This window comes from Triticum urartu, chromosome 1, assembly GCF_003073215.2.
Source record: "Triticum urartu cultivar G1812 chromosome 1, Tu2.1, whole genome shotgun sequence".
NCBI lineage: Eukaryota > Viridiplantae > Streptophyta > Magnoliopsida > Poales > Poaceae > Triticum > Triticum urartu.
This window is the reverse complement of record NC_053022.1, coordinates 535,075,717-535,147,805: the sequence shown is the minus strand read 5'-3', so window position 1 is coordinate 535,147,805 and position 72,089 is coordinate 535,075,717. Positions and strand designations below refer to the sequence as shown.

Here is a 72,089-nt window from a genome sequence, read left to right as displayed (position 1 = left end):
AGATTATGCAACTCCCGTTTACCGGAGGAACACTTTGGGTACTACCAAACGTCACAACGTAATTGGGTGATTATAAAGGATTACTACAGGTGTCTCCAAAGGTACATGTTGGGTTGGCGTATTTCGAGATTAGGTTTTGTCACTCCGATTGTCGGAGAGGTATCTCTGGGCCCTCTCGGTAACGCACATCACATAAGCCTTGCAAGCATTGCAACTAATGAGTTAGTTGCGAGATGATGTATTACGGAACGAGTAAAGAGACTTGCCGGCAACGAGATTGAACTAGGTATGAGATACCGACGATCGAATCTTGGGCAAGTAACATACCGATGACAAAGGGAACAACGTATGTTGTTATGCGGTCTGACCAATAAAGATCTTCGTAGAATATGTAGGAGCCAATATGGGCATCCAGGTCCCGCTATTGGTTATTGACCGGAGACATGTCTCGGTCATGTCTACATTGTTCTCGAACCCGTAGGGTCCGCACGCTTAAGGTTACGATGACAGTTATATTATGAGTTTATGCATTTTGATGTACCGAAGGTTGTTCGGAGTCCCGGATGTGATCACGGACATGACGAGGAGTCTCGAAATGGTCGAGACGTAAAGATTGATATATTGGAAACCTATGTTTGGATATCGGAAGTGTTCCGGGTGAAATCGGGATTTTACCGGAGTACCGGGAGGTTACCGGAACCCCCCGGGAGCTATATGGGCCTTAGTGGGCTTTAGTGGAAAGGAGAAAGGGGCAGCCCAAGGTGGCTGTGCGCCTCCCCCCTTCCCCTAGTCCTATTAGGACTAGGAGAGGTGGCCGGCCCCCTCTCTCTCTTTTCCCCCTCCGCGAATCCTATTCCAACTAGGATTGGGGGGGGGGGAATCCTACTCCCAGAGGGAGTAGGACTCTCCTGGCGCGCCTCCTATGGCCGGCCAGCCTCCCCCCTCTAATCCTTTATATACTGAGGCAGAGGCACCCCAGAAACACACAAGTTGATCCACGTGATCTATTCCTTAGCCGTGTGCGGTGCCCCCAGCCACCATAGTCCTCGATAATACTGTAGCGGAGTTTAGGCGAAGCCCTGCTGCTGTAGTACATCAAGATCGTCACCACGCCGTCGTGCTGACGGAACTCTTCCCCGACACTTTGCTGGATCGGAGTCCGGGGATCTGTTGGGGAACGTAGCAGAAATTCAAAATTTTCCTACGTGTCACCAAGATCTATCTATGGAGAGACTAGCAACGAGGGGAAGGAGAGTGCATCTACATACCCTTGTAGATCGCTAAGCGGAAGCGTTCAAGTGAACGGGGTCGATGGAGTCGTACTCGTCGTGATTCAAATCACCGATGATCCTAGCGCCGAACGGACGGCACCTCCGCGTTCAACACACGTACGGAATGGAGACGTCTCCCATGCCTTGATCCAGCAAGGAGGAGGGAGAGGTTGATGGAGATCCAGCAGCACGACGGCATGGTGGAAGTAGCGGGATTCCAACAGGGCTTCGCTAAGCGCTGCGGGAGGAGGAAGATGTGTCACGGGAGGGAGAGGGAGGCGCCAGGCCTTAGATTGGTTTGCTCCTCCTTTTCCCCACTATATATAGGGCCAAGGGAGAGGGGGAGGCGCAGCCCTTGCCCCTTCCTCCAAGGAAGGGTGCGGCCAAGGGGGGGAGGAGTCCATCCTCCCCAAGGCACCTCGGAGGTGCCTTCCCCCTTTAGGACTCTCCCCTTTTTTCTCTATCTTGGCGCATGGGCCTCTTGGGGCTGGTGCCCTTGGCCCATATAGGCCAAGGCACACCCCCTACAGCCCATGTGGCCCCCCGGGGCAGGTGGCCCCACCCGGTGGACCCCCGGGACCCTTCCGGTGGTCCCGGCACAATACCGGTGACCCCGAAACTTGTCCCGATGGCCGAAATAGCACTTCCTATATATAATTCTTTACCTCCGGACCATTCCGGAACTCCTCGTGACGTCCGGGATCTCATCCGGGACTCCGAACAACTTTCGGGTTACCGCATACTAATATCTCCATAACCCTAGCGTCACCGAACCTTAAGTGTGTAGACCCTACGGGTTCGGGAGACATGCAGACATGACCGAGATGTTCTCCGGTCAATAACCAACAGCAGGATCTGGATACCCATGTTGGCTCCCACATGTTCCACGATGATCTCATCGGATGAACCACGATTTCAAGGACTTAATCAATCCCGTATACAATTCCCTTTGTCTATCGGTATGTTACTTGCCCGAGATTCGATCGTCGGTATCCAATACCTAGTTCAATCTCGTTACCGGCAAGTCTCTTTACTCGTTCCGTAACACATCATCCCGTGATCAACTCCTTGGTCACATTGCACATATGATGATGTCCTACCGAGTGGGCCCAGAGATACCTCTCCGTTTACACGGAGTGACAAATCCCAGTCTCGATTCGTGCCAACCCAACAGACACTTTCGGATATACCTATAGTGCACCTTTATAGTCACCCAGTTACGTTGTGACGTTTGATACACCCAAAGCATTCCTACGGTATCCGGGAGTTGCACAATCTCATGGTCTAAGGAAATGATACTTGGCATTAGAAAAGCTTTAGTATACGAACTACACGATCTTTGTGCTAGGCTTAGGATTGGGTCTTGTCCATCACATCATTCTCCTAATGATGTGATCCCGTTATCAACGACATCCAATGTCCATGGTTAGGAAACCGTAACCATCTATTGATCAACGAGCTAGTCAACTAGAGGCTTACTAGGGACATGGTGTTGTCTATGTATCCACACATGTATCTGAGTTTCCTATCAATACAATTATAGCATGGATAATAAACGATTATCATGAACAAGGAAATATAATAATAACCAATTTATTATTGTCTCTAGGGCATATTTCCAACAGGATCGTCATCGAGCTGAACGTGTGCTCGAACTCGGAGGTGCCGTAGTTTCGGTACTTGATCGGTTGGATCGTGAAGACGTACGACTACTTCCTCTACATTGCGTCAACGCTTCCGCAGTCGGTCTGCGTGGGTACGTAGACAACACTCTCCCATCTCGTTGCTATGCATCACATGATCTTGCGTGTGCGTAGGAAATATTTTGAAATTACTACGAAACCCAACAAGGTCCCCATCTCCAACACCAGCGCCCACAAACACTTCTTTCACTGACCACTGCCCTTGGTTTGCAGATTCATTCTGTCCCAGCAAGCCGGAGTTGGGAAGCCGCCATGGAGATGTTGTCTACGAGATGCTGCTCACAGTTTCATACGCCAAACCCGTCTACTGGAGATGCTACAACTGGCGACCTAAAAAGCTACAACAGTTTGATTCAAAAGCTTCAATCTCCGGCATATAAAGTTTTCAACCGGACACCATGCACTGAAAAAGCTACATTCACTCATATGAAAGCTTCAACCGGCGAAAGAGTAGTTTCTCATCCGACCACTATGAAAAAAAAGCTACAACCATTGTTTTGGAAAGTTTCATCCATTGAATTGAAAAGCTTCAACCCTCTTTTCCAAGTTAAAGGCGGCTACTGAGAAGCAAAATAAATGAGGCAACTGACGACAAGAACTTTGCTGGAAGCGGCTGAGTTTTTGCTGCATCCGTCGCCATTTTTTGCTACAACCCGCGACGGATTTTGCTACATCCATTATGGGCGGAGTTGCGACCTACTACAGAGGTGACTTTTTTTGTTGCAGTCGTCCTCAGATTGTGCTACTACCAGCGAGGAATTTTGCTACATCCATCATGACGGAGTCGCGACCCGCAACGGCGGTGACGCCGAATTGCTGCAACCGTCGTAAGTTTTTGCTACCACCGGCGTTTTATTCTGCTACATCCATGAACGGCATATTTTTTTGCTACGACCCATGATTTTGTTTTTGTTTTTGTGACCAGCAAATTGAGGGTGTGGTGCTGCGGCCATCTTCACCGGAGTTTCTTTTAAGGTAAGCGCAGGCGGCCAAGGATCCTATGGCGAGCACCAGACCGAGGACGAGCGCGTGCGGCCAACACGGCGAGCGGAGGTTGTCGGCGAGCACGAGGGTAAGGACGAGGACGAGCGCGGGCGGCGCGACGGCAAGGCTGTGAACAACTACGGCAGCGAGCTTCAACGGCAACCGCGACAACAATGACAACGGCTGCGATTTGCGCCGAAGAACGGTTGCTGCAACATTTCGCCTCACGTGCAGATCTGACGGCCTTCACTACCTGCATCGGACGGCTGGGGTTTAACCGACCTAACAGTTGAGCCGGTGCGTCGGTGTAGAAGCCCCAAAATAAACAGGCTGAAAAGCACGGACAGTGGCCTAAGAAATGACGAATGCGGCACACCGTCAAGCCTCGCATGAAAAAAAAAACCCGACGAAACGAGATGCAGCCAGTGACGCAAATCAAGCCTCTCACGAGAAAACAAGCAGTAATACATCGAACGGTCCAGGACTTGGATGTAAGATAAATATATTACATCTAGATGTGCAATAGTAATTTTGTTTTCAAAATATGATTAATCACTGTACATTTGAAAAATAATTCGTTACTACTTTTGTGGATCGAGGAAGTGGATAGTAAACAGCCGGTCCTTTTCTTGGGTCCCTATATATTCGGCCTCCTCCATCTGTTCACCTCACAGTAGAGTACTCCAAGTCCTAGGCACCTAGCTACTGCGAGATGCAGAGGCACGCCGGCGATGAGCTCACCATCTCCGTCGACCCAGACACTCTCGACTGCCCCATCTGCTTCCACACCCTCAGGCCTCCGGTGTTCCAGTGCGCCGCCGGGCACGTGCTCTGCTCGTCCTGCCACGACAGACTCCGGCAGAGCCGCAAGTGCCCGGAGTGCTCCGTCGCCACCGGCTTCAGCCGCTGCTACGCCGTCGACCGCATCCTGCGGGCCGTCCGCGTCCCTTGCCCCAACGCCGCGCGCGGCTGCGCTGTCCAGACGTCCCTCCACGAGCGGGAGGAGCACGAGAAGTCGTGCGCGTTGCTCCTGCGCCACGGCCTGGCCACCGTCACCATCAATGACAATGCAAAGGTACGTAGGATTCGACCTTATGCTACCTCCGACCCCGATTCGATCCGTCCTGCTAGCTATGTTGATTGATGACTTGTGTGAGATGCAGGCGGGAGAGGTTGTCAGGATGGGCCCTTGCGGCGGCGGCGGCGGCAACGCCAGAAAGATAGGCATGGTGGGCGAGGTGACACGCATTGTCCAGGTCGCCGTCCGCCACTGCGCGTTGCTCCTGCGCCACGGCCTGGCCACCGTCACCATCAATGACAATGCAAAGGTACGTAGGATTCGACCTTATGCTACCTCCGACTCCGATTCGATCTGCTGTCTTGCTAGCTATGTTGATTGATGATTGCATGTTTCTTGTGTGAGATGAGATGCAGGCCGGAGAGGTCGTCAGGATGGGCCCTTGCGGCGGCGGCGGCGGCAACGACAGAAAGATAGGCATGGTGGGCGAGGTGACACGCATTGTCCAGGTCGCCGTCCGCCACTGCCGCGCCGTTGACGCCGTTCGCGTAACGTACATGCGGAAAGACCGGGAGGAGTCGAACGAGACCGAGCTCTGGGGAGGGAAAGGCGGCATGACCACGGTGGTAATTACTCCTAACTAACAACGGGTCCACGGCCATGCATGAGTTGCCTATAATCATTAGTCTCCGTGTGTTGTGGATGAGTTGACAAGCTGTGTTCTCCTCTTTGTTTCGCGTGTGCAGTTCCGTCTGCAGCGAGACGAATACCTGACGAGCGTGGAAGGCCACTACAGCCACTTCAATGGCAACGTCGTCATCAGGTCGCTCAAGTTCGTCAGCAACCTTCGCACCCACGGGCCGTACGGGAACGCGTGCGGCGTGCGGTTCTCGCTCCCAGCGGGCGCCGGCGGCAGGATCGTCGGCTTCCATGCGCGGTGTGACGACCAGTACCTCCACGCCATTGGCACCTACGTCAAGATGGACGACCGTGCATCGTGATCGACCGCAAATTCGTTTGTATCGTGTAGCGACTGTTTTTGCTTTCATTCATCTAGCTATTTCATTTCGCTTGCTGCTTCTCAAGTCTCGACTCCGTCGATGATCGATGCTCTAGCCCCAGGACTGTTTAGCTAGGAGGAAAAATGTTAGGTTTAATCTTGTTTCATGTATCTGCATATTTGTTTTGTCTTGCATATAGCTAGGTTTAGTACTTGCTGGCAAGTCGTACGTGCGTACCAAGATGGCAAAGTCTCGGTAAAAAAGCGCAATAAAGCGAGTATGGTGCGTAGGCGTGATGCTATGATGCCGTGTGATACGGCAGCGTCGTGTGAAGTGACGCGTGCGTGCGCGACGAGACCGGCTGGGTGGATCACTTGGAGCTGAGACACATGGCCAATTTGTTAATTTGTGTTGGTATGCATGCATGCACAATGTTTGTTAGCAGGTTTTCGGAGGAGTAAAGTCTATTTTAAACCTTGAGCTTGTAGACCTTGTCATAAATGAATCCTCATCTTTAAATCCCTGAAGTTTATACCCTGTACTAATCAATCTCGGTCTATCTCCACCCTAGACCTGTTTAGCGCATAGGGAAAGAGACGATCCCGATGGGAGCACATACTACTCTCACTGACTGATCGGGCCTGCATGTCATATTTATCCTCACCTTCATGTCATTCTTTCTCTCTCGAGCTATCGTGCGCTAGCACAAACACATGACCAACAGCGAATATGGCGATTGCTAACCATATGCGCGCGCAACGCGTATCGCGACCGTCACTTCCTTATGTGGATCCGAGCGGCCTGGCCCACCTGGTCTCCGGAAGAAATCCCTTGTACGATCGAATACAGTCACATCACCCCTGCGGCTACCTATATCTCTCCGCCGTCCTTATCCCTACCCGTGCCCTCCGTCCCTGGTCAATCTGTCTCTCTCTCTCACTCACCTGGATCGACACCGTCGTCGCCACCGCCGGCTCCGTCCCCCTCCCAACCTCCAGCCGTGCATCTCCACCATCAGGCGAGCGCTCTCCGTCCTCGCCATGCCTCCTATATCGCCAGATCTATGGCAAGATGGAGCAGGCCAGGCTGCCTCATCCCCATCGAGCTCGGTGGCAGCAAGATCTGCGCGCCGAGACAGTGACACGTCTGGGAGCTCGAAGGCAAGGCGTTGTAGCAGCGATTTATATGTGTTGGCAATAGATTTGTTTTGTTCCCCGTAGGAAGTGGGGTTGCTGTTAGATTTATCTGGTTTATTATTGTCACTGATTTGCTAATGAGTGATGAGTGCGGTTGCAGATCGAGGATTCCTCTTTGTATCGATTTTTTTTACCTTTGGTTGTTTACCACTCCGTTTCCCAGATCTGACCGTAAGTGTACAAAGCTATATCTTTTCTTGAGCCCATGTGACTGAAACCGATATTCAGGCCAGCAGCCATGTCTAATCCATTCTCAAGCTTTCCAGATGGATGGTGTCTCCTGTATGATGAATTTATCTTATTTTATTTGCTCTCCATCATTTTCAGGCAGTTGACTGATTTCAGGCAGTGTCCTCAGTTTTTCCCCAACACTAAGCAAAATGGATTGATCTTATTGTATAACTTTTTCATATAATCATTATATGAACTGCAATGAAAAAATTGGGGACCTTTCTGTTCGCTATCTTTAATTTTTGCCTAAAAGCTTTAATAAGGCAGTGTCCGAACTTTATCACAAGTTCAGTAGAACTTTTCTGTAACTCACCATAATTTGTAATAATTTCTGAAGAACTTTATGAAGGTTGTGTCTGAACTTTGCAACAAATATCAGAAGGACTTTTGAGAAATGGTTTTGACAATAAAGTTTTAGAGTTTTGACCCTCAAGTTCGAATAAGGAGTCAATAAAGTTCTTTGCATCATGAACGTCTGCAATATAAAGTTTTATAGTGTTGACGATAATGTTCAAAAAATGAGTTAGTAAAGTTCTTTGGATTTTCCAGTAATTTTCATTTTTTAATATTAGTTTTCTAGTAATTAAGTAAAGACAGTTCAGCCCATTTAGTTAAACCCGTTTAATTAACCCAGACCCTGCTTCCAATGTCTGCATGTACGCCAAAGTGCTAGAAAGATTGAAATTTGAATCGTCCCTATGCCATGACTGAGTAGTACTTCGACGGGTACAGTCTAGAAAGATTCTTTGTCCCACGCCGGGCCATAGGTGTCTGAAGAAAGCAGGTGTACATATGAATACAGAGAATCTGTGTGGGGGCAGCAACTTGTTGATTTGACATGCATGCTGATGGGTGGACTAGATATGCGGCGCGCGCAACGAGTTAGACAAAATCCGCGTCCGACCAACAGCAGCAACTAGCACACGACCATGGCGACCAGTAGTAACTAGCTGATGCATGGCGTGTTCAGTGTAGGCCTGTAGCGATAAGGACGAAGAAGCGCAATCTTCTGGAGGTGAGTAGCAGCCACACATGCAGGTCGTCGAGCGCGCCGGCCGGTGGGGACGTGGTCGCAGCGGGAGGTTGCTGGTGGCCGTGCCCTGTTGCATCTTGCATGGCGCGAGCGAGCTTGGAGCCCGCGGCCTTCTCATGTCACCGGCGCGCGAGCCTGGCCAAGGATGGAGATGTGCAGCCGTCGGGGAGATGAGCAGCAACCGAGAGAGGATCTCGGCGAGCGCGCCGGCGTGCGCGGACGGAGGCCCAGCGTGAGGTCGCTGATGGTCGTGGACTACTGCTTGGCGCGAGGGAGTTCGTAGCGTGCGGCCTCCTCCTGCGTCCCTAGCGCGCGAGCTCGAAGAGGATGTGGGACCTCAGCTACTAGGGACGACGACTCGCAGCCGCGTTGGGGAGATGGGAAGCAACCGCCTGAGGAGATCGGCGAGCGCATCGGCTGCCATGGACGGGGGCGGGGCAGGACCGCAGGAGGTCCCTGGTGGCTGTGCCCTGCTGCGTGGCAGGAGCGAGCTCGGACCTCGGAGCGCGGATCGATGCGGCGGAGCGGCGACTGATGCCGACGAACTGGAGTTGCCGAGGATGAGGCCACGCAAGCCGCATCATCCAGACGAGGCAGCGCACGGCGCCACACCGTGGTCCATGGGGAATCATCGGAGGAGCTCTAAGGCGAGGACAACGAGACAGCGGCGAAGGAAAGGATGTGCCTGAAGGATGGATCTGCAGAAAGGAATCACAGGGGATCGGGATCAGGTGAAAAATAGTGGGTAGGGGAAGACGGATCTCGGCATCCATGCAAACGTGGCAGCGGGAGAAAGAGAGGAGAAGCGATAGATGAAGAAGATGGAGATGACATGTAGGTCCGGATTGTTAGTGAGAGAAAATTGTGCTTACAAACAGTTCTAGGGTTGGCATAGGGTTGAAAACGAACTGGGATTACAAAGGACAGGTACAGATTTCAGGGATTCGAAGATGAGGGTTTATTTGTGACCAACCCTACAACCTCAAGGTTTAAATCAGACTTTACTCTTTGCTGAGTCGTGTGGCAGTTGAGACAACGATGCGCACTTGCTGGACGTGGTCAAGCCCTGTGTATATATACTGTGCACCGAGAAATGAAAAATGGGGCCGTGAGGGCTGAGGGAAAAGATGTAATGCATGTACTCTCACCGGGAGATATAATAGCATCTCTGACAGACGCGTGCAGGAGCAGCACACTAAAAGTTTTTTACAATGGTGAAATAGCGCTTTTGCGCGTCGAACTAGTCAGTTGCTTTACCAAGAGCCCAAAATTTGTAGCGTGCTAGCGTGCCACTCCAGCAGGCGCGGTAAAATAGAGCGCGCGCCCAGCCGGCGCACAAAAAAATACATACAGAATGATCCCAAACATCCAAAATATGCAAATTTCACACAAACAAGATGATCTCAAACATCAATGAGAAATATAGCATAGTTCAAATTCATAACATAGTTCAAAAGATGCAAAGTTCGCACAAACAAGATGATCACATGCAAGTTTATGAACAAGTTTACATGAACGAACTAAACATCAACAATCATTCCCCATCTTCTTCCATCTCGTATGTCTTCTCTTCTTTGTCCATTTCTTCTTCTGATTCTCCATCCTCTTGTTTGTCCTCTCCTTCATTAAAAACTCGAACGGTGTTTGCACTATCAACAAAGGCATCATGCGAAGGCATGTGGGGCCGCCATGGTTCGTTTGGAAGCGGAGCTCCGTGGCTTCACGACAGGCGACGGTGTGATGCCACCCTACGCGCTCGTCCAGGGCGACATGAAGAGCCCACGCGCAGGTCTGGCGTTCAGAGTAGCAGGGGCGGTGGCGGCGGCGGCGGAGGTATAGCCCGCGCTAGGGTTTGCGGCGGCGGTGACGATGGAGAGGTCGCACATTTATGGAGGGGTTAGGGGATGTCGGTTCGCCCATCCATGGCTGGAGGTCGCTGGCGGCGGCGCGGGGCGTGGCAAAAGCGGGCGGGCGCGGAGAGTTCAGCGGCGGTTGCTCGCTCGCGCGTGATTTCTTTCTGTCGCGCGGGATAGCGGACGCGTGAAAAAAGCAGCGCGCGAAGCAGTTCTGTTCGGCGCGCGGAGTGATTTTTAGCGCGCGCATGATTTTTGCGCATCTGCTGAAGCTGCCGATTCGGTCGCACATGTTAAAAAGCTGTTTTTTTTCAGGCGTGCGGCTTATTTAGTGTCTCTGTTGGAGATGCTCTAAGAGCAACTCTAGCAGACCTCTCAAAAAGCCCTGACCCACAAAATAACCATCAAAATGCGGGTCGGCGCAGAAAATCCCACCCGAACAGACCCCGCAAAGGCGGCCGGCCTGCAAAAAAATTTGAGGGGCGCGGCAAAATCTCGGCCCCAACCCGCAAAAACACGGGTTTCCCCTCGCCGCTGCGGTGCCCTGCATATAAGCGGAAGCGGTTGGTGGGGGAGGGGGCATTTCAGCCCGCGTTTTCTGCACGAACCACCTCCCCTCTCCCCCTTGCCCCGCCGCCGGGCCGCCGCCCAAGATTCTGGCAAAAGCAGCCGGCGGGAGCACGCCGAAAGGCCGCCACACGCATGAGGCCTCCCTCCCCCCTCTTGCAACGGTGGGCTGAAAAGTTCTGGATATGGGCCCTTCATCGCGGGCCACCGGATTTGGCTTTTCCGGCCGCCGGTGGCTGCGCCAAGCGATGGAATGGTCGGGGAGCATCTCCTGTAGCCCTGGCAAGGTCGCATCGCCGCATGCAGGTACGGGCCTGCCGCCGCCGACGGTTTGCGGGCATGGATTCGTCCAGCCATCTATCGGGCTTGGCGCTCGCGCAGCGGCTCCGTGGCTCGCCGATGCCGCCCATACAGTGCGACGACTGCACGCGGATAGTGCTGTGGCTAACTTCGGGCACGCCGAAGCACCCCGGATGGGTGTTCTTCAAGTGCAAATACGATGGGATACGTGTTGTTTTCGTTCGGCTCATTTTGATATATCATTCTTTGGTTCAATTGCGGTAGCTCATGTCGAACTTCATCATGTGTGTAGGAAGAGAGAAGAGAGAGCTATGCAAGGCAGCTCGAGGTAGAAGAAGAAGGGGCGCCGCGAGGAGCCGGCGCCAACATCCATGCGGCCAAGGCCTCCATGTTTATTATTGCCTTTGCTGGTGAATCTTTTTTCAAGGAACTTTGCTGTTGAACTTGGGGCCTTGCTCCGGTGCACCCCCTAACTCAATTTCCTAGGGGTATTCTTGACCCCCGCCATCTATTTTTTCTCCGGCCCGCCGCTGCCCATATCCAAGCCCCGTATAACCCGTATGACCCATACGTATGTATACGGTGACATCCCGAAAAAAAAGGATGACACGACCCCATGACCAGGTAGGACCTGCCGACGGCCGATCCATCAATCACGCAGCTCAATTAATCATGCAGCTCCATCATTCACGCAGCTCCTCCATCATTTTGGTGAGGTTCTGTAGGAATATCGGCGGCGGCGATCTTATCGCCGGTGATCTCGTCAGAGAGCGCGTGCGGCACTGTCGTCAACCTCCAGCGCTCGCAGGTACCGCATCCCGTTTCCCCATGTTTGTCTCGCTCGCGGCAACATCAAACGAACTACCGCTGTTTTCGTCGTAGTGGTTAACCTAGCGGGGCGGGTAACCTAGCTTTCTGGCGGTCCAGGCCATCGCATATCTTGTTCTGGTAGTGCTGCTCGTCGTGATATACACAGTGATCACGCAGGCTAAAGTGGGTTTCTTCTTTCTAGGGTTAACCTAGCGCCGGTTGCCGTCGGTTGTGTGCACGACGGCTCCGTTATTTGATGCGGCGGCTTACCTAGGCATCTGGCGATCCAAAGTAATCACGACTGGTGCCGTGCGCTAGGAATCCGGCGGCGCATGTTATCACGGGTAGCGCTGCTTCTCGCGATCCCAAGTGATCACGTACTGGATCCGTGGGACATACCTTAACGCCGCTCGGTGTGGAGAGGGGGAGGATCCATGGGCGATCGGAGGTCATTGGCATCGGTTGTGTGCATGATCTGAACGCCCTCGGTTGGGGCGCTCTCCGGTTGGGGTAGTTTATTTAACATCCGTGATCGTGCGCTAGGTGTTGTATATGTCAGCATTTATAATGTTTGCACATGTGATGATACATATTAATTGTTGTAGGAAATGGCGGACGATGAGTTAACTAATATGATGTATGACATGGAGTTTGGAGAACTGATGAAAGACTGGATAGAAGATTGGTTAGATGATGAAAATTCAGATCGTGGAGATAGGTCAGAGAATGGGAACGAATTGGAAGATCTTAATGTGAGTGGCATTATCATGTTGTAATTTTTTGGTGGCATCCGACAATATTATATTTTGAAAATTTATAGATGGATGGACATGATGATGGTCAGGTAAACAATGAGCATGATGATGGTGAGAAAAACAACCCGGAGATATCGAATGAAGATTACATTAGTCAGGTATGCAAGTGGAATTTTTTGTTGGCATGCATGCAAATTGAATTAATCCTGGAATATTATATGATAAGTACTTATGTATTTGTGTTATATTTTTCAGCTCATTTCCGAATGTCATAATGTGTACGACTATTACGGTGAATCCGACGCGGAGACATGCCTTGATGTCGAATCATTAGCTGCACATGATTCTGGGGAGTCGCAGTCGCCGGTCATCATGAGTGAGGTATGCATGTAATCAATGTTGTATGGAAGTAATGTTATACCATAGAAAAATGTTTTCATGGCTATGTTATGATTGTGTAGGTGACAGAAGATGATGGGAAAAAGAATGTCCAAGATACTGTCAGTGCAGATGATAAGAGGGATATGTTCATGCAGATAATACAAATGACTTTTACGTCTCATGAGGCTGCATATGATTTCTACAACAGCTATGCTAGAGATAATGGTTTCAGCATTAGAAAGAATAAGGTCAGGTATAGCAAAACCGAGTCACGTCATATGCGTTATAGGCGGTTTGTTTGTTCCAGATAAGGAAAACGTGACAGCAGGTTGCTAACAGAGGAAGGACACAACCGTAGGCTCAGACCCGAGACATGCTGCCACTGCGAAGCGCATCTGACCGTGAAGCTTGACCAAAAGCGTGGGGTTTGGTATGTTGATTGTTTTGAGGACAAGCATAGCCATATCTTGGCAGGAACGGACGAGGTACCTTTTCTTTGGTCCCACAGAAAAATCAAAGAGTACCAGAGAGCTGAGATACTGTCCATGGGAGCTGCAGGGATTAGAATTCATGACATGTTGGATTCCTTCATCAGCAAACATGTATGGTATGGCGGTGTTGGTTTTACCAGGCGTGAAATATACAACATTTGCGCCAGGGAGAAGAGGAAGCTGCTTTCAAAAGGTGATGCTGCCACAGTTATAGGCATCATGGCCAGTAGGAAACAGAAGGATCCTAGCTTCTTTTTCGAGTACAAGCTAGACACGGAAGGACATATGAATAGGATGTTCTGGTGTGACTCCCAGTCTCGTCATGACTATGAGGACTTCGGTGACGTGCTTGTATTTGACAGCACGTACAGGATGAACCGGTATGGTATGCCATTCATACCCTTTGTTGGTCTTAATAATAGAAGACCATTGTTTTTGCTTGTGCCATAGTTTCGGACGAGACCGAAGAGACATATGTGTGGCTGTTGGAGACTTTTTTGAGGTCCATGTGTCAAAAGATGCCGAAGAGTGTTATCACGGACGCCGACGCTGCGATGATCAAGGCAATTCGCCAAGTCTTGCCAGACGTGTGGCACCGTATATGTACGTGGCATATAGAAAAAATATGAAGATTCACCTCAGTCATAAGTCCTTGAAGGAGTTCCAAACTCTTCTGTACTACAGCACGTCCACCGCCACGTTTGAGGAGAGATGGCACGCGTTTTCCAAAAGATGGCAGTCAGAAAAAATAGTAACATGGTTGAGACAGATGTATAAGAAGAGGAGACTGTGGGCCGCGGCATATCTGACAGAGGGTTTTTGGCTTGGCATGAAAAGCAACCAGAGGAGTGAAAGTCTAAACTCATGCCTTCACCTCCACCTAGACGGTGAAATGACTCTGGTGGATATGATTTTGCACTATGAGAACGCCGTTGTACGTATCCGTGAGAATGAGGCACGAGATGATTTCACGTCCTCACAGAGTTTACCGGTGCCAGTTACTAGCTCGAAGGAACTTGAGATAGCTGCTTCTCACTCCAGCAAACTTCTATATCAAGCTGATCTTAGGAAAATTGTCGGCATGGAGATTGTAGAAATAAAGCTCGGAGACGGATCACAGCAGTACATCGTGGCCTGGAAGAATAACCGGAAGAGCCGTTTTTGGGTGGAGTACACTCCAGCAAATTTCGCAGAAACTATAAGGTGCAGCTTCAGAAGAACGATTCGAAAGGGTCTACCTGGCAAGCACATATTTCATGTACTGAAGTACTTGAATATATCTAAAATACCAAAGTGTTTAGTTCTTGTGCGTTTCATGAAAGACGCAAGGTTGGGATTGCCCGCGAGGCGCACAAGCGATCTATTGGGATTTGGATGGGCTAGAGCAGCTGAAAGAATGAAATATAGCCAGGTCATTGTGTTGGCTTCAGAAGCTATGCATGCAGCATGCAAACACCCATATTTGTGGGATCAGTTACAGGAGAGTTTGAAGACCGTGATAGCTAAGAGCCATGAGTATGATCAGCTAAAGGGAAATTTGAGTAGGAAAACGGCTGATCTTAGTATTTGTGCAATTGAATATGTAGATGATGGTGAAGGCAACATAGTTGAAGTTCAAGATCCTATTAAAGTATCAACGAAAGATGCAACTAAGATAGATGAGAACCGCCCTATGTCGAAAAATGATAGGCCACTTTCGTACGACGAGATCAGAATCATGTGCGGCGCATGCAAATTGCTAGGGCACACTAAACGCAGCAAGAAATGCAAACTAAATAAGAAGTAAGTTTTTGTACGCATTGTAGGTTATAATTGTTTTTAACTTGTCATTCATTAACTTTTCTTGTTATCTTGTGCATAAGCGTGGTGGGCGAAGAAGAGTAGAACAGTTGCTAGAGTTATGTTAGGATGAATCCAGTGATCTAATAGTGAGGTGTTTACAATGTCTTTTGTCATTCAAGATTTTAAATTGCATTGATTTTTATGCGTGGACAATTTGTTGGATTTTATATTGATATACATTTATTTTTAAAATCAGTTTGAATGTGACTCGAAATTTCAGGATTAAAAACAGTTCGGACTGCACCGAAATATGCAAAATTTTGTATAATTTTTTAACCGTGGCCACAATATTGGCTGTAATGCTAACAAAAAGAATATGAGCTCCAAAAAACCCTTAAGAATTAGCAAATGGACTGTAAATTATTAGAAGTAATGGCAGATGGGTTGTATGATGTTTTCCATAGATTTGAGGCTTTCCTAAAAAAAGGTTGACGCACAAGCAATGACTGTTGGATGTCCATCCAACGGCCGTCGTGCTTCTTCAATCTCTGCTCTTCCTGCTCTAGCCGCTCAAACAAACGCCGGCGGGACTGCCTGCTCTCTCCTCCCCGCGGTCGGCTGTGCTGCCGCGCAGGCCTCACCGCCCCACCGTACTCCCATCGCTGGCCTAGCCATCCCTCTACTCACCCACACCTACTGTTATTCTCTGGCGAAGGCAGACGAACCAGTAAAAAAACCATCTGCGGAGTGGTTTTTAGCGCGTCTGCTGGAGCTGCCGATTCGGTCGCACGCGCTAAAAAGCTGTTTTTTCAGGCGTGCATTTTATTTAGTGTCTCTGTTGGAGATGCTCTAAGAGCAACTCTAGAAGACCCCGCAAAAATGCCCCAGACCGCAAAATAACCGCCAAAATGCGGGTCGGCGCGAAAAATCCCGCCCGAAAAGACCGCGCAAAGGCGGCCGGCCTGCAAAAAAATTTGAGGGGGCGGCAAAATCTCGGCCCCAAGCCGCGAAAACGTGGGTTTCACCCTCGCCGCTGCGGTGCCCTACATATAAGCGGAAGCAGTTGGTGAGGGGGGGGATTCCAGCCAGCGCTTTCCCCACGAACCACCTCCCTTCCCCCCTCACCCCGCCGCCGGGCCGCCGCCCAAGATTTCGGCGAAAGCAGCCGGCGGGAGCACGCCGAAAGGCCACCACACGCACGAGGCCTCCCCCCTTCCTACGATGGTCGACCGGAAAGTTTTGGATCTGGGGCCCTTCATCGCGGGCCGCCAGATTTGGCTTTTCCGGCCGCCGGTGGCTACGCCATGCGATGGAATGGTCGGGGAGCATCTCCCGCAGCCCCGGCAAGGTCGCATCGCCGCATGCAAGTATTGGTTCGTCCTCCCGCCGCCGTTGACGGTTTGCGGGCATGGATTCATCCAGCCGTCCACCGGGCTCGGTGCTCGCACAGCGGCTTCGTGGCTCGCCGATGCCGCTCATACAGTGCGACGACTGCACGCGGACAGTGCTGCGGCTAACTTTGGGCACACCGAAGCACCCCGGATGGGTGTTCTTCAAGTGCAAATATGATGGCGTACGTGTTGCTTTCGTTCGGCTCATTTTGATAGCTCATTCTTTGGTTCAATTGCGGTACCTCATGTCGAACTTCATCATGTGTGTAAGAAGATGGATGCTCATTTTGGTTTTGGGAAGGCGAATACATTGATTTGTTGATAGGAAGAAACTTAATAGACGTTGATGCACCCTTTAGAAGAATCGAAGGCAATGATGCGGCTGCATGTGCAACTAGAGGGGAAGTAACGTCTACTTCTTTCGAACCAAAGAAAAAGAATGCGAAATCAAGAATCCATAGATCAACAACGAATGCATGGAGAAGATATTAGTCCAACTAGTGGGAGCAGTCATGGAAGTTGGAAATCTTCTAAAATGCATATTTGTGGTTCTTGTTTTCTTTGGTCTTACTATTCTAGCAAATATTTGGTGATGTCTTATGTATCCAATCTTGTTGAAAAAGAAAAAAAAATGATTATGTTGGACCAAATTAAGATGCAAATTTAAGTTTTCCGGGCCGGGAGGAGCTGCGCCAGATCAAACCCCGCAAAGCTGACCCGTAAAAGAGCATATTCCGCGAATATCTTTTTTTACGGGTCCGTTATGCGGGGTCGCATCTTGCGGCCGTCCGCACCGGCCTGCAAAGCCGTTTTTCAGCGAACTGCAAACGCGTTTTACGGGCCGGCCGGATGCGGGGTCTTCTAGAGTTGCTCTAAGCAAAGCTAGTAGTCTCCAGGGGGAAATATCTTGTACTCCCATCCCTAGGGTGCTCCCGGTGCTCCAAAACTCGGTGGCACATTTTTTAAATGTTTAAAAAATTCTGAAAAAAATCCAGCACATTGACACAACATCAAAGTATGTTGCCAAAAAAATTTGAAATCAAAATTCAAAACATAGCCTGAGAAACATAAATGACAAAATCGACAGTAAATAATACACAACATAAGATGGGCTTTAGATTAGGCCCATTATCACATTGATGTTAATTTTGTCATTTTTGTATCTCGAGCAATGTTTCGAATTTTGATTTGAATTTTTTGACAACATACATTGATGTTGTATCAATGTGCTGGATTTTTTTCAGAATTTTTTGAACATTTTAAAATGTGCTACCGAGTTTGGAGCACCGGGAGCACTCTAGGGGTGGGAGGACCAGATATTTCCCCTAGTCTGAGGTGTGTGTGTGTGTGTGTGTCCCTTTTGCATGTGTTCTTGTGAGAAACCATAGAAGAGAGAAGAGAGAGCTGTGCAAGGCAGCTCGAGGCAGAAGAAGAAGCGGCGCCGCGATGAGCCGGCGCCAACATCCATGCGGCCAAGGCCTCCATGTTTATTATTGCCTTTGCTGGTGAATCTTTTTTCAAGGAACTTTGCTGTTGAACTTGATCGAGAAACAGAGAAAATCAAGTCCATTTACTGAACTATTTCATCTTTTTTAGGGAACTATTTAATCTTTTAATTCTAGTGCGTTTGTGTCTTTTACACATCCCAGACATGTATTAGTACTTAGAATTCCTAGCCGCTGATCTGTAAAAAAATAATTAAAACCAGTTCCCTGTTGAAGGCTAGAAGCGGATTATTTTCTCTCTTTTCTATGGTTACGATCTTTAGCATCTCCAACGCCGGGCCACAAATCACGGCTAAACGTGGTTTCCTGAAGATTTTTGCCATTGTTGGTGATCTGCATCGTATGTAGTTGCAGAATCGGCTAATCTTTTTTTTTTGAGTGGATGAAGAATCAGCTAATTAAGCGAGGCTTTATGCAGTCCCAAGGTTTCTAGTATGGTACTAGTTCTTTTTAGTATGGCTGGTCACAGGCGTGTTTGTGGAATGTTAGCAATTACTCCCTCCGTCCCATAATATCGAACATTTTTTGACATTAGCGTAGTGTTAAAAAACGTCTGATATTATGGGATGAAGTGAGTATGTATCAAGAACTGCAGGAATCATCAACTTGGCCATACAGTGCAAGAGGTTCCATAGCTGCTAATAACAGTATATTATATATGTGCCTGGAAGTAATGGTCATATGTGGAACTGTATATTCATATAGAAGCGACCTCAAGATCCATCTTGACTTTTGAATACTCTCAAAACGTCCAAAAGAGAACACGAGTTTATTGTTAGACCATTTATGAAGTGACATGCATTAACAAAGGTAGTTGCTCGTGTGCTTCTATGTACCCAACATGGTTATGTATGATCATGTCTTTACAGAAATATTTGACAAAATATAAAAAGAATGCAGTGCATTATTTGTTGGAAGAGATGAAACGCTCCAAATCCAAGTTACAAAGATGAAACCTACCATCCAGCTGGTCTAGTGTCTTAAATGGGTTCCTGGATGTTCCTGTTGAGTAACGTGATTGTATTAGAAAACATAGGTTAGATTAGGAAATGTTCTGGCTTGTCTTGTACTCTAAGTAGATCATGTACTCCTATATATATGCCCACGAGGCTCAAGCAATACAACGAACTATTCCACCAATCCTATCTCTTCCCTCTAACATGGTATCTACCGCAAGTCGATCCTAAACCCTAGCCGCCGCCGCTTCTGCACTTGTGCGCCGCCCCCGGGGCGGTCGGCCTCCATGACCGCCGCCGGGGGCCGCGCCGCCGGTACCTAGGGTTCGTCCGCCGGCCATGTTGGCCGGCTGCCCTAGAGAGTCTTTTTCTCGATCCTTTGATCCGGATTTTTTCTCTCTCGCCGGTCGCTTTGATCGGTGTCTCCTTTTTGGTTTTTCGGTCTATGTGATCCGGTTTGCGTCGCCCACCACCGTCGTCGACCCCGTGCGCCTCTACTCCAACACCGGCGTAATCGGTCGGCTTCTTCAACGACCCGGCGGCCTCGCGCGTCGTCCGCGCGTCTGCCCGTCGGTCGCCTCGACCCGGCGCCCTCGCGTGGCGTCCGCGCGTCGGCCCGCCGGTCGCCCCGACCCGGCGGCCTCGCGTCATGCGGCGGCCCTTCACCGCCGCCGTTCGTGCAACGGCCCGTCCGTCGATCTACGCCGGCCGTCACCGCCCTGCTCCAACCGGGACTCCTGCATCACCCCGACCCGGCGGCCTCGCGCCATGCTGCCGCCAATCATAGCCGCCATGCTACCCGCCGCCGCCGGCTTCATCTTGGACTCCGCCGCCATCGCGCCTCCACCGAGCGGCGTCCCCGACCTCGCGCGCGATCGGATTGATCACCCGCCCGCCGCCGCGATCCGCCTCATCTACGCCATGCGACCGACCTGGCCCGTCGGTTACGCGCGCCTCCGCAGGTCCCGTGAAGATCGTCCCCGAGTTCAGCGCGCCTCTCCACCGATCGAGCATCGGGCTGCCGCAGCGTCGCCCCGTCGGGCCGCAGCGTCGCCGCCCCGTGGTTCTCATCGCGGCTGCATCGACTCGTGCATGGCCGCTGCGTCGCCCCTTCGGGCCGTAGTGTCGCGATACGCGGTCCCCGCCGCCGCCCCGAGGCCGTCCCCGCGGTTGCACCGACTCGCGAACCGCCGTTGTGTCGCCCCTTCGGGCCGTAGCGTCACGGCCCGTGGTCCCCGCCGTCGCCCCGACCCGCCTGCCGCCGCTGCGTCGCCCCTTCGTGCCGTAGGGCCGCAACCCGCGGTCTGCTCCGCCGTCACCGCGCGTCGACATCCCGTGGTATGGGCCGCGCGGTCTTCCTTGGCGCGGGAACGCCACCGTCCGCGCCGGTCTTCGTCACGCTGTCAGAGTTCTTCGCCTATTTCGAGCATCGCCGCCGCACTCCTAACCTGGCCGCCAACGCCGCTCTTCTTTGGCCGCCGCCGCCGCTACCTCCGTAGCCGCCGCAGCCGCCCGTCCAACCCCTTCGTCTTCGTCCAGCACCAGCCCGTCGCCAGCGTCACAGTCATCTACCCCGACCACTTCGTCTACTCCGACCACCGTTGGTGACATCGGCCTCGCGCCAATGGACGCCGCAATCGTCGTCGAGTTCTTCTCTGTTGGCCCCTCTGACTTCTCTGACATAGCGTACAGCTCGTGCAGGTCCCTCGTCTATGCATGCCCGGTGTTGGCAACACCAATGCGTGCCTTCATCCACGACGTGTCCTCGGGCCTGGCAAGCCTGGTCGACACTTCGTCAACTTCGTCTTCGTCCGTCTACGCATGCCCGGTGCTGGCAACACTGATGCGTGCCTTCGTCCACGATGTGTCCCCGGGCTTGGCAAACTCGCCGTGACGCGTCGTTAACAACATTTTCTTCTTGGCACACCCCTACTTCGACATCATTGCGCCCATGCTAACTCAGCGCCTCCATGGCGACTCCCTCGACACCGGTCACCCTGACTCGACATCGACCACGCGGCATTCTTCGCACGGCTACCTCGACCATGGCTCCACCACCCACGCTCTCGGCTACCTCGACAAACGACACAAAGGGCTACCGCCTTGCTTGAGCAACCTCGTCGGTTTCCACTCCAGCCACGACTCTGCGATGCATCGACCGTTACGACTGTGGGGGGGTGTCCCTCGGCTTGCCTTCGGATTCCTCTCCAGTCTCACCATCCGCGTCGCTACCGTTGTGACTGTGGGGGGATGTTGAGTAACGTGATTGTATTAGGAAACATAGGTTAGACTAGGAAATATTCTGGCTTGCCTTGTACTCCAAGTAGATCATGTACTCCAAGTAGATCATGCCCACGAGGCTCAAGCAATACAACGAACTATTCCACCAATCCTCTCTCCTCCTTCTAACAGTTCCGTCAATGGGATCATAGACTTGCCGTGTCTTTTTTTTTGAAAAAGAAAGGGGCTCGAGCCACCTTTATATTTCAAAGCAGGCTGCAGCCTGAGTAACATACAAACATGGGGCTTGTGGGGTGCACTTTAGTGCAAAACCACAAGGAAAACTTGGCAGAAAAGGAGTGTTTCAGACAGAAGAAGAACAAGAAGAAGGAGAACTAGAGGCCATCCATATGACTATGTTGCTACTAGATTGCCCCAAAACTTGAGGTCCTCCTTATCTTGCTGCTTTTTGGCTCTGAAGTACCAAAGACGGATCATATCTACAGCATAAAAATGTATGTAAGCGTCTGTCCAAGACCGTGAGTTGAAAACACAATCGTTTCGGGCATGCAAGAGAGTGATGGCCTAGGCGGCAAAAGCCACATTCCATTTGCGCTTGAACTGAAGTTGAACAGCAGCTTGCCGGACGAAAGAGAGGATATCAGGTGCCCTGCCAGCTAACGTTGCCAGCCGTAGGTGCTGCCAGAGAGTGGAGGCCGCCTAACAATGCAGCAAATGTGATGAATCGACTCCATTGCAGGGCAAATGTCACAACCGGAGCCAGCAGCAACGACAGTCCAATTCTTCTTGATCATGTTGTCTCTGGTGTTGAGCCGGCCCCAAAAATCTAACCAAAGGAAGGTTTTGTGTTTCAAAGGAATCAGAGCGTCCCAGATCAAGTCATGGAAGACAAAAGAGACACCACGGAAGGTCAGGAGCCGGTAGAAGTAGCCCGTGCTAAGATGCTTGTCAGAGACTGATGGTAAACGGACATCCTCTCTTGACCCATCAGGAGCTAGTGGAGCAAGCAGTTGCTGCAGCAGGACAAGCTCATGTTTAGAAGAGCGGGAGAGGTTGGGGTGGAGCTGCACTGACCAGGTACCATATGAGTACTGTGAGAGCACGAAGCAACAACGGTTCCTTGCAAAGGGTGTGGCACCCCGGCTCATAGAAAACCGGAACGCCACGTATTCCAGCCCAGAGATCGAGGAGAAGTCTTCTGGAATACGACACTACTTAGCATAGAACAAACCAGCTTTCTATTATTACACGAATATGATTACAAGGCCTCCGATATTACAATGAATAACATCGGCATGGCGACACTGCGCCATCCTTAGTTGCTCTATGCAAGCAGCAGAACAACTCGAAGCAGCGGAATAACTCTAGCAGCAGAAAAACTATTGGTAGCGGAACAACGACGATGGTGGTAAACTCCACTCCGCAGGGACTCTGGCTGGAACGCTTATCCTAGCTCGTGAACACATGAACAACACCAAACAAGCAAGCAATCCAGGCACGACCTGCAAGTTGGCATGACACGCCAGGTCAGTACATTGAATGTACTTGCAAGCTCACAATTAACCAGAAGCATTCAAGACAAATAACAGCATGACAACTACAGGTTAAGCAGGAATTAACATGAGATCCTTATAACAACATGACATGAGCACATGATATCCAAAGTAATACTCCAAATTAATACCAGATACCATCATGAAAATAATCATAATAGCCACTAAGAATCCAAAGGCAATATGAACCTGATACGTCTAGAACAATATGAGCATGGCATGAACATATAAATCTGACGATACTAGCATGCAACATGATGACACTATATGCACCAATTATTCTGCTCGGGTTATCTCGTAACCATCACACGCAGCACTTACCAACCTCGGACATCGCACGATCATCTCAGGATCAAATCAAGCTTGGTATAAACAATACCATAGTAATCATTAAATGACCACAATGAGCTTGATCTTTACCCATGATTCTCGCACAACATCACGAATATCCAACAACTCGGTATCCTCGATACCACAGTGATCATTCCAGCGATCACAACCATGACCAACACTTGGTCTCAAACAGTGATCATTCCGGCGATCACAACCATGGCCAACTCTTGGTCTCAAACAGTGATCATTCCGGCGATCACAACCATGACCAACTCTTGGTCTCAAACGGTGATCATTCCGGTGATCACAACCAACTTATCTCCTCATCGAACTGGGGTTGTCATTAATCAAGTTATTATTAGTACTGTTGACTCATGATGGGACCGACACGAACTGGGCCCTTATCCGCGAGCGCGGCTATCGCTAGATTTAATATACACTCTGCAGAGGTAGCACACTGTACCCACACCACGGAACCCATGGCCTCGCACTCCCATTTGGGTGGACTAATGGCGTTCCGACAAAACCGATCTATTGTCATGACACTCTCCCGGCCACTCCGACCCACTCCCAACTGGGCTAGTCCTGGGTGGCCCCGTGTCTACCAAAGACACCCCAACCACCGTCGTGGTCAAAACTCCCTCACGGGGACCGGATCCATAAAAATAAAAATAACGGGCACACAAGGTTATGTCCGCCTACTTGATCAGGGTAAGCACGCCCATAACCTTCCCTCGTGGGAGGCACCGGCGAGATGCACGACAATAGACCCAGTTAGGACCTGACCCATAAGGTAAGCGTGGTTGCACTGGTCAGTTTCGATTTGGCGGCACCATGACTCAGCCAACAGTTGTTCAAGTTCAATTAAATCCGGTTAAACTTGAATGCAAAATGCTGAGCCATGATAAAATAACATGATGCAATGACAATGCATGAGCATGATATCAACATAATCACGGGATGCAACATAACTATCCACCACATCAACTATGAAATAATCTCCAACTGAACATGGCATAATGGCGAGCATAAATATTACAAGTGCAACACTACTCATAGTATAACATAACATGACCACTAGCATCAACCATAAATAACATGCAAGAACTTATCAATAACATCACCGAGTAACACTTAACCAACTAACAGCAACGGAACAATGACTATTAACAGTATTCGGTAACCGACGTTAGTCATGCACCGAAGAGCATGACCAACCCAACATGTACTACTATCAAGCATGGCAATATGAAAGTAATACTAGCAACTAGCAGGGCATGATAACCAGGTGCATAACAACATAGCAAACAAGTAAGCACAATCCCAGAAGCATTTCCGAAACAACGATAACCATATTTTAAACAAGCAATCATTTAATAAATATTCAAGTTGAAAACCATGGCTACTGCATGACTATCATGCAAGTGGGTATTGTGGCTTGCCTGGGGGTGAAGAAGGCACAGGGGAGAAGTGCGGTGAAGTCGCGGAAAGATTTGCCGGAAACAGTTCTCTCTCGGAGGGGCTGTTTACATGCAAGGACAAAAAGGTCATTTTCACAGTGTCAAATCATAGTGAAACTGAAACCAACAGAATGGGCTCGACGAAACGAAGACTTGGGCTTTGGAATCACCTGATTGGGAGTTGTGGTTAAAAAGATATGAAGGGTTGAAGTTCAGGGACTTTTCTGCAAAAATATCATCACAAACAAGTCCCTGAGTGGATAAGGCAGAAGCGCAAAGTTAGAAATACGCTTTCTGTTTAAGAAAACGTATTCTTGGCTGAAACAGAGAGCAAATACACTTTCAGTGAAAGAAAACGTACTCGGTGGAAATACGCTTTCTTTACGCGAGATGCACTGGAGTGTTTTACGCCTCCACTTAAACACGTGGCAGAGGCGAGGCAGGGGCTTGAGCAGCTGACGTGCGGGTCCCACGGGTGGGGCCTTTTACTTATCCAGGTCAGCGTGGCGCATTCCGGCTTATCCATCTCCCTCTCCTGGCTCCTTCTTCTTCTTCCCCGACGCGAAGAACAGAGGAGCAGGGGAGGGGCGACACCGGCGACGGCCCGGCCAGCCCCGGTGGTCTCCGGCCGAGATCCGGCCACCGGTGGACTCGGGACAGTTCGCCGCTCCCGCCTGGAGCAATATGAGCGCCGAAGAGGGTACGGGGCGACGGCGACTCGCGGAACAAAGAGCTCGGGCGGTGAGGCTGATCTTGGGGTCGCGGCCACACGAGCTCCGGCGAGGAAACGAGAAGCTAGGGAGGGCTGCGCTGGAGTGGGGAGGCTAGTGGTGACGACCAAAAATAGAGGGAGGACTCGGTTAGGCCGAATTTAAGCGGAGCACCGCGGCGGCCATGGCGGCTAGTGGAGGGCTCGAGGCGTCCTCGGGCTCGGGGAAGTGGCTAGGCAAGACTAGAGGAGGGTTGTGAGGTGGGTGGTGAGCTCGGAGGCGCTCGGGATGGGCTTATATAGCCGCGGGGTGAGGTGCCGCGCTGTCGTCGCCGTGGACGCGTGTCCGGCACCGCAGACGCGTGCCCTCGCTCGCGAGCTCGGAGGTAGACGACGTAGGAGGAGCAGAGGAGGCTCGCACGGGGCAGAGGGGGCCAAGGGGGCGCAGGGAGGAAGAAGACGGCGAAGAACCGAGCCAAAATGCCACTGTACGTCCGTGGGCACGCGGTGGTTTGCGTCGGTGAGGATGCTGCCGGAGGGGGAGCGGGGTCCAGGTGATCGGCGACGACGAGAGGAAGACAAAGGACATGCTCACACACGTGAAACCGACGAGAGGGGAAGGGTCCCGAGCACAAACGACGTTCTGGCCGCGCACACTGCATGTCAAAGCGGTGGTTACCGCGCGCACTGGTGCACACAATGGCACACGGCCGGCCAAACAATGTCTGGGGGCTTGTCCTTCCTGGGAGGTTGCATCTCATGTGGTAGATTGGTTAAAAGTGACATGGTTAAATGGCACTTAACCTCTGAAGTTTACTGCAGTAAACTTTGAGGAGCACTGGCGATCCACAGGAGAGGGATTGGAAGCAATGGAGTTGTCTGGTAGATTTAGGGTAAGAAGGACTTACATCCTGGTAATTTTGAGAAGAATTAGACCACTAATAAATATAGTTGCTTTACAACTAAGTAATCTGGTCCAGAATGAAGATCATGATGATGCTCCCAAATGGAGAAGCCACTTGAGCGGAACTTTGGCAAGGCAGGCTTATTTGGCCATATGAAGATGCTGCAAAAGGTTTCATACCAATTGGATAAACCAAAATGGTACTTCCTTCACAAACATTTCCACTGACTAGAAACTTGCAAAAATTCTAGAGGCCAAATGGCTTGATGAAACATGCCCAAAATGGGTGGAGGTAGGTTATATGGATAAAAGAAGGCCTAGAAAAATTGGCAGCCATAATGGAGCAAGATACAATATACTTGCTTTACAAACTGAAATTTTGGACAGAATTAAAGAATTGATGGTGAGCTTACATGGAGGCATGACATGAGCTCTACTTTGGTGGAGAGTGATGATTTGGTTATATCTAGGGCCATGCAAAATTGCAACTCATTTGGATATGCCTAGCTTGTACATCCTTCACAACCACTTCCCTCATACAGGAACTTTGGAAAATCATAATTAAATAATTACTAGGCAAATGAGGTTGCACTTTGGCATGTGGCAATGATATGGTCAGGAAAAGGTGTCCAAGGAGTTTGAGGTCAATCGGGAAAAGATAAGTGGCACTTGCTTCATATTCTGCCATTTTGGGCAGAATAGGAAATGAATTATTTGAGCATGATGGGGAACATGGAAAATGAAATATTTTGCCATATTTGAGAAAGATGTGACCCAAACAATTTATGAGAATTACTTTGGAATTTTAAGAGTGATGGAAATAAAGGTTGCTTCACAATCTAGGGCAAATTGGGTTATTCCTTTAATAGAAAAGGAATATTCCCAATAAAAAAGAATATTGGGATTTGGGCTAGGATGAAAATGACAGGGTCTAGGGAAGGATTTGGGAATGACAAGCCACTCTGGAAGCAAAGAAGAAGGCATCTTCTTCAGTTTCCAGACCACAAAGCCACGGAAAAAGAAAACTCAAGCAAAAATCTCATAAAAACAAAAGAAAAAGAAAGGACCAAAAATCAGGCTGTCACAAACCTTACCCCCTTAAAGAAATCTCGTCCTCGAGATTTGGTTGCTCAGGGAACAAGTATGAAAATACTGACTTAAGGAAACCGTTTCCAACTCGGGTATCCTTTTTCTTATTTTTGTTCCCACTAAATTTTTATCTGACTGGCCATGGGGTGGTTTGCTTTAATATATCCATATTCTGACAGATCTTACCTTGCTTGTTCATGCTTATACAGACTCCAGTTTCTTTTTAGATCTGCTGACTTAACTGACTGTGATGGATTCTCATGACTGAAATATATGTCGGGCTCACAAATCCAAGAGTGATTTCCGCTGGGTGTGTCATCCGGCACTAACAATCTTTCATGAAGTGGTGATCAGATTTTCCTAGTGGACACCCAAGCTCTAACTCCTTGCATTGGGTTTCTCCACTAAATGCAGGTCCTTCGGGTTCCAAACAGTGAATTGGGTCATAATCGCTTTCCTGACAGATTCTGGCTTATCGCGGAAGTTTCGGAATCATCTTAACTGGTTCCACTGTCTTGAGTATCGGATCCGTACCAAATATTTGATTGTTGCTTGTCGTGGCTAACATAAGAGTTTGACCTGTAGGATATTATCTGCAGACTTGACTGGCGGCGGTTCTGCACCACGCGGGTCTTGCAACAATTTTCATACCCACATTACTGGTCTTGCTCCTTCATTATTGTTTTCTTGGTCTGGATCCTTGGTTGAAAGAGCTGGGTCATGCTTCTTTGTATCACCATAGGTACTATCGGTACAATTTTTTTTGGCAATCACAGCTTATCCTCATTTTTATGACAGGGTACCGCATTAAATGGCCGGTTCAACACCCCTCAAGTTCTGACTGATTCTTGCTTCTAACCAAAATGTTGCAGATCTGATTCTTGGGATTTACTGCCATATGCTGTCAATTTACAGCGTACTACCTTGTACCAATGTCTTGCTGAGGAAGATTGGCTGATTTGTGCTCGAAACTTTCATCGAACAGCTTGCTGAAGAAGACTGGGTATCGTGCTTCAGAAGCTTACCCCCTTAAAGACTTTGCTGGGGAAAGACTCAGTACCTTATACCGGAAGATTTTGCGGTTGCTTACTGAAGAAGGCAGAGTACCTTGTACGGGAAGTCATCCATGTATCGTACTAAGGAAGATAGATGAATCTTGCCTCGGAAGCTTTTCAGGTATCTTGCGAGGGAAAATTGGGTTGCTTACACCAGAAGCTTCTTACTGTGATATGCGGACTGATTTCCACATATATAACCATCTTACAATTTTTGTTATTGATTTCTTGTATGAAACGGGGTTTTGCAGGACTATCCTCCTTTCTGAGTACATGCCATATTCTTGCTTGCTGCCAGGTACATCGGGTTCCAAAATCATCCTCAGCGAAAAATTAAACTTGTATCTGAGCCATACCTTTGATAATATTCTATCAACCCTGCACACAATTTTATCTTCTTGCTGATTCGATCATTTCTGCTATGAGGAGTGCACACTGAGGGAGACTTGACACTCAGTAACATGATCAGATATTCCCCAATCTGAATGCAGTCGGCTGAGAATTCCATATTGTGGTGAGGAGTGCACGTTAATGCAAACTTTATACTGACATTCCATCCAGGATTTCTTTTGTATTCAAACGAGCTATTTCCAATTTCACTGCAGTCTGCTGACAATTTCATTCTATTTAGCCGAGTTTCCAAATATATGCATTTCTTGCTGACTCTTCGGGTCCGGTGTCGGCTGATGAGCAACTTTAATAGGGGAAAAATTTGTAACACCGAAGACCCAAAGAAAGAAACAAAAGAAATGACGAAAACAAAAGCACACAAGCATACTACTAATATAATTAATCAAACAGTCATTACATATTACTGCTACTCACACAATAATATGCATGCACACCTAAGAACACAAATCTCACAGAAACTCTGGTATTACGGTCTAATATGTTGTGGCGGTGTGCACAAAAATTATATCCATGTGTGGAAGGAGTTGGCGTAACCGAAGCTACACCAAGCACTGGCTGAACAGTGGCTGGATCTGGATGGATACACAGGTGAGAACGGACTTGACGATCAAGTAGTGAGACACAAAAGTCACGACCACCCCTTCATCAAGCGTACGAAGGGAATCGTACCCGTCCAAAGGATGAAATGACATGGCAAGATAATAGTGGAAGACTAGGTTTATTGGTATTGCCCTTTTTTGATAACCAAGATCAGTAAGGGTTGCCAAGGGAACGAGATGGAGGGCAATGGATGATGATGTGGTCGCATCACACCGAGGAGCAGGCATGCTAAGAAAGATGATGCAGGCGACCGAAATGATGCCACCTACACTCCCAAGATTAACCATTAGCGACAAAATAACAATCTATATGCATGCTATGCGTCAAACAAATGCAACAAACCAACTGGGGTCTATACTACCGCTTTCTAACGTTCGCGCGGGCTAGGGCATCCTACAGCCAGACCTGCTCTGATACCAAGCGTTGGGGCACCCCGGCTCAGAAAAAACCGGAACGCCCCGTATTCCAGCCCAGAGATCAAGGAGAAGTCTTCTGGAATACGGCACTGCTTAGCATAGAACAAACCAGCTTTCTATTATTACACGAATATGATTATAAGGTCTCCGATATTACAATGAATAACATCGGCACGACGACACTACGCCATCCTAAGTTTCTCTATGCAAGCAGTAGAACAACTCGAAGCGGCGGAATAACTCTAACAGTGGAAAACCTATTGGCAGTGGAACAACGACGATGGTGGTAAACTCCACTCCGCAGGGACTCTGGCTGGAACGCTTATCCTAGCTCGCGAACACAGGAACAACACCAAACAAGCAAGCAATCCAGGCACGACCTGCAAGCTGGCATGACACGCCAGGTCAGTACATTGAATGTACTTGCAAGCTCACAATTAACCAGAAGCATTCAAAACAAACAACAACATGGCAATTACAGGTTAAGCAGGAAATAACATGAGATCATTATAACAACATGACATGAGCACATGATATACAAAGTAATACTCCAAATTAATACCAGATACCATCATGAAAATAATCATAATAGCCACTAAGAATCCAAAGGCAATATGAACCTGATACAGCTAGAACAATATGAGCATGGCATGAACATATAAATCTGACGATACTAGCATGCAACATGATGACACTATATGCACCAATTATTCTGCTCGGGTTATCTCGTAACCATCACACACAACACTTACCAACCTCGGACATCACACGATCATCTCAGGATCAAATCAAGCTTGGTATAAACAATACCGTAGTAATCATTAAATGACCACAAGGAGCTTGATCTTTACCCATGATTCTCGCACAACATCACGAATATCCAACAACTCGGTATCCTCGATACCACGGTGATCATTCCGGTGATCACAACCATGACCAACACTTGGTCTCAAACAATGATCACTGTGGCGATCCAACCATGACCAACTCTTGGTCTCAAACAGTGATCATTCCAGCAATCACAACCATGACCAACTCTTGGTCTCAAACGGTGATCATTCCGGCGATCACAACCAACTTATCTCCTCATCGAAGCGGGGTTGTCATTAATCAAGTTATTATCAATACTGTTGACTCACGGTGGGACCGACACGAACTGGGCCCTTATCCGCGGGCGTGGCTATCGATAGATTTAATATACACTCTGCAGAGGTAGCACATTGTACCCACACCACGGAACCCATGGCCTCGCACTCCCATTCGGGTGGACCAACGGCGATCCGACAAAACCGATCTATTGTCATGACACTCTCCCAGCCACTCCGACCCACTCCCAACTGGGCTAGTCCTGGGTGGCCCCGTGTCTACCAAAGACACCCCGACCACCGTCGTGGTCAAAACTCCCTCACGGGGACCGGATCCATAAAAATAAAAATAACGGGCACACAAGGTTATGTCCGCCTACCTGATCAGGGTAAGCACGCCCATAACCTTCCCTCGTGGTAGGTACCGGCGAGATGCACGACAATAGACCCAGTTAGGACTTGACCCATAAGGTAAGTGTGGTTGCACTGGTCAGTTTTGATCTGGCGGCACCATGACTCAGCCAATAGTTGATCAAGTTCAATTAAATCCGGTTAAACTTGAATGCAAAATGTTGAGCCATGATAAAATAACATGATGCAATGACAATGCATGAGCATGGTATCAACATAATCACGGGATGCAACATAACTATCCACCACATCAACTATGAAATAATCTCCAACTGAACATGGCATAATGACGAGCATAAATATTACAAGTGCAACACTACTCATAGTATAATATAACATGACCACTAGCATCAACCATAAATAACATGCAAGAACTTATCAATAACATCACCGAGTAACACTTAACCAACTAACAGCAACAGAACAATGCCTGTTAACAGTACTCAGTAACCGACGTTAGTCATGCACCGAAGAGCATGACCAACCCAACATGTACTACTATCAAGCATGGAAATATGAAAGTAATACTAGCAACTAGCAGGGCATGGTAACCAGGTGCATAACAACATAGCAAACAAGCAAGCACAATCCCAGAAGCATTTCCAACACAACGATAACCATATTTTAAACAAGCAATCATTTAATAAATATTCAAGTTGAAAGCCATGGCTACTGCATGACTATCATGCAAGTAGGTATTGTGGCTTGCCTGGGGGTGAAGAAGGCACCGGGGAGAAGTGCGGTGAAGCCGCAGAAAGATTTGCTGGAAATAGTTCTCTCTCGGAGGGGCTGTTTACGTGCAAGGGCAAAAAGGTCATTTTCACATTGTCAAACCATACTGAAAATGAAACCAACAGAACGGGCTCGACGAAACGAAGACTTGGGCATTGGAATCACCTGATTTGGAGTTGTGGTTAAAAAGATATGAAGGATTGAAGTTCAGGGACTTTTCTCCAAAAATATCATCACAAACAAGTCCCTGAGTGGATAAGGCAGAAGCGCAAAGTTAGAAATGCGCTTTCTGTTTAAGAAAATGCATTCTGGGCTGAAACAGAGAGGAAATACACTTTCAGTAAAAGAAAACGTACTCGAAGCAAAATACCTTTCTTTATGCGAAAACGTACTGGAGTGTTTTACGCCTCCACTTAAACACGTGGCAGAGGCGAGGCAGGGGCTTGAGCAGCTGACGTGCGGGTCCCACGGGTGGGGCCCGTCACTTATCCAGCTCAGCGTGGCGGGGCCCGGCTTATCCATCTCCCTCTCGTGGCTCCTTCTTCTTCTTCCCCGACGCGAAGAACAGAGGAGCAGGGGAGGAGCGACACCGGCGATGGCCCGGCCAGCTCCGGTGGTCTCCGACCGAGCTCCGACCACCGATGGACTCGGGACAGTTCGCCGCTCCCACCTGGAGCAGCATCAGCGCCGAAGAGGGTATGGGGCGACGGCGACTCGCGGAACAAAGAGCTCGGGCGGCGTGGCTGATCTTGGGGTCGCGGACACACGGGCTCCGGCGAGTAAATGAGAAGCTAGGCAGGGCTGCGCTGGAGTGGGGAGGCTAGTGGTGACGACCAAAAAGAGAGGGAGGACTCGGTTAGGCCGAATTTAAGCGGAGCACCGGGCGGCCATGGCGGCTAGTGGAGGGCTCGAGGCATCCTCGGGCTCGGGGAAGTGGCTAGGCAAGACTAGAGGAGAGTTGTGAGGTGGGTGGTGAGCTCGGAGGCGCTCGGGGTGGGCTTATATAGCCGCGGGGCGAGGTGCCGCGCTGTCGTCGCCGCGGACGCGTGTCCAGCACCGCGGACGCGTGCCCTCGCTCGTGAGCTCGGAGGTAGACGACGTAGGAGGAGCAGTGGAGGCTCTCACGGGGCAGAGGAGGCCAAGGGGGCGTAGGTAGGAAGAAGACGACAAAGAACCAAGCCAAAATGCCATTGTACGTCCGTGGGCACGTGGCCGTTTGCGTCGGTGAGGATGCTGCCGGAGGGGGAGCGGGCTCCAGGTGATCGGCGACGATGAGAGGAAGACAAAGGACATGCTCACGCGCGCGAAGCCGATGAGAGGGGAAGGGGCCCGAGCACAAACGACGTTCTGGCTGCGCCCACTGCATGCCAAAGCGGTGGTCACCGCGCGCACTGGTGCACACAGTGGCACACGACCGGCCAAACAATGTCTGGGGGCTTGTCCTTCCTGGGGAGGTTGCATCTGATGTGGTAGATTGGTTAAAAGTGACATGGTTAAATGGCAGTTAACCTCTGAAGTTTACTGCAGTAAACTTTGAGGAGCACTGGCGATCCACAGGAGAGGGATTGGAAGCAATGGAGTTGTCTGGTAGATTTAGGGTAAGAAGGACTTACATCCTGGTAATTTTGAGAAGAATTGGACCAGTAATAAATATAATTGCTTTACAACTAAGTAATCTGGTCCAGAATGAAGATCATGATGATGCTCTCAAATGGAGAAGCCACTTGAGTGTAACTTTGGCAAGGCAGGCTTATTTGGCCATATGAAGATGCTGCAAAAGGTTTCATACCAATTGGATAAACCAAAATGGTACTTCCTTCACAAACATTTCCACTGACCAGAAACTTGAAAAAATTCTAGAGGACAAATGGCTTGATGAAACATGCCCAAAATGGGTGGAGGTAGGTTATATGGATAAAAGAAGGCCTAGAAAAATTGGCAGCCATAATGGAGCAAGATACAATATACTTGCTTCACAAACTGAAATTTTGGATAGAATCAAAGAATTTATGGTGATCTCACATGGAGGCATGACATGAGCTCTACTTTGGTAGAGAGTGATGATTTGTTTATATGAAGGGCCATGCAAAATTGCAACTCATTTGGATATGCCTAGCTTGTACATCCTTCACAACCACTTCCCTCATACAGGAACTTTGGAAAATCATAATTAAATAATTACTAGTCAAATGAGGTTGCACTTTGGCATGTGGCAATGATATGGACAGGAAAAGGTGTCCAAGGAGTTTGAGGTCAATTGGGAAAATGTAAATGGCACTTGCTTCACATTCTGCCATTTTGGGCAGAATAGGAAATGAATTATTTGAGCATGATGGGGAACATGGCAAATGAAATATTTTGCCATATTTGAGAGAGATGTGACCCAAAAAATTTATGAGAATTACTTGGGAATTTTAGGAGTGATGGAAATAAAGGTTGCTTCACAACCTAGGGCAAATTGGGTTATTCCTTTAATAGAAAAGGAATATTCCCAATAAAAAAGAATATTGGGATTTGGGCTAGGATGAAAATGGCAGGGTCTAGGGAAGGATTTGGGAATGACAAGCCACTCTGGAAGCAAAGAAGAGGGCATCTTCTTAAGTTTCCAGACCACAAAGCCACGGAAAAAGAAAAGTCAAGCAAAAACCTTAGAAAAACAAAAGAAAAAGAAAGGGCCAAAAATCAGGCTGTCGCAAAGGAGTAAAGAACAGGCAACAACAAGTAGAACCTGTCTGCCTCAACCCAGAGATCATGCCAGAATGAAATGAGTTTGCCCGAGCCGAGGATGCATAGTGAGGAGTTGATGACCATGGGGATGCAATCCTTGAAACCACGCCACAGAGCAGTATCCCTCCCGGAAGGCCCAAGAGGCAGAGTAGACTGACAGTGCTGCAGAGCAAACCATTGATAGCAAGGTATGTCGGAGTGCTGCAGAATCTTGGAAAGAAATTTCCATAACATGGCTTGGTTGTGAGCTTGTAGATTCCTCACACCCAGACCTCCATTCTGGCAGTGGAGGATCACCTTGTCCCAAGCCACAAGGCATTGGCCCCCTTTCACTTTGTTCTTTCCTTGGCAGAGAAACGCACGCAACAGGCTTTCCAGAGATTGCCGTATCTTTTTTTTGTGAATACGCAAAGATTGCATATCTTTTCATTGATAGGAGAATAAGAACAACATGAGATTACAATAGCTCACCGAGCCATGTACACGGGGAAGGCGTGGAAGTGAGCTAGGAGCATGACAGACATGGGGTTGCTCAGCCCCACGAATCCCCGAGACTAACTCTCGGGGATGATGTTCTGTATTCCGATAGCGCCGGCCTTAGCCCACATGTGCGCTTCGTCTCTAATGATGTCGGATAGCCGGGAGATAGAGGGCTGCTTGCCATCAAATATGCAAGCATTCTGATGCTTCCAGAGGCACCATGCGGTAAGGATGGTTAAGGAGGCCAAACCCTTACGCGTCGGGAACGGCGAATGGCCGCAAGATGTCTCCCACCAGGTGTAGAAGTCGGTGTCGTCACTCGGTAACTCAGCGGTTGATCGAACCCAGCTCAGAATCTCGTGCCAGATTTGGCGGGAGAAAGGGCAACCCACTAGCAGATGTTGCATTGTCTCCTCCTCTTGATTGCAGAAGGTGCAGGAGTCCTCTTGGGGTAGGCCATGATGAGCGAGGCGCTCAGCCGTCCAGCAGCGGTCTTACAGAGCAAGCCAAATGAAGAATTTTATACGCAGAGGTGCCCATGCCTTCCAGGTGAGCCACCAGTGTGGGTCCTCAGAGGCACCTAGGAATAGAGCCTGATTGCAAGAGCTCGCAGAATAAGTAGCTGAAGGGGTCCAACGCCATCGTAGAGAGTCTGGTGAGTCGGAGAGAGAAATGATGCGTACGCAGCGCCAGAGCTCCACATACTAAACCATGGCGGCCGGGCCAAGGGAACCCTAGTTGTCCTGTACCCAAGAGCATAGGTGAAGACCGTCGAGCACGGTGCGGTACTTGCGCCACCGTCGGCTAATGAGTGCGAGGACAAGCGGGGCAATCTCAGCCACAGATCGACCATTGATCCAGTGGTCACTCCAAAACCTGCAGGTGCGCCAAGGGCCCAGGAAGTGGACGCGCGGAAGATGGCCTGGACGGCCGGGTCCTAGGGGATGTGCAGGTGGCTCCATGGACGCGTGGAGTATGTGTTCTTCATCCATAGCCAACGAGTCCTCAACACAATGTCGGCACGTTGTAGATCACGAACACGGAGTCCGCCAAGGGATAATGGGCGGCACACTCTTTGCCATTTGACCAAGCATTGACCACCGTTAGCGTCTTTACTTCCAGCCCAGAGGAAACCGCGGATGACCTGGTTCGCCTTCTTAAGAATGGATTGCTTGAAGGCGATGGTGGTGAGGAAGAGCGTGGGGATGGCACTCAGGACGTGACGGACGAGGGCGAGACGATCACCTCGGGAGAGGAATGAGGCGCACCACGTGGATAACTTCCGCTCAAGCTTGTGGATGATCGGCATGAGACTCGTGGTAGACGGCTTGCGGATGGACAGAGGGAGTCCCAAATTTTGGATTGGGAAGTTCTTCACCGGGCATTGCATCTCAGATGCAATGGTCGCGATGTCATCGTTGTTGCATTGAATGGGCGTGGCTGAACACTTGTTATAATTTGTGTGAAGCCATGAGGCCACCCTGAAAACTCGTAGCAGCTCGCGGATGGCCAAGATGTCCTGGCGGTCCGGGTGGCAGAAGATGACGACGTTGTCAGCATATAGGGAGATCCTGGAGGCCGCGTGTCATGTGGTCAGCCATTGGATGATGCCAAGCTCCATGGCACGGATGAACATGGAATTAAGGACGTCAATGACGATGGTGAATAGCATAGGAGATACCAGATCTCCCTGTCGTAGGCCGCATGCATGGCCAATGGGGGGCCCAGGTGGCCGTTGAGCAGGACCAGTGTGGAGGCGGTCGAAAGGAGGATCGAGATCCAGTCATGCCAACGTTGGCCAAAGCCAAGGTGCTCTAGAGTCTCGAGGAGGAAAGGCCAGGAGACGTTGTCGAAGACCCGCGCTATGTCAAGCTTGAGAAGCATGCGAGGCACCTTGAGGTTGTGCAGAAGACGCGCCGTCTGCTGGGCAAGTAGAAAGTTGTCGTGAATGCATCGGCCGACAATGAAAGCGCTCTGGTTGGTCGAAACCATGGCTCCAAGTCTGGCCGCGAGACGTAGAGACAACACCTTTGCAAAAAGCTTCACAATGAGGTGGATGAGGCTAATAGGGCGGTAGTCAGAGAGCGCTGCGGCATCTGGACGCTTGGGAAGAAGAGTGAGAAGCGCTTCATTGAGCTTCTGGAAGCCTCTCCAGTTGGCAGTGTAGAACTTGTCAAACGCCTCACAAATGTCATGCTTGATGATGTCCCAGCATGCACGGAGGAACTCGGCCGTGAATCCATCCGGGCCAGGAGCCTTCCCCGTCGGCAGGCATTTGACGACCCTCCAAATTTAATCCTTCGTGAAGGGCGCCTCAAGATCGGAGAGGTCAAAGGGTGTGTCGCGCAGGAAGGACTGGTCTAGAGAGAAGGCATGCTCGCTGGTCGAGCCGAGGACGTCAGAGAAGTAGTTGAAGGCTGCCTCGGCCATAGCATCATGCTCCGAGATGAGCTAATCATCCACACGGAGAGAGGTGATGAGGTTGCGTTGTTTCCGATATGAGGCGTGCATGCTGAGGTAGGAGGTTGGGGAGTTGCGAAGCTAGGAGAGACGTGATCGCTAGCGCGCGATGGAGCGCCCAAGGGAGGCCAACCCGAGGTACGTGCTCTTGAACTTGCGCCTAAGCCATGTCTTATCGATGGAGAGCGGGCGATAGTCTTGCGTAGCATCGAGGCGGGCAATCAACTCCCGCGCGACCTTAAGCTGTAGCGAGACGTTGCTAATCGTGTGTGCACACCAACATTGGAGGTGTCGTGCGATGGCCTTTAGACGAGCCACAATACGTCGGAAAGGATCCGCGTCCGAGGGAACCGAGTTCCAGGCCTGCGAGACCACATCGTGGAAGCCTTCTAACTTCGGCCAGAAGCGCTCGAAGTGGAACCTACACGCTCCGGGGGGGCGGGCCACGCAGTCAACTAACGGACAGTGGCCGGACGCGGCGGAGGAGAGGCAGTGGAGTAGATAGTGGGGGTGGGCGATCTCCCATCCGGACGTGCAATGAACTCTGTCATTTCACACGAGAGTCGGCGTGTCACGCTCACTAGACCAAGTGTAGTGGCGCATGTGCAAGTACATGTCACGGAGCTCCTCGTCAGCGATGAAGCGCCGAAATCTATTCATGACACAATGATTTAGGTTCGAGTTATTCTTGTCGGCCGCCGAGGTGATCATGTTGAAGTCTCCACCTAGGAGCCAAGGCTTGATGCGTGAATCCGCACGTCGTGAAGGTCAGCAAGGAAGTCGAGTTTGGCCTCGTCGTCTTGGAGGCCGTACACGTCGGTGAGCCACCAATGACCGTCACTGACGGCGGGCGTGACTAGGAAGGTGATATGATGCTCGCCAATCAGGGGGTTGGAGAGGGAGATGTGGGATCTATGCCATGCGAGGAGCACGCCTCCGCGGGTGCCGGTGGCTGGAAGGAAGTAGAAATCCTCGAAAAGGGGGCCAAGGGTGTCGAGGACGGTGGAGCCTGAGATGTGAGCGAGCTTGGTCTCTTGCAGACACACGATGGCGGGGGCGGCAACGGAGATCACGCTTCGAACGGCCGTATGCTTAGCACCAGAATTTAGACCGTGCACATTCCAGAAAAGAATTTTAATGTTGCAATCCATAACAAGATTTAGGGGGCGTTAGGTACACAACAAGGGGTGTCGGCTGTGCCTCGATGAGATGAGGCGCTGCCTGGGAGCATGAGGCCTCAGTAGACGCGCGTCCAGGGACGTTCCAGTCGAAGAAGTCAGCGAACGCCTCAACAACATCCTTGGCAAGGGGGCACTCAAACAAGAGAGCATACTTGTCCAGCATCTCATGCAGTATGGGAGCATCGTCGTCTTTGATCAGCCCAAGGCGGCGTAGGAGCACGTGCTTCGCTTTCACCTCGGAGTCGAGGCCCTGGTCAGGTTTGGCCATCTGGAAGCTCCGGCGGGGAGTGAAGTTGGCCGGTAGCTCCCGCCGGCGGCGGAGTGGAGAGAAGAGGCTGGGAATTGGTGGAGAGCATGTCCACGAAAGCAGCGAGTGGGTTTGCGTTGTCACAAGCAGCCGCTATTGTGTTGGTGGGGTGATCAGCAGCAAGTAGCGGCGGCGTGCTGGCAAGCACACACGCATCAGTAGGCGTAGATGTAGCTGAAGGGGTCTGCATGACCGCGTCACTGGTTAGTGGGCCGTCCCTAGGCGCATTGGTAACCAGTGAGTACGGGCGAGTAGCATGGCTTGTCGAGGGATCCAATGCAGAAAAAACATCGCAGACAGGCCCAGATGAAGTGAGGTGCGGGGTTGGCTCGGGCGCGTGCATGTCACGCACCAGATCCGATGCAACCTCAACGTCATTGGCGGGCCCGGGGGAAGAAATGCAGGGGATTGGTGCAACCAAAGTGGGAGACTCGGGGTGGTTGTCAGCTGCGTCCCGTTGGGCAGGGCACACGAGGAGGAGGAGAGGCGCGTGATACGTCTCCAACGTATCTATAATTTTTTTATTGTTCCATGCTATTATATTATCTATTTTGGATGTTTGATGGGCTTTAATATGCACTTTTATATTATTTTTGGGACTAACCTATTAACCGGGGGCCGAGTGTCAGTTTCTGTTTTTTTGCCTATTTCAGTGTTTCGGAGAAAAGGAATATCAAACGGAACGGAACCTTCGCGAGGATCTTTCTTGGAACAAACGCAATCCAGGAGACTTGGAGTGGAAGTCAGAGACGCAACGAGGCGGCCACGAGATAGGAGGGCGCGCCCAGGGGGTAGGCATGCCCCCCACCCTGATGGGCCCCTCGTAGCTCCATCGACGTACTTCTTTCGCCTATATATACTCTTATACCCTAAAAACATCCAGGGGAGCCACGGAACCACTTTTCCACCGCCGCAACCTTCTATACCCATAAGATCCCATCTGGGGACCTTTTCCGGTGATCTGCTGGAGGGGGAATCGATCACGGAGGGCTTCTACATCAACACCATAGCCTCTCCGATGATGTGTGAGTAGTTTACCGTAGACCTTCGAGTCCATAGTCATTAGCTAGATGGCTTCTTCTCTCTCTTTGATCTTCAATACAAAGTTCTCCTCGATGTTCTTTGAGATCTATTTGATGTAATATTGTTTTGCGGTGTGTTTGCCGAGATCCAATGAATTGTGGATTTATGATCAAGTTTATCTATGAAAAATATTTGGTTCTTCTCTGAATTCTTATATGCATGATTTGATATCTTTGCAAGTCTCTTCGAATTATCGGTTTAGTTTGGCCTACTAGATTGATCTTTCTTGCAATGTGAGAAGTGCTTAGCTTTGGGTTCAATCTTGCGGTGTCCTTTCCCAATGACAATAGGGGCAGCAAGGCACGTATTGTATTTTTGGCATCGAGGATAAAAAGATGGGGTTTATATCATATTGCTTGAGTTTATCCCTCTACATCATGTCATCTTGCCTAAAGCATTACTCTATTCTTATGAACTTAATACTCTAGATGCATGCTGGATAGCGGTCGGTGTGTGGAGTAATAGTAGTAGATGCAGAATCGTTTCGGTCTACTTAACACGGACGTGATGCCTATATTTCATAATCATGCCTAGATATTGTCATAACTATGCGCTTTTCTATCAATTGCTCGGCAGTAATTTGTTCACCCACTGTAATACTTGTTATCATGAGAGAAGCCACTAGTGAAACCTATGGCCCCCGGGTCTATTTTATATCATATAAGTTTCCGATCTACAATTCTAGTTTACTATTTATTTTATTTTGCAATCTTTACTTTTCAATCTATACAACAAAAATACCAAAAATATTTATCTTATTATCTTTATCAGATCTCACTTTCGTAAGTGACCGTGAAGGGATTGACAACCTCTTTATCGCGTTGGTTGCGAGGTTCTTGATTGTTTGTGCAGGTACTAGGTGACTTGCGTGTAGTCTCCTACTGGATTGATACCTTGGTTCTCAAAAACAGAGGGAAATACTTACGCTACTTTGTTACATCACCCTTTCCTTTTTAAGGGAAAACCAACGCATGCTCAAGAGGTAGCAGCGCACGGGGTGGGCTTGGAGCGACGTGCAACTGCGGGACCACAGGATCGGCGCGATTGATGGCAGACTGGTCGCTATCGCGTGGAATAGGCGAGGCCACGGCAGCGGTGGTCAGCGCGTTCAAATCCCATCCAGACCAGGGCTCCCGAGCGGCCACGCCCAGGGCGACAGCTGGCGGCCGATCACAGGCGGCATCTGTCATGTGGTGGGGCTAATCAGTACCGCATAGGGACTCGCGCGACGTCACCCACGGCGCCCGGATGGGGCCCAAGAACGCCTTCCCAAGCACGGCATGGCGGCGGTGCACAGGCACGGTGGCGGCGCCGGCGGCGGCCGCATCGCTCGCCCGACGGGAGAGCAGGGTTGCCATTGGCCGGGGGGAACTGATACGTCCATTTTGCATCATGCTTTCATATCGATATTTATTGCATTATGGGCTGTTATTACACATTATATCACAATACTTATGCCTATTCACTCTTATTTTACAAGGTTTATATGAAGAGGGGGAATGCCGGCAGGTGGAATTCTGGGCTGGAAAAGGAGCAAATATTACAGACCTATTATGCACAACTCTAAAAGTCCTGAAACTTCACGGGAGCATGTTTTAGAATATATAAAAAATATTGGGCGAAAGAAGTACCAGAGGGGGTCCACCCACCATCCACGATGGTGGGAGGGCGCGCCCTACCCCCTGGGCGCGCCCCCTACCTCATGGGCCCTCTGGCAGCCCTCTGATGCCCATCTTCTGCTATATGAGGTCTTTCGCTGAGGAAAAATCATAAGCTATCTCATGGGACGAAACTCCGCCGCCACCAGGCGAAACCTTGGCGGAACCAATCTAGGGCTCCGGCGGAGCTGTTCTGCCGGGGAAACTTCCCTCCGGGAGGGGGAAATCATCACCAACGTTGTCACCATCGATCGTCTCATCGGGAGGGGGTCAATCTCCATCAACATCTTCACTAGCACAATCTCATCTCAGACCCTAGTTCATCTCTTGTCTCCAATCTTTGTCCCAAAGCCTCAGATTGGTACATGTGGTTTTCTAGTAGTGTTGATTGCTCCTTTAGTTGATGCTAGTTGGTTTATTCGGTGGAAGATCATATGTTCATATCCTTTATGCATATTAATACCCCTCTGATTTTTAACATGAATATGATTTGTGAGTAGTTACGTTTGTTCCTGAGGACATGGGAGAAGTCTTGCTATAAGTAGTCATGTGAATTTGGTATTCGTTCGATATTTTGATGAGATGTATGTTGTCTCTCCTCTAGTGGTGTCATGTGAGCATCGACTACATGACACTTCACCATTTTTTGGGCCTAGAGGAAGGCATTGGGAAGTAATAAGTAGATGATGGGTTGCTAGAGTGACAGAAGCTTAAACCCTAGTTTATGCGTTGCTTCGTAAGGGGCTGATTTGGATCCATATGTTTCATGCTATGGTTAGGTTTGCCTTAATACTTCTTTTGTAGTTGCGGATGCTTGCAATAGGGGTTAATCATAAGTGGGATTCTTCTCCAAGGAAGGACAATACCCAAGCACCGGTCCACCCACATATCAAATTATCAAAGTACCGAACGCGAATCATATGAGCGTGATGAAAAGTAGCTTGACGATAATTCCCATGTGTCCTCGGGAGCGCTTTCCTTTATATATGAGTTTGTCCAGGCTTGTCCTTTGATACAAAAAGGATTGGGCCATCTTGCTGCACCATATTTACTTTCATTACTTGTTACCCGTTACAAATTATCTTATCACAAAACTATCTGTTACCGATAATTTCAGTCCTTGCAGAGAATACCTTACTAAAAACTGCTTATCATTTCCTTCTGCCCCTCGTTGGGTTCGACACTCTTACTTATCGAAAGGACTACGATAGATCCCCTATACTTGTCGGTCGTCAATACTATTTTTTTGGTGCCGTTGCTGGGGATTGAAGCGCCTTTGGTAGGTGGAATTTGGTAACGAAAAATTTATATAGTGTGCTGAAATTTACTGTCACTTGTTACTATGGAACATAATCCTTTGAGGAGCTTGTTTGGGGTATCTTCACCCCTACCAGTAGAGCAAAGAGTTGCTCCTCAACCTACTGAACCTACTGAAAATGTTTACTTTGAAATTCCTTCGGGTATGATAGAGAAACTGCTAGCTAATCCTTTTACAGGAGATGTAACATTACATCCCGATCTGCACCTAATCTATGTGGATGAAGTTTGTGGATTATTTAAGCTTGCAGGTATGCCTGAGGATGTTATCAAGAAGAAGTTCTTCCCTTTATATTTGAAGGGAAAGGCATTGACATGGTTTAGGCTATGTGATGATATGGGATCATGGAACTACAACTGAGGAAATTGGAATTTCATCAGAAGTTTTATCCTATGCATCTTGTTCATCTTGATCGTAATTATATATAGAATTTTTGGCCTCGCGAAGGAGAAAGCATCGCTCCAGCTTGGGGGGGGGGGCTTAATTCAATGTTATATTCATGCCTCAATCATGAGCTCTCAAGAGAAATTATTATTCAAAAAATTTATGCTCGACTTTCTCTCAATAATCGCTCCATGCTCGATACTTCTTGTACTGGTTCCTTTATGATGAAGACTATTGAATTCAAATGGGATTTATTGGAAAGAATTAAATGCAACTCTGAAGATTGGGATCTCGACAGAGGTAAGGAGTCAGGTATAACACCTAAGTTTGATTGTGTTAAATCTTTTATGGATGCAGATGCTTTCTGTGAATTTAGCACTAAATATGGACTTGACTCTGAGATAGTAGCTTCTTTCTGTGAATCCTTTGCTACTCATGTTGATCTCCCTAAGGAGAAGTGGTTTAAATATAATCCTCCCATTGAAGTAAAAGTAGTTGCACCTATTAAAGTTGAAGAAAAGACTTATAATGATCATGTTGTTCCTACTGCTTATATCAAGAAACCACATTTCCCTGTTAGAATAAAGGATCATGCTAAAGCTTCAACTATGGTTCGTAATAGTAATACTAGAACACCTACCCCCTCTGAGCAAATTAAAGTTGAACCCAGTGTTGCTATGGTTAAAGATCTCTTGGTCGATAATATTGATGGGCATGTTATCTACTTCTGTGATGAAGCTGCTAGAATTGCTAGGCCCGATACTAAAAATAAACATAGACATGTTGTAGACATGCCTGTTATTTCTGTTAAAATAGGAGATCATTGCTATCATGGCTTATGTGATATGGGTGCCAGTACAAGTGCAATACCTCATTCCTTATATAAAGAAATTATGCATGATATTGCACCTGCTGAGATAGAGGAAATTGATGTTACAATTAAACATGCCAATAGAGACACCATTTCACCAGTTGGGATTGTTAGATATGTTGAAGTCTTGTGTGGGAAAGTTAAATATCCTGCTGATTTTCTTGTTCTTGGTTCCCCACAAGATAACTTTTGTCCCATTATATTTGGTAGACCCTTCTTGAATATTGTTAATGCTAAGATAGACTGCAATAAGGATATTGTTTCTATTGGTTTAGGGGATATGTCTCATGAATTTAACTTTGCTAAATTTCATAGACAACCCCATGATAAAGAATTGCCTAGTAAAGATGAAATTATTGGTCTAGCTTCTATTGTCATGCCTCCTAGTGGTCCTTTAGAAAATTATTTGCTAGACCATGAAAATGATATGTTTATGAATGAAAGAAGGGAAATAGATGAAGTATTCTTTAAACAAGGACCTATTTTGGAACACAACTTGCCCGTTGAAATCCTAGGGGATCCTCCTCCACCCAAGGGTGATCCCGTGTTTGAGCTTAAACCATTGCATGATACTCTTAAATATGCTTATCTTGATGAGAAAGAGATATATCCTGTTATTATTAGTGCTAACCTTTCAGAGCATGAAGAAAAGAAATTATTGAAAAATCTGAAGAAGCACTGTGCTGCTATTGGATATACTCTTGATGATCTTAAGGGCATTAGTCCCACTCTATGCCAGCACAAAATAAAATTGGAGAAATACGCGAAACCGGTTGTTGATTATCAACGACGGTTAAATCCTAAGATGAAAGAAGTGGTAAGAAAAGAAATACTAAAGCTTCTAGAGGCAGGTATAATTTATCCCGTTGCTGATAGTCAGTGGGTAAGTCCTGTCCATTGTGTCCCTAAGAAAGGAGGAATGACCATTGTTACAAATGATAAAGATGGATTGATCCCACAAAGAATAGTTACAGGTTATAAAATGGTATTTGATTTCCGCAAATTAAATAAAGCTACTAAAAAGGATCATTACCCATTACCTTTTATTGATCAAATGCTAGAAAGATTATCCAAACATACACATTTTTGCTTTCTAGATGGTTATTCTGGTTTCTCTCAAATACCTGTGTCAAAAGAGGATCAAGAAAACACAACTTTTACTTGCCCTTTTGGTACCTTTGCTTATAGATGTATGCCTTTTGGTTTATGCAATGCACCTGCTACCTTTCAAAGATGTATGACTTCTATATTCTCTGACTTTTGTGAAAAGATTGTTGAAGTTTTCATGGATGATTTCTCTATATATGGAACTTCTTTTGATGATTGCTTAAGCAACCTTGATCGAGTTTTGCAGAGATGTGAAGAAACTAATCTTGTCTTGAATTGGGAGAAGTGCTACTTTATGGTTAATGAAGGTATTGTCTTGGGGCATAAAATTTCTAAAAGAGGTATTGAAGTTGATAAAGCTAAAGTTGATGCTATTGAAAAGATGTCGTGTCCTAAGGACATTAAAGGTATACGAAGTTTCCTTGGCCATGCCGGTTTTTATAGGAGGTTCATTAAGGACTTCTCTAAAATCTCTAGGCCTCTGACTAATCTTGCCGGGGTACTGATCCACGGGCACCTATGGGACCGGCGGACCGGGTCCCTTTCGGTTCGGCGGGGGCCGAGATCATGCAAAGAGCGGATCGAGGCGATGCACGTGAGCGATTTACCCAGGTTCGGGCCGCACGGATGCGTAAAACCCTACTCCTGCTTTGTGGTTTGTATTGATTTCTTGCTCGGAAACGCAGAGTGCTACAGTACACACCCGCAGCTAACAAGACCGAGCGTGAGTGTTCGAACCCGCTAACCCCCCTCTACGTTGCACACGGGCCTCCTTTTATATGCTCAAGGGGTTACCGACAGGTGGCAACGGAGGTAAAGGGCAAAAATGGAAAGGTGCTGTGGTAGGCACAGCTACCTGCTACAGTGTATCATACCTAACCCTGATGGCAGGGGACAAGGGCCTTAAATGCCCGTCTGTGTCGCCTAAACAGTGCGAAAAGGGACCGCCAGGGACGCCACCGTTCGCCACGATGGCGATCTTGTCAGCGCCGCTTGCCACCGCACGCCGCTGGCTGCACAGCCTCCCGCCACGTACGCCTGGAAGGGCCCCAGAGCGACACGTTGGTGGATGTGCTGGAGCGTGGGCCCAGGGAGGTGGCTTGCCGCGGCAAGCGCCTTGCCGCTGTCGTTGTCTTGTCGCGTCCGGGAGCTTGTCGCTCACCGGGCCTTGCCGGGGCGCGTGGTGCGCCGCAGCAAGTTCCTTGCAATGCCTTGGGTGGCCTTCCCGGCAAGCTCCTCTTGCCGGGGTCTTGTCTTCTTGGCTTGGACACTTTGTCCTTGAATGGCTCCAAAGGAACCACGGAGGACCTTGGTGGTCACCCGGCAAGCCTTGCCGCGGGATGCTGCGACTGCCCGTGCACAAGTTCGGGATACTAGGGTACCCCTACTCTAGTACACCGACAGGAGCCCCCGGGCCTGGGCCATACACGGTGCCGAGCGCTGTTGGGCCAGGCCCAAAACAGGGCACGGGCACACGCGGCCTAGGTTACGCCGTATCTTACTCCGTATCCACCGCGCTCTCCCCGAACGGCACGCATTGAATGCGGCGTCGTGGGAGAGATAGTGGGGGTTTCTTTATTCAGAAATGCGGAACGTCCGCCCCCTCCCTCTTTATAAGCAGGGGAAATGGGGGCAGTTCGCACATTTGCCCGTTGCTGCTTCCAATCTCAGAAATCTCCGCTGCTCCCTCGCCTTCCCAGAGCAGAGAGAGAGCAGCGCCCCGCCCCCCATCGCCGCCAGCATCACCAACGCCGTCGGCCTCCTCCACTGCTTCCGCCATGGCTCCAAAAGCCGACAAGGGGAAGGCCGTGAAGTCGACCGAGGCGCAGCGGCTCGCGGCGCTGTGGAAGGAGCGGGCAGTTTTCCCCCCCAAGCTTGCTGCGAAGGAGCTGAGGGAGAACTACTACCTCTTCTGGTCGGCGGAGACACGAGCGCATCCGCGCACAAAGCTACTCCCCGCCGCTGCTTGGAAGAAGGCCCCAAATGGATACCCCTTCTTTGCTCTGTTCTTCTACTGCGGGCTCTGCCCGCCTTTCTCTGAATTCTTCTGTGACATTATGAATACCTATGGATTCCACCTCCTTGACTTCACCCCCAATGCCGTTCTGACCATGGCAGTTTTTGCACATCTCTACGAAAACTTTGTCGGAGTCCATCCCAACGTAGCCCTCTTCCGCCACTTCTTCATACCCCGAGTAGAGAGAGGAGAGCCTCTATTCGGCGGAATTACCTGGATCTCAAGGGCCGGCAAGAAGGAATCCTATCTGGAGGGAGAATTCCACGGCAAGTGGGAGGAGTGGAGGGCAGATTGGTGTTGGATTGACGAGGAGAATCCGCAGCCATTCACCACCCGGCGCCAAACCCCAGTAGCACGCGGCAGCGATTGGAGTGACGTGGCCCTGGAAGACGACATGCTGAAGATTGCCGTCACCAGGATCCTGCGCCTCAGGCTTGCCGGGCTTACTGTTGGCGCTGTTGGCGCAGACTTCCTTCGCCGCCGCATCGCCCCCCTGCAGGAATGGGGGAGGCCCACTTGGGAGTTCAAGAACGCGGCAGACATCATGAGGCTGCGGCCGGGCCTCAACTACAACTTTACAGTCCTGGAGCTCAACGCAATGCTCCAGGAGCTCTTCAAATATGACCCCCAACATCCCGAGGTTTTCAGGTTGCCGGGGGGCGTCGTTCTGTTGTGCAACAATTCCTCGCTCGACCGCATCCGTGCAATGATGCAGGAATGCGACTCACACGGGATTGTGCCAACTTGGCAGGAGCCTGTGGACGAGGTCGTGCAGCAGTTCTTCGACGACTTGGTGGAAGTGCCAATCCGCCCCGACGAGAAGGACGGCCTCACCCGCGACACCACGGATGCGGAGTTGGCGCTCATCGCCACTAGGCTGGAGGAGGCAGCGGCAGCCGCAGCCGCGGGCGAGTTCGGATTCACTGTGGAGGAGGCTGATGCAGCGGAAGCGGCAAGCCGTGCCGAGCGAGGGGAGCCCGCCGGCAAGAAGGAGCTTGCCGGACGTGACGCCGAGCCGAGCGAGCCCGCCAAGGACATGAGCGGCTCGTTGGAAATCAACTCTTCTTCCTCCTCATCTTCGAGCAGCTTGCCGCAAGCAGAGCCTCCATCCCCACCAAGAAGGTGTCTCCGCAAGGCCGGTGATGTGGCGGAGCGGCAAGTGGGTCAACATTCGCCACGCCGCGTGACACGCTCTACCGTGGCAAACACCGTTGCCGCGGGAGTGCTTCATGCTGCGACGGCAACTGGAGCGGAGTCTAGCTGGACCACCGCTTCAGTCCCTGCCGCTACTCACGCCGCGCCGACAGCCGAAGCGGGGTCGTCTCAGACTACCGCCACCGCTCCCGCCAAGCGGCCAAGGGAAGCTACCCCTCCACCTCCTCACGCCGGGCGTGCACCGGACTTCGACTTCTCCGCGTTCAGCTCCGACGAGGAAGAAGAAGAAGAGTAAGCTTCTCTTGCTGTACTTATAGTTCTTCAATTCTTGCTGTTTTGTCTTGTTTCTCACTTGCTTTTCCCCTGAACCTGTTCCTCTTCAGGACTCTGGCCCAGAGAGCGGCGAAGAGAGCTAAGGTCCCGGTGATCGTCATCGAGGACGAGCCCACTGCGACAGCAGGTGGCGCGCCCGAGACAACCTTGCCGGACCCGGCGACTTTTCTCCAAGGAAGCCCCCAGCGTAAGTATATGATTTACTTTCTACTGCGAGGCGCGCTTGGGTACTTGTCTTTGCTGATATCTGCTTGTTGACTTGTGTAGGAGCCGAGCAGCCTCACCAGGAGCCAAGGGAGAATCCCCCGACAAGGGAGAATTCTCCGGCAAGGGAGGGCTTCCCGGTAAGGGAGAAGTCTCCGGCAAGGGAGGGTTCTCCGGCAAGGGAGAAGTCTCTGGCAAGGGAGGGCTCTCCGGCAAGGGACAGCACCAGCGGCCCCCCGACGGCGGAGACCACAACTGCAGAACCTGGTGCAGGTACTCCTCTTGCTTCAAAACTTCCCTTGGGTTCTTCTTCTTCTGATCTTCTTTTCGTTGGATTTTCGCTTGATTCTTCTCCCCTTTCCGGCTGTCAGACCCATCCGCTGCGGAGCAGATGGAGACCGAGGTCGTCGCCGACAAAGCAGCCGGTGGTGGCGATGCCGCCGGCGCAGAGGCCGCCAAGGCTGACGCCGCGGCAACTGGTGAGGGGTCCGGAGATCGTACTGACGGCCCTGAGGCCGCAGGAGCTCCAGGCGCTACCCCGACCGCCGACCCGTCCTCCGCTGCCGCAGCGCCAGGCTCCGGAGAGCCCCAGCCAGGTGTATACCTGAAGGCCGGCGATGACGTCTTCATCAACCTCCCCTGGGCGTCAAGCTCCAGAGCGCCGGTCGAGGGGGAGATCTTCGATGGAGAAGTGCTTGCCTCCGCGGGGTTGACGCTGGTCGACGTGCCAAGCAGCAGCAGCAACGAGCCCGAAGAAGAGCGGCTGCTGTGGAGGTTGATGTCACTCTACCGCGCGCGACAAGCCAAGCTGGAGTCCCGCGAGGCGCTTGTCGCAAAGGCGGGAGCAGACATTGAAAAGCGCGCGGAAGAGCTCGGGGGTTTCCACTGGGAAGCCCTTCGATCCCTGGCAGAGGAGCGGGAGCAGCTCGCTGAAGCGCAGAAGGCCTTTCTCCTCGAGAAGGCCGAAGCCGAAGAGCGCCAGCGACTTGCCGCTGTGAAGCTAGCCGCGGAGGAGGGCGAGCTGGCGCAGCGGAAGGTCAATCTTGACGCCGACGAGGAGGAGCTTGCCTCGCGCGAGGAGAAACTTGGCGGAGCCCTCAAGCAAGCGGAGGACGCTGCCGCCGCTGCCGAGGCTGCCAAGGAGGAGTTGAAGATGAAGATGGCGCGGCTGGAAGCCGATCTCTCCGAGAAGGGCAAGGAGCTCAGCGCCGCCAAGGTCTCCAACGTGGATCTTGAGTTGAAGCTAACCACTTTGACCAAGACTCTGGACAGCGCCAAGAAGCGGGAGGCGGCCTTGAAGGAGGAAATCAAGGCCGACAAGGCGCTGCTGGAGAGTGCTGCCGCCGCCCAGAACGCCTTCAAGGAGACCGTGACGCACTGGACGGAGAGTCTTGTGAACGCCGCCACGGACATCGATAAGGAGCTGGCGCAACTGGGGATGGAGGATCTCGGGTATCCCTCTGACGACAACCTCCAACCCAGCGCCAAGCTCGTTCTGTTCTTCAAGGGCGTGGCGACGGCGCTTCAGCGACTCTGGGAGAGGATCCCCAAGCAACTGGCTGACGAGTCACGTAAGATCTGCGCGGGGGCCCTCCAGAAAGTATTGATGAAGGTGGCCTTCCGCAATCCGGGCCTCCGCCTCACCAACATCCTCAGGACCTTGCCGCCAGAGGCTGATCTGGAGGAGCTCAAAGCCCTTGTCGCACCCATTGTGGACAAGGTGAGCGGGATCAAGAGGGTTGAAGGCGATCGCGTAGATTAGGCCGCCCATTTCTTCTTCCCTTGTCGCTATTTATCATGTCATGAAAACAATCTGTTAGAGCCGTGACAAGTTATTTTTGTAATATAACTCTGTTCTGGGCAATGATTCGCAATGTTATTCCCTTTACTTGATTCCTCCCTTTGTATGTCTTTTTACCCTACGCTTTTAGGGAACTTGCCGGTGCAGGCACCAGAGCCGCGAGCGCTGAGTGCGGAACGTCAGCAGCCTGCTGGCGGTGCCACTACCGGCAAGAAACCTTGTCGCAACTAGTTGCAGCTCACTTAAGTTGTTGAGCAGACTCGAAACAAAGTAAGGGCGCTAGCGGCTCACTTAAGTTGTTGAGCGGACTCGAAACAAAGTAAGGGCGCTAGCAGCTCACTTAAGTTGTTGAGCGGACTCGAAACAAAGTAAGGGCACTACTAGCTACGAGTCGGTTCCTCCGCGCACAAGTTTTCCATACAAAGTGCAGTCGTTCAAGGGAGATAACTTAGAAATTAAAAAATTTGATTGCTCAAACTTTGGCAACTTAGCTTTTCTGTTGTTTGCTTCCCGGCAAGGCGAAACTTTCTTGAACGACGCCTGGTCCATACCATCATCTTCTCCTCTCCCCCCCGGCAAACTTGTGGGCGAGGGGAACCTTCCTTTCAAAAGAAAGAAGAGACAATACAGATATGGAGCTTTACGGCTCGTTATTGCTTACCGTGGAGTAGGTGCTGCACAAAGTGTCAGATCATATATGCCAAAAAATAGAAAGCATAAAATCGACAAAATGCGCGGGGCACATGAGCTTTATTTATGCACGGGTTCTGCGCCCGGCTTTGTACAAAGGATTATATGCAACAGCGGCAAGACTTGTACAAAAGGTGGTTGCCGGAACAGGTTCCGGCAACCGCGCCTTACGGGTAAAACTTACGAAGATGCTCAATATTCCAGGAGTTGCTCACCGGAATTCCATCTTCGGTCTCAAGGCGGACAGCGCCAGGCCTAGTGACTCGTTTCACCCGGTAAGGGCCTTCCCACTTCGGCGTCAACTTGTTAGAATTCTTGGCGGACTGAACGCGCCGAAGAACGAGGTCGCCTTCCTCGAGACTTCTGGCATTAACTTTGCGGCTATGGTAGCGACACAAAGCTTGCTGGTAGCGAGCAGCTCGCACAGCAGCCTGAAGACGGTCTTCCTCAAGGAGCAGCGCGTCATCTTGTGGCAGCTGCTCTTGCTCAAGCTCATCATAAGCGAGCACTCGAGGTGACCCGTATACGAGTTCCGTGGGGATAACTGCCTCTGCTCCATAGACTAGAGCGAAAGGTGTCTGGCCAGTGGCTCGATTTGGTGTCGTCCTAATTGACCAAAGAACCACCGGCAGCTCCTCGATCCAGTTTCTTCCGCACTTGTGCAGCCTGTCGAAAGTTCTGGTCTTGAGCCCGCGCAGCACTTCAGCATTTGCCCTCTCCGCTTGACCGTTGCTTCTCGGGTGAGCAACAGAAGTGAAGCAGACCTTGGCGCCAAGATCTTGGACGTACTTCATGAAGGTGCGGCTCGTGAATTGTGTACCGTTGTCGGTGATTATCCTGTTAGGGATCCCGAAGCGGCAAACAATCGACTTGAAGAACTTGACGGCTGACTGTGCGGTGACCTTCCTCACTGGTTCCACTTCCGGCCACTTTGTGAACTTGTCGATTGCAACGTACAAGTACTCAAAGCCCCCGACAGCTCGGGGAAAGGGGCCGAGGATGTCGAGCCCCCAGACCAAAAATGGCCAGGATAAAGGGATCGTCTGGAGAGCTTGAGCTGGTTGGTGTATCTGCTTGGAATGGAACTGGCACGCTTCACACTTGGTTACTTGTGCAGTTGCATCCTGGAGGGCTGTCGGCCAAAAGAAACCTTGCCGGAACGCTTTGCCGACAAGTGCTCTTGCGCCAATGTGGTGACCACATATGCCTCCATGTATCTCTGCCAACAGCTTTTGTCCGTCTTCCCGGTGAATACACTTCAATTTCACACCGTTGAGTCTTCTGCTGTACAGTGTGTTGTCGACAAACTGGTACATACTTGACTGCCGGGCTACTCTTTCTGCTTCTTCTTGCTCTCCGGGATGTTCTCCTGTCTGAAGGAAACGGACAATCTGCTGCGCCCATGTTGGAGCCTGCGGCTCGACAACAAGGACTAAAGGCAAATTTGCTGCTGCAGGAACATCCGCTTCTACGGCAAGAACCTGCGGCTCTGCCGGAGCTTGACGTTCCCCGACAAGCTTGCCGGAGCAAAACTTATCGGGAGCTTCTGCTTCAACGGAATAAACCCTAGGGCTTGCCGGAGCATCTTGCTCCTCAGCGCTCTTGGTGCTGGTCTCAGCTGCTGCGGGAACATCCGCTTCTACGGCGAGAAGCTGCGTCTCTGCCGGAGCTTGACGTTCCCCGACAAGCTTGCCGGAGAAAAACTTATCGGGAGCTTCTGCTTCAACGGAACAAACCCTAGGGCTTGCCGGAGCAGACTGCTCCACAGCGCCTTCGGCGTTGATCTTAGGGACCTTCTTGGCGGCGGCTTCGGGAAGCTCTGCCGGCAAATAGTCACCAGAAATCAACTTCCTCTTCTTGCTCTGTCCAGTTGATGGTGTTACGGACGGTTGAGTCAGCTTGAGCACAAAGATCCCTGGTTCCACAGGTAGCTTAAGTGCGGCGCACTTTGACAGGCCATCAGCAATGGCGTTCTGAGCTCTTGGAACATGCTCCATTTGTAAGCCGTCAAAGCGCTCTTCTAGCTTTCTTACTTCGTCGACGTAAGCTTCCATCAACGGACTCTGATAACTCTTGTTTACTTGGCGGACGACAAGCTATGAGTCACCCCTGACAATGAGCTTCTTGATCCCAAGGTCTGCCGCGATCCTTAGACCGGCAAGCAATCCCTCATACTCTGCAGTATTGTTTGTTGCTTGCTCCTTGGGAAAGTGCATCTGAACTACGTACTTGAGGTGCTCTCCGGTGGGAGCGACAAGCAGCACACCGGCGCCGGCGCCTTGCAGCGAAAAGGCACCATCAAAGTACATCAGCCATTCTTTGCTTGCTTCCTTGACGGGGATGCTCGTTTCTGGAATTTCTTCATCTGGTGTTGGCATCCATTCTGCTATGAATTCTGCCAATGCTCTGCTTTGGATAGTTGAAGTACTTTCAAACTTGAGGCCAAAGCTTGACAGTTCCAGTGCCCACTCAACAATCCTGCCTGTCGCTTCTGGATTCTGTAATATCCTCTTCAGTGGAAAGCGAGTGACAACTGTGATCTCATGTGCTTGGAAGTAATGGCGCAGCTTTCTCGAGGCCATGAGGAGGCCGAAAAGCAATTTCTGCATGCCAGAGTACCTTGACCTAGCCCCCTGCAAAAGGGAACTGACAAAGTAAACTGGGCGCTGCACCACCTTCTTCTGTACCTCCTCTCGCATCTGCACAGATCCATCTTTGTCGGGACCAGAGCTTGTCGGGGAAGCCCCCTGCTTGTCGTTGGATGTGCTTGCCGTGGTTGCAGGCTCGTCATCCGCCTCCCTCTCTGCTACTAACGCAGCACTAACCACTTGATTGGTTGCCGCTATATACAGCAGCAACTTCTCTTGTGGCTTAGGTGCGACAAGTATTGGAGGGGAGGACAGGTATCTCTTCAAGTCTTGCAGCGCAGCCTCCGCTTCCGGAGTCCATCTCATTGGGCCTGCTTTTTTCAATAATTTGAAAAACGGCAGGGCGCGCTCAGCAGACCGAGAGATAAACCTGCTGAGAGCAGCCACACAACCGGCAAGTCTTTGTACATCCTTAACGCGCTTGGGTGCTTCAATCTGCTCAATGGCCTTGATCTTGTCGGGATTGGCTTCAATTCCCCGCTGAGACACGAAGAACCCGAGAAGCTTGCTGGAAGGAACTCCAAACACACACTTCTCTGGGTTAAGCTTGAGGCTGATCTTGCGCAGATTTGCAAAGGTTTCGTCCAAATCTTGAATCAGAGTTGCCCTGTCCTTGCTCTTGACCACTATATCATCCATGTAGGCTTCCACATTTCTGTGTATTTGCGGCTCAAGGGCGACATGGACTAATCTTGCAAATGTTGAACCAGCATTTTTTAATCCGAAAGGCATTCGTACGAAATAGTACGTGCCACATGGAGTAATAAATGCGGTCTTCTCCTCATCCTCTTCTGCCATGAAGATCTGATGATATCCTGAATATGCGTCAAGAAATGAAAGCAAATCACATCCGGCTGTGGAGTCAACAATCTGGTCAATGCGCGGCAAAGGAAATGGGTCTTTGGGACAAGCTTTGTTAACATCGGTAAAATCGATACAAAGTCTCCATTTCCCGTTTGCCTTGCGCACGACTACAGGATTGGCCAACCACGTAGGAGGGAGCACTCCTCTGACAAGGCCTGCTGCTTCCAACTTCTTGATCTCTTCTGCTATGAACTCTTGGCGCTCCACTGCTTGTTTCCTAACCTTCTGCTTGACGCGCCGCGCATGAGGACAAACGGCAAGGTGGTGCTCAATCACTTTCCTGGGAACACCGGGGATGTCAGACGGTTGCCACGCAAACACGTCGACATTCGCCCGCAGGAAAGCAACGAGCGCGCTTTCCTATTTAGGGTCGAGAGTGGCACTGATGGTGAAGGTACCACCAGTGCCGTCCTTCTTGGCGGACACCTTTTTCGTCTCTGGCGGAGCTGCCATCGTCTTCTTACACTTGCCGGTGGAGCTCGATGGTGCGTCCTCGACGGCAGCGCAGCACTCCGAAGAGGTGCGCTTGCCGGAGTGGGCATCAGAACTCTTGCCGGACTTGGTCTTCTTCCCCCCGGGAGCTTCAGCGGCAAGTGACTCGTGCTCTGCTGCGGCTGCTGCTTCCCGGTAGATCTTGTCGGCACAGATAAGAGCATCTTTCTTGTCGCCAGGGACAGAGATGATGCTTATCGGGCCTGGCATCTTCAGCATGTTATATGCATAGTGAGAGGCTGCCATGAACTTGGCGAGTGCTGGACGGCCAAGTATTCCATTGTAAGGTAATGGAATATCGGTAACGTCAAAAGTGACCCTCTAAGTTCTGAAGTTCAGCTCGCTGCCAAATGTTACGGGCAGCGTGACTTTCCCCTTCGGCTTGCTCCTTCCCGGGTTAATTCCTTGGAATGTGCCGGTCTCTTCGAGCTCGCTGTCAGGGATCTGGAGTTTTTGGAGTACAGCGGAGGATATCAGGTTCAAGCCGGCCCCGCCGTCAACTAACATCTTAGTGACCTTGAGGTTGCGGATAGTTGGTGAAACCAACATCGGCAAGCACCCGACCGCAGTTGTGCGATCAGGGTGGTCTTCAATGTCAAAGATGATAGGCGTGCTGGACCATTTCAGAAGTTTGCGCGATTCGACAGGTGGTTCCGCTGCATTGACTTCCCGCACCCACTGCTTGAGTTGGCGGTGTGAAGTGTGCAGAGAAGCACCGCCGTCAACGCACAAGACCTTTGTGGCTTTCTGAAACTCCTGCTCACTGGTCTCAACATCATCCATGACTTCATCGTCGTCGTCTTCATCGTTGTCGCGGCCGCGGGGAGGTCTGTCTCCTTGCTGCTGCTTGGCCTTGCCGCGGTGTCCTCCCCGGCCGGCGCGCTTCTTACCGGATTCTCCAGCACCTCCTTGGGCCCTCTCCTTGTCTCGCCGCTCGTACTCAGCCTTTTGCTGCTGGACAAGCTGCTCAACCTTCTTGCAGCTCTGGAGGTCATGGCCCTTGGTGCGGTGAATCTTGCAGTACTGCTTGTCGGTGCCGTCCTGCTTGTCGGCGGCTGCCACAGCCTGGCAGTTGGTGCACGCGGCAACTTCCTTGCCGGAGCTACTAACTTTGGCCTTCTTCGCGCCACCTTCGTTGCCGGACTGCTCAACGACTAGCACCTCTTTGCCTTTCTTCTTCCTGTTCCGCCGCCGGTTTTTCTTTGCCGGGGCAGCATCCTCACTGTCAGATCCTTCTGCTCCGGTCTTCTCTCCGGGGAGTTTCCTCCCTTCCTCGGCACGTGCACACTTGTCGGCCAGGTCATGCAGCTCACTGACGTCTCTGATCCTGCACATCGCCATCTCCTCCCGCATCCTGCGGTTACGCACGTTCTGATGGAACGCGCTGATGACCGCGGCGGGGTGGACATCTGGGATGTTATACTGTACACGGCTGAACCTCTGAATGTACTTGCGCAGGGGCTCTCCTTCCTTCTGGGCGAGTAGATGAAGGTCACTCTCTTGGCCATGAGGTTTGTGGCCGCCTGTAAAGGCGCCGACAAACTGATGGCATAGATCAGCCCAGGAGGATATGGAGTTGTCCGGCAAGTGCATGAGCCAGGACCTGATGTTGGGCTTGAGCACCAGCGGGAAGTAGTTGGCAAGGATCTTGTCGTCCCGCCCCCCGGCAGCCTGCACCGCGATGGTGTAGATGCTGAGGAACTCCGACGGATGCGTCTTGCCGTCGTATTTCTCTGGTACATCTGGTTTGAAATTCTTCGTGCTGGGCCACTGGACTTGCCGCAGCTCACGAGTGAACGCAGGGCAACCTACCGCGTACGGCAAGTCGCCTGGTTTCCCTGGCGCATGCATGTCAACAGAGTGCCCAGCGCGCTGGTCTGATTGACGTCGCGCTTCCCTTCGACGCTCGATGCGAGTACGAGCATCTTCTTGTTGTCGTTCTTGAAGAACTTGCCGCTGATCGCGACGAGCTCGCGGATCTGACGACGCGGTGGAGTCGCTGTCGAGGTGGATCCGGCGAGTCGGCGATCTCGGCCTTTGGGGCGGAGAGTGCACAGTAGTTGCACCCCCACCAGTCTTGTCATCTCCGGCTCATGCCTGGCTGGCTTGCCGCGGCTGCGACGTGCTCGGTTGCCGTGGAGTGTCGCTGTTGGTGAAGCCGATGAGACTCTGGATGGTTGCCCTCCAATTGTCGATCTTGTCCGCCGTTGGAGGGTAGTCTAGGAGCAGCTAAGCTCGCGCCAAAGCTTCTGCTGCAGTGGCGGGCGGTGGTGGCGAACGGTGCGAGGAGCGGGATATGCTCGGACTTCTAACCACGTTAGAAGGAGCAATATCCTGTCCAGGCGACCGTGCCTCGCTCGTGCCAGCATGTTGGCGTGCATGGTGGTCCTGAGCGCTCCGAGATCCACCAGCCCGATCTTGGTCTAGCAAACGCATGGTACCGTGAGTACCATGACGCTGCCGGTCCCGCGCCTCCTGAGACAGGCGCGGTGCATGTACGGACGCCGAGGTCTTGGAGTGCGCCCGGTCGTTGTGGGAGCCGGCTACGCCGCCGATGGGCAGCGCGGCCTCGCCCTTGGACCTGGCAGCACCGTGAGCTCCCTCGTCTACGCCCGTTCTTCCACCGGCACCCGCTCCATCAGCCGTTTGTCCCGGCGGTGGTGGGTAAGGCGCGGATGGAGCAGCCGCCTCCGAAACCTTCTTCTTCGGCGGCATGTTGATGAAGATGATGAAGATCTAGCTCGCGAGAACGCCGGATCTGGTTCACACAACTTCGACGCCCCCTACCTGGCACGCCAAAGATGCCGGGGTACTGATCCACGGGCACCTATGGGACCGGCGGACCGGGTCCCTTTCGGTTCGGCGGGGGCGGAGATTGTGCAAAGAGCGGATCGAGGCGATGCACGCGAGCGATTTACCCAGGTTCGGGCCGCACGGATGCGTAAAACCCTACTCCTGCTTTGTGGTTTGTATTGATTTCTTGCTCGCGAGCGCGGAGTGCTACAGTACACACCCGCAGCTAACAAGACCGAGCGTGAGTGTTCGAACCCGCTAACCCCCCTCTACGTTGCACACGGGCCTCCTTTTATATGCTCAAGGGGTTACCGACAGGTGGCAACGGAGGTAAAGGGCAAAAACAGAAAGGTGCTGTGGTAGGCACAGCTACCTGCTACAGTGTATCATACCTAACCCTGACGGCAGGGGACAAGGGCCTTAAATGCCCGTCTGTGTCGCCTAAACAGTGCGAAAAGGGACCGCCAGGGACGCCACCGTTCGCCACGATGGCGATCTTGTCAGCGCCGCTTGATATCGCACGCCGCTGGCTGCACAGCCTCCCGCCACGTACGCCTGGAAGGGCCCCAGAGCGACACGTTGGTGGATGTGCTGGAGAGCGGGCCCAGGGAGGTGGCTTGCCACGGCAAGCGCCTTGCCGCTGTCGTTGTCTTGTCACGTCCGGGAGCTTGTCGCTCACCGGGCCTTGCCGGGGCGCGTGGTGCGCCGCGGCAAGTTCCTTGCAATGCCTTGGGTGGCCTTCCCGGCAAGCTCCTCTTGCCGGGGTCTTGGGATGCTTTTGTTAGCCTTCCCGGCAAGCTCCTCTTGCCGGGGTCTTGTCTTCTTGGCTTGGACACTTTGTCCTTGAATGGCTCCAAAGGAACCACGGAGGACCTTGGCGGTCACCCGGCAAGCCTTGCCGCGGGATGCTGCGACTGCCCGTGCACAAGTTCGGGATACTAGGGTACCGCTACTCTAGTACACCGACAAATCTCTTACAAAAAGATGTTCCATTTGTCTTTGATGATGATTGTGTAAAAGCATTTGAAATACTTAAGAAAGCTTTGATTTCTTCACCTATTGTTCAGCCTCCTGATTGGTATTTGCCATTTGAAATCATGTGTGATGCTAGTGATTATGCTGTAGGGGCTGTTCTAGGACAAAGAGTTGATAAGAAATTAAATGTTATCCAATATGCTAGTAAAACTCTAGACAGTGCTCAAAGAAATTATGCTACTACGGAAAAGGAGTTTTTAGCAGTTGTATTTGCTTGTGATAAGTTCAGAACTATATTGTTGATTCTAATGTAACTCTTCACACTGATCATGCTGCTATTAAATATCTTATGGAAAAGAAAGATGCTAAACCTAGACTTATTAGATGGGTTCTCTTGCTTCAAGAATTTGATTTGCATATTATTGATAGAAAGGGAGCTAAGAATCCCGTTGCAGACAACTTGTCTAGGTTAGAGAATGTTCTTGAGGACCCACCACCTATTGATGATAGCTTTCCTGATGAACAATTGGCTGTCATAAATGCTTCTCGTACTGCTCCATGGTATGCTGATTATGCTAATTACATTGTTGCTAAATTTATACCACCTAGTTTCACATACCAACAAAAGAAAAAGTTTTTCTATGATTTAAGACATTACTTCTGGGATGACCCACACCTTTATAAAGAAGGAGTAGATGGTATTATTAGAGGTTGTGTACCTGAGCATGAACAGGAACAGATCCTACGCAAGTGTCATTCTGAGGCTTATGGAGGACACCATGCTGGAGACAGGACTGCACATAAGGTATTGCAATCCGGTTTTTAATGGCCTACTCTCTTCAAGGATGCCCGTAAGTTTGTCTTGTCTTGTGATGAATGTCAAAGAATCGGTAATATTAGTAGACGTCAAGAAATGCCTATGAATTATTCACTTGTTGTTGAACCATTTGATGTTTGGAGCTTTGATTATGTGGGACATTTTCCTTCCTCTAATGGGTATACACATATTTTAGTTTTTGTTGATTACGTTACTAAGTGGGTAGAAGCTATTCCAACTAGTAGTGTTGATCATAACACCTCTATTAAGATGCTTAAAGAAGTTATTTTTCCGAGGTTTGGAGTCCCTAAATACTTAATGACTGATGGTGGTTCACATTTTATTCATGGTGCTTTTCGTAAAATGCTTGCTAAGTATGTTGTTAATCTGTTAATCATAGAATTACATCTCCTTATCATCCACGGTCTAGTGGTCAAGTAGAATCGAGTAATAGAGAGCTTAAATTGATTTTGCAAAAGACTGTTAATAGATCTATAAAGAATTGGTCCAAGAAACTTGATGATGCATTATGCGCCTATAGAACTGCATATAAGAATCCTATGGGTATGTCTCCATATAAGATGGTTTCTGGAAAAGCATGTCACTCACCTCTTGAACTAGAACATAAGGCATATTGGGCCATTAAAGAGCTCAATTATGATTTCAAACTTGCCGGTGAGAAGAGGCTTTTTGACATTAGCTCACTTGATGAATGGAGAACCCAGGCTTATGAGAATGCCAAACTGTTTAAAGAAAAGGTTAAAAGATGGCATGACAAAATTAAAGGATACAAAAACGTGAGTTTAATGTAGGTGATTATGTATTGTTATACAACTCTCGTTTAAGATTTTTTGCAGGAAAACTCCTCTCTAAATGGGAAGGTCCTTACGTCATCAAGGAGGCCTATCGTTTCAGTGCCATAAAAATCAACAACTTCGAAGGCACAAATCCGAGGGTGGTGAATGGTCAAAGAATCAAACATTATATCTTGGGTAATCCCATAAATGTTGAAACTAATGTTATTGAAACCGTAACCCCGGAGGAATACATAAGGGACACTTTCCAGAACATTTCAAACTCTAAAAAGGAATAGGTATGAGGTACGGTAAGTAAATCGACTCCAAAACAGTTCTAATAGCATTTTTTCTCCGTTTTAGAATATTGAAGAAAATAGGAAATTAAGAAGCAGTCCGGGAAGGACACGAGGCGTCCACATGGGTGGAGGGAGCGCCCTACCCCCCTGAGTGTGCCCCTACCTCGTGGGTACCTCGTGTGCCCTCCGGACTCCATTTTGTTGCACTATACTTCTTTTGGTTGGTAAAAACTCATTATATAATCTCCCGAAGGTTTTGACCACCGTATCATGCAAATATCTTCTGTCTTTGTTTCGAGCTGTTTTTCTGACAGATCTAGATCGCCATGGCGTCTTCAAGTGCCCCCAAGGACAAGTTCTTCGAGAAGGTCATCAACCCCTACCTCGCAGAGGTGCTGCAACACCCTCAAACCATTGAGATGTGTGAGGGGTTGCTGCACATCTGCGATGCTGAGGGACCAAGGAGGACCGGAAGCGTGGAGACAAGACTCGAAGCAATGGAGCAACAAGTTTTCAAGTGCTAGGAGATGGTGGAACATGGACTCGACTCCAATCACATAATGATCGCGGAGTTCACCAACAACCACAAGCTGGATGACAAGAACAATGGGGAGGCCATCTTCAAGCTTCACGAGAAAATTGAGCGCCTCCAAGCCCAGATCTATGACCTGCAAAACCAAAACTGTGAGTATGAATATAGATTCAAGAGGATGAGTTTGGCTGCAGATTTGAGGGTCCCGGAGACTCGATCATCCTTCTATGATGGTGAGCCTATGCCTTGGAAGATGGATGACAAGCCTACATAATCAACAAATCCATCATCACCATCTCCGAGTCAGGAGACATAAACACATGGGTATGGGCACTCCCCTTGGCAACTGGCAAGCTTGGGGGGGGGGTGCCCAGGTATCGTATCATCATCACACTTTTATCTTTACCATTTTTCTTAGTTTGATCCTTTTTGTAATATCTTGATCTAGTAGAATAAAGCTTTAGTACGATCTAGTCTTGAGTTTTGCTTTATGATCCTTCTATGTAATCGAGTCCGTGAGCTATATATAATAAAGATTAGTGTTGAGTCAAGGGCTTGATTATCTTGCTATGATCTTGAGGGAATAAAATAAAATAGAAAGAATAAAAAAATAAAGAGATCATATGGATCTTATGAAGAGTAATGACTTCACATATAAAGAGTATGATGAATAAAAGTTGTTGAGAGTTGACAAACATAGTTTTGGTCATCGTTGCAATTAATAGGAAGTAATAAAGAAAGAGAGGTTTTCACATATAAATATCCTATCTTGGACAACTTTTATGATTGTGAGCACTCATTAAAATATGACATGCTAAAGAGTTGATGTTGTACAAGGGAGACAACGTAATGGGTTATGTTTTCTTACATCTGAAATAAATTATATTGTCATGGATCATCCAACATGTTGAGCTTGCCTTTCCCTCTCATGCTAGCCAAATTCTTTGCACCAAGTAGAGATACTATTTGTGCTTCCAAATATCCTTAAACTTAGTTTTGCCATGAGAGTCCACCATATCTACCTATGGATTGAGTTGGATCCTTCAAGTAAGTTGTCATCGTTGCAAGCAATAAAAAATTGCTCACTAAATATGTATGATTTATTAGTGTGTAGAAAATAAGCTTTATACAATCTTGTGATGTGGAAGAAATAAAAGTGATGGACTGCATAATAAAGGTCCATATCACAAGTTGCAATATAAAGTGACGTTCTCTCGCATTAAGATTTTGTGCATCCAACCATAAAAGCACATGACAACCTCTGCTTCCCTCTACGAAGGGCCTATCTTTTATTCTTGTCTTATACTTCATGCAAGAGTCATGGTGATCTTCACCTTTCCTTTTTACATTTTATCCTTTGGCAAGCACAATGTGTTGGAAAGATCCTGATATATATAGCTAATTGGATGTGAGTTTTCATGAACTATTATTGTTGACATTACCCTTGAGGTAAAAGGTTGGGAGGCAAACACTATAAGCCCCTATCTTTCTCTGTGTCCGACTAAAACTTCATAACCAAAAATATTGCGTGAGTGTTAGCAATTGTGAAAGACTAAATGATGGTTGAGTATGTGGACTTGCTGAAAAGCTCTTATTGACTCTTTCCAATGTTATGATAAATTGCAATTGCTTCAATGACTGAGATTATAGTTTGTTAGTTTTCAATGAAGTTTCTGATTCATACTTGAAACTATGAACAAATTGTTACTTTAGCATAAGAGATCATATGACAATATATGTATATGATGCTGTTCTAAGAATGATCATGATGCCCTCATGCCCGTATTTTATTTTATCGATACCTCTATCTCTAAACATGTGGACATATTTTTCGATCTCGGCTTTCACTTGAGGACAAGCGAGGTCTAAGCTTGGGGGGAGTTGATACGTCCATTTTGCATCATGCTTTTATATCGATATTTATTGCATTATGGGTTTTATTACACATTATGTCACAATACTTATGCCTATTCTCTCTTATTTTACAAGGTTTACATAAAGAGGGAGAATGCCGGCAGCTGGGATTCTGGGCTGGAAAAGGAGCAAATATTAGAGACCTATTCTGCACAGCTCCAAAAGTCCTGAAACTTCACGGAAGACGTTTTCAGAATATATAAAAAATACTGAGAGCAAGAAGTTCACCAGGGGGGCCACACCCTGCCCACGAGGGTGGGGGCGCGCCCTACCCCCTGGGCGCGCCCCCCTACCTCGTGGGCCCCCTGGTGGCCCTCCGATGGCCATCTTCTGCTATATGGAGTCTTTCGATAGGAAAAATCATAAGCCATCTTTCCGGACGAGACTCCGCCGCCACGAGGCGGAACCCAATCTAGGGCTCTGGCGGAGCTGTTCTGCCGGGGAAACTTCCCTCCGGGAGGGGGAAATCATCGCATCGTCATCACCAACGCTCCTCTCATCGGAGAGGCAATCTCCATCAACATCTTCACCAGCACCATCTCCTCTCAAACCCTAGTTCATCTCTTGTATCCAATTCTTGTCTCCAAGTCTGGGATTGGTACCTGTGGGTTGCTAGTAGTGTTATTACTCCTTGTAGTTGATGCTAGTTGGTTTATTTGGTGGAAGATCATATGTTCAGATCCTATATGCATATTAATACCCCTCTGATTATGAACATGAATATGCTTTGTGATTAGTTACGTTTGTTCCTGAGGACATGGGAGAAGTCTTGCTATTAGTAGTCATGTGAATTTGGTATTCGTTCGATATTTTGATGAGATGTATGTTGTCTCTCCTCTAGTGGTGTTATGTGAACGTCGACTACATGACACTTCACCATTATTTGGGCCTAGAGGAAGGCATTGGGAAGTAATAAGTAGATGATGGGTTGCTAGAGTGACAGAAGCTTAAACCCTAGTTTATGCGTTGCTTCGTAAGGGGCTGATTTGGATCCATATGTTTCATGCTATGGTTAGGTTTACCTTAATACTTTTGTTGTAGTTGCGGATGCTTGCAATAGAGGTTAATCATAAGTGGGATGCTTGTCCAAGTAAGGACAGCACCCAAGCACCGGTCCACCCACATACCAAATTATCAAAGTACCGAACGCGAATCATATGAATGATGAAAACTAGCTTGACGATATTCCCATGTGTCCTCGGGAGCGCTTTACATCATATAAGAGTTTGTCCAGGCTTGTCCTTTGCTACAAAAGGATTGGGCCACCTTGCTGCACTTTATTTACTTTTGTTACTTGTTGCTCGTTACAAATTATCTCTATCACAAAACTATCTGTTACCACTTATTTCAGTACTTGCAGAGAATACCTTGCTGAAAACCGCTTATCATTTCCTTCTGCTCCTCGTTGGGTTCGACACTCTTACTTATCGAAAGGACTACGATAGATCCCCTATACTTGTGGGTCATCACACATCTGGGTGGATTGCTTGTGGGCACCTGGAGAATCCAGTGTTGTCCTAGGATATCCCGGAGTACCCGTGTGATCATCCTACGGTCCGCCACCCAGGCTCAAAGGGATCATAAGACTATTCATGCTAGAAACTTCCGTGTGCAGCCACAAGCCATTATGGGCTCTGGCATAGTTGAGTAAGTTGCGTGAGTTCTTGAAGAGGTGGACTAGCAGATGTAGGGGATTGTAGGTGTACCGGTCCGCCCGGAGTAGAGAGCAAATGCTTCTGAAAGATTGTGTCTCGGTCATCCGTTTCTCAAACACCATGTAGTGCGAGAAATCCAACGGAGGAGATCGAGTCTTGTGGGGAAAAGTGCGCAAACCTCTGCAGAGTGTATAAACTAATCATGGTTAGCCGTGTCCCCGGTTATGGACATCTTGAGTATCTGGTTCTTGGATTATCATATGGATCTCATCACTCTAAATTAATTTGTTGGGTTGATAATTACTTTTAATTGGGATTGAGTTGGAGGAACCTTCTCAATATTGTTCAACTACCATGATAGTTAAATAAAATATATTCCTTTGTTGTAGGGAAAAATTGGCTTTTCGCAAAACATATTAACCATACAGCCTCCACCAGCCATATATGCATGTAGTGATAGTATTTATCTGTTCATTACTCTCTGTGTTACATTGCCAGCATATTCCTGAAGGAAATATGCCCTAGAGGCAATAATAAAGTTATTATTTATTTCCTTATTCATGATAAATGTTTATTATTCATGCTAGAATTGTATTAACCGGAAACATAATACATGTGTGAATACATAGACAAACAGAGTGTCACTAGTATGCCTCTACTTGACTAGCTCGTTAATCAAAGATGGTTATGTTTCCTAACCATGGACAAAAGAGTTGTTATTTGATTAACGGGATCACATCATTAGTGAATGATCTGATTGACATGACCCATTCCATTAGCTTAGCACCCGATCGTTTAGTATGTTGCTATTGCTTTCTTCATGACTTATACATGTTCCTATGACTATGAGATTATGCAACTCCCGTTTGCCGGAGGAACACTTTGTGTGCTACCAAACGTCACAACGTAAAAGGGTGATTATAAAGGTGCTCTACAGGTGTCTCCAAAGGTAGATGTTGGGTTGGCGTATTTCGAGATTAGGATTTGTCACTCCGATTGTCGGAGAGGTATCTCTGGGCCCTCTCGGTAATGCACATCACATAAGCCTTGCAAGCATTGCAACCAATGAGTTAGTTGCGAGATGATGTATTACGGAACGAGTAAAGAGACTTGCCGGTAACGAGATTGAACTAGGTATTGGATACCGACGATCGAATCTCGGGCAAGTAACATACCGATGACAAAGGGAACAACGTATGTTGTTATGCGGTCTGACCGATAAAGATCTTCGTAGAATATGTAGGAGCCAATATGGGCATCCAGGTCCCGCTATTGGTTATTGACCGGAGACGTGGTCTCGGTCATGTCTACATTGTTCTCGAACCGTAGGGTCCGCACGCTTAACGTTACGATGACAGTTATTATGAGTTTATGCATTTTGATGTACCGAAGGTTGTTCGGAGTCCCGGATGTGATCACGGACATGACGAGGAGTCTCGAAATGGTCGAGACATAAAGATTGATATATTGGAAGCCTATGTTTGGATATCGGAAGTGTTCCGGGTGAAATCGGGATTTTACCGGAGTACCGGGAGGTTACCGGAACCCCCCGGGAGCTATATGGGCCTTAGTGGGCTTTAGTGGAAAGGAGAAAGGGGCAGCCCAAGGTGGCTGTGCGCCTCCCCCCTTCCCCTAGTCCTATTAGGACTAGGAGAGGTGGCCGGCCCCCTCTCTCTCTTTTCCCCCTCCGCGAATCCTATTCCAACTAGGATTGGGGGGGGGGGAATCCTACTCCCAGAGGGAGTAGGACTCTCCTGGCGCGCCTCCTATGGCCGGCCAGCCTCCCCCCTCTAATCCTTTATATACTGAGGCAGAGGCACCCCAGAAACACACAAGTTGATCCACGTGATCTATTCCTTAGCCGTGTGCGGTGCCCCCAGCCACCACATTCCTCGATAATACTGTAGCGGAGTTTAGGCGAAGCCCTGCTGCTGTAGTGCATCAAGATCGTCACCACGCCGTCGTGCTGACGGAACTCTTCCCCGACACTTTGCTGGATCGGAGTCCGGGGATCGTCATCGAGCTGAACGTGTGCTCGAACTCGGAGGTGCCGTAGTTTCGGTGCTTGATCGGTTGGATCGTGAAGACGTACGACTACTTCCTCTACGTTGCGTCAACGCTTCCGCAGTCGGTCTGCGTGTGTACGTAGACAACACTCTCCCATCTCGTTGCTATGCATCACATGATCTTGCGTGTGCGTAGGAAATTTTTTGAAATTACTACGAAACCCAACAGTGGCATCCGAGCCTAGGTTATTTATGTTGATGTTATATGCACGAGTAGAACACAAGTGAGTTGTGGGCGATATAAGTCATACTGCCTACCAGCATGTCATACTTTGGTTCGGCGGCATTGTTGGACGAGACGACCCGGACCAACATTACGCGTACGCATACGCGAGACCGGTTCCCCCGACGTGCTTCGCACATAGGTGGCTTGCGGGCGACTGTCTCTCCAACTTTAGTTGAACCAAGTATGGCTACGCCCGGTCCTTGCAAAGGTTAAAACGGAGTCTATATGACAAACTATCGTTGTGGTTTTGATGCGTAGGTGAGATTGGTTCTTGCTTAAGCCCGTAGCAGCCACGTAAAACTTGCAACAACAAAGTAGAGGACGTCTAACTTGTTTTTGCAGGGCATGTTGTGATGTGATATGGTCAAGGCATGATGCTGAATTTTATTGTATGAGATGATCATGTTTTGTAACCGAGTTATCGGCAACTGGCAGGAGCCATATGGTTGTCGCTTTATTGTATGCAATGCAATCGCGATGTAATGCTTTACTTTATTACTAAATGGTAGTGATAGTCGTGGAAGCATAAGATTGGCGAGACGACAACGATGCTACGATGGAGATCAAGGTGTCGCGCCGGTGACGATGGTGATCATGACGGTGCTTCGGAGATGGAGATCACAAGCACAAGATGATGATGGCCATATCATATCACTTATATTGATTGCATGTGATGTTTATCTTTTTATGCATCTTATCTTGCTTTGATTGACGGTAGCATTATAAGATGATCTCTCACTAAATTATCAAGAAGTGTTCTCCCTGAGTATGCACCGTTGCCAAAGTTCGTCGTGCCCAGACACCACGTGATGATCGGGTGTGATAAGCTCTACGTCCATCTACAACGGGTGCAAGCCAGTTTTGCACACGCAGAATACTCAGGTTAAACTTGACGAGCCTAGCATATGCAGATATGGCCTCGGAACACGGAGACCGAAAGGTCGAGCGTGAATCATATAGTAGATATGATCAACATAACGATGTTCACCATTGAAAACTACTCCATCTCACGTGATGATCGGTTATGGTTTAGTTGATTTGGATCACGTAATCACTTAGAAGATTAGAGGGATGTCTATCTAAGTGGGAGTTCTTTAATTAATTTGATTAACTAAACTTAAATTTATCATGAACTTAGTCCTGGTAGTATTTTGCAAATTATGTTGTAGATCAATAGCTCGCGTTGTTGCTTTCATATGTTTATTTTGATATGTTCCTAGAGAAAATTGTGTTGAAAAATGTTAGTAGCCAAGATGCGGATTGGATCCGTGATCTGAGGTTTATCCTCATTGCTGCACAGAAGAATTATGTCCTTAATGCACCGCTAGGTGACGGGCCTATTGCAGGAGCAGATGCAGACGTTATGAACGTTTGGCTAGCTCAATATGATGACTACTTGATAGTTTAGTGCACCATGCTTAACAGCTTAGAATCGGGACTTCAAAGATGTTTTGAACGTCATGAAGCATATGAGATGTTCTAGGAGTTGAAGTTAATATTTCAAGCAAATACCCGAGTTGAGAGATATGAAAGTCTCCAACAAGTTCTATAGCTAAAAGATGGAGGAGAATCGCTCAACTAGTGAGCATGTGCCCAGATTGTCTGAGTACGACAATCGCTTGAATCAATTGGGAGTTAATCTTTCAGATAAGATAGTGATTGACAGAATTCTCTAGTCACCATCACCAAGTTAGTAGAACTTCGTGATGAACTATAGTATGCAAGGGATGACGAAAATGAATCCCGAGCTTTTCATGATGATGAAATCGATGAAGGTAGAAATCAAGAAAGAGCATCAAGTGTTAATGGTTGACAAGATCACTAGTTTTAAGAAAAGGGCAAAGGGAAGAAGAGGAACTTCAAGAAGAACGACAAGCAAGTTGCTGCTCAAGTGAAGAAGCCCAAGTCTGGTCCTAAGCCTGAGACTAAGTGCTTCTACTGCAAAAGGACTGGTCACTGGAAGCGGAACTACCCCAAGTGATTGACGGATAAGAAGGATGGCAAAGTGAACATAAGTATATTTGATATACATGTTATTGATGTGTACCTTACTAGTGTTTATAGCAACCCCTCAGTATTTGATACTAGTTCAATTGCTAAGATTAGTAACTCGAAACAGGAGTTGCAGAATAAACAGAGACTAGTTAAGGGTGAAGTGACAATGTGTGTTGGAAGTAGTTCCAAGATTGATATGATCATCATCGCACACTCCCTATACTTTCGGGATTAGTGTTGAACCTGAATAAGTGTTATTTGGTGTTTGCGTTGAGCATGAATATGATTTGATCATGTTTATTGTAATACGGTTATTCATTTAAGTAAGAGAATAAATTGTTGTTCTGTTTACATGAATAAAACCTTATATGGTTACACACCCAATGAAAATAGTTCGTTGGATCTCGATCGTAGTGATACACATAATCGTAATATTGAAACCAAGAGATGCAAGGTTAATAATGATAGTGCAACTTATTTGTGGCACTACCATTTAGGTCATATTGGTGTAAAGCGCATGAAGAAACTCCATGCTGATGGGCTTTTGGAATCACTTGATTATGAATCAGCTGATGCGTGCGAACCATGCCTCATGGGCAAGATGACTAAGACTTTGTTCTACGGAACAATGGAGCGAGCAACAGATTTGTTGGAAATAATACATACTGATGTATGTGGTCCGATGAATATTGAGGCTCGCGACAAGTATCATTATTTTCTGATCTTCACAGATGATTTGAGCAGATATGAGTATATCTACTTGATGAAACATAAGTCTGAAACATTTGAAAAGTTCAAAGAATTTCAGAGTGAAGTGAAAAATCATCGTAACAAGAAAATAAAATTTCTACGATCTGATCATAGAGAAGAGTATTTGAGTTACGAGTTTGGCCTTCAGTTAAAAACAATGTGAAATAGTTTCACTACTCACGCCACCTGGAACACCACAATGTAATGGTGTGTCCGAACGTCATAACCGTACTTTATTAGATATGGTGCGATCTATGATGTCTCTTACCGATCTACCACCATCGTTTTGGGGTTATGCATTAGAGACAGCTGCATTCACATTAAATAGGGCACCATCTAAGTCCGTTGATACGACGCAATCTGAACTGTGGTTTGGCAAGAAACCAAAGTTGTCGTTTCTTAAAGTTTGGGACTGCGATGCTTATGTGAAAAAGTTTCAACATGATAAGCTCGAACCCAAATCAGAGAAGTAAATCTTCATAGGATATCCAAAGGAAACTATTGGATACACCTTTTATCACAGATCCGAAGGAAAGACTTTTGTTGCTAAATTCGGAAACTTTCCAGAGAAGGAGTTTCTCTCGAAAGAAGTGAGTGGGAGGAAAGTAAAAACTTGATAAGGTAATTGTACCTTCTCCCTTATTAGAAAGTGGTTCATCACAGAAATCTGTTCCTGTGACTACTACACCAATTAGTGAGGAAGCTGATGATGATGATCATGTAACTTCAGATCAAGTTACTACCGAATCTCGCAGGTAAACCAGAGTGAGATCCGCACCAGAGTGGTACGGTAATCCTGTTCTGGAAGTCATGTTAGTAGACCATGACGAACTTGCGAACTATGAGGAAGCGATGATGAGCCCAGATTCCGCAAAATGGCTTGAGGCCATGAAATCTGAGATGGGATCCATGTATGAGAACAAAGTATAGACTTTGGTTGACTTGCCCGATGATCGGGAAGCCATAGAAAATAAATGGATCTTCAAGAGGAAGACGGACGCTGATAGTAGTGTTACTATCTACAAAGCTAGAATTGTCGCAAAAGGTTTTTCGACAAGTTCAAGGTATTGACTACGATGAGATTTTCTCACTCGTATCTATGCTTAAGTCTGTCTGAATCATGTTAGCAATTGCCGCATTTTATGAAATCTGGCAAATGGATAAACAAAACTGCATTCCTTAATGGATTTATTAAAGAAGAGTTGTATATGATACAACCAGAAGGTTTTGTCAATCCCAAAGGTGCTAACAAAATATGCAAGCTCC

General features: G+C 49.1%; 2 protein-coding genes and 1 pseudogene across 2 annotated transcripts; all 3 read left to right on the top strand.

Moving 5' to 3' along the window:
- Window positions 1-4,642: 4,642 nt before the first annotated feature.
- LOC125533068 (E3 ubiquitin-protein ligase SINA-like 7) lies at window positions 4,643-5,358 on the top strand. Its single transcript, XM_048696855.1, has 2 exons — window positions 4,643-5,033; window positions 5,122-5,358. Exons 1-2 carry the CDS (start codon window positions 4,671-4,673, stop codon window positions 5,356-5,358), a joined length of 600 nt encoding a protein of 199 aa, XP_048552812.1. The 5' UTR covers window positions 4,643-4,670.
- A 41-nt stretch (window positions 5,359-5,399) lies between these two features.
- LOC125537861 (jacalin-related lectin Calsepa-like) lies at window positions 5,400-6,365 on the top strand. Its single transcript, XM_048701183.1, has 2 exons — window positions 5,400-5,602; window positions 5,723-6,365. Exons 1-2 carry the CDS (start codon window positions 5,411-5,413, stop codon window positions 5,975-5,977), a joined length of 447 nt encoding a protein of 148 aa, XP_048557140.1. The 5' UTR covers window positions 5,400-5,410; the 3' UTR covers window positions 5,978-6,365.
- A 6,073-nt stretch (window positions 6,366-12,438) lies between these two features.
- Window positions 12,439-41,414, top strand: LOC125537853 (annotated as a pseudogene).
- Window positions 41,415-72,089: the final 30,675 nt, after the last annotated feature.

What these genes read in the sequence shown, in the direction of transcription:
- LOC125533068 (XM_048696855.1), top strand. Translation starts at nt 4,671, where the DNA reads ATGCAGAGGCACGCCGGCGATGAGCTCACCATCTCCGTCGACCCAGAC. An exon ending in CCATCAATGACAATGCAAAG is followed by an intron (nt 5,034 to 5,121) that starts GTACGTAGGATT and finishes TGTGAGATGCAG; the next exon opens with GCGGGAGAGGTTGTCAGGAT.
- LOC125537861 (XM_048701183.1), top strand. Translation starts at nt 5,411, where the DNA reads ATGGGCCCTTGCGGCGGCGGCGGCGGCAACGACAGAAAGATAGGCATG. An exon ending in AAGGCGGCATGACCACGGTG is followed by an intron (nt 5,603 to 5,722) that starts GTAATTACTCCT and finishes TCGCGTGTGCAG; the next exon opens with TTCCGTCTGCAGCGAGACGA.